Here is a 72,089-nt window from a genome sequence, read left to right on the forward strand (position 1 = left end):
CTTGGGTGGTACCGGACAGTGAAAATGGCTGTGAACTGTGCAAAATTACCTTAATGGAACAATTAAGAGTTCCATGACCTTTAAAATTTTTGTCAAAACGTGCAAAACTCACTTAACTGATGGTTACAAAAATATTGTATAGGGAAATGAAAAAATAGAAAAGCTAATAATTTAATGCATTGCAATTTAAAGCCTTACGGACATTGAAAATGAAAGTGCTTTCTTTGTAAAAAAAGCGCCTGTGGCTCAGTGAGTAGGGCGCCAGCCCCATATGCCGAGGGTGGCGGGTTCAAACCCAGCCCCGGCCAAACTGCAACAACAACAAAAAAAAAATAGCCGGGCGTTGTGGCGGGCGCCTGTAGTCCCAGCTGCTCGGGAGGCTGAGGCAAGAGAATCGCGTAAACCCGAGAGTTAGAGGTTGCTGTGAGCTGTGTGACGCCACGGCACTCTACCCGTGGGCGGTACAGTGAGACTCCGTCTCTACAAAAAAAAAAAAAAAGTTATCAAGAGTAATTTGAACAGCGTTTGTTTTCTTCTAGTGTAACTGTTACTATGTACTGAGAGAGCATCTTTCCTGTACCCTTGGGAAAGCATCACGTTTGGATCGCACTCAACATTTAATCCAGCGTGCTTCTAGTGTCGTGCCATGAGCTCAGACAGTTCCTTAAATGTAAAATTTTTGTGTGAACATCTCACTTCCTTTGGGACATCTCATCCTTGTCACAACCACTTTCCTCATCTCAGTGTGCGTTCAGTGAATTCCACCCGCTTCGTAGCTAGAGTCTCTGGACGTCCACCTTCCCACAGTTGTCTATTCTGTGGGACTTCATTTATGTTCTATTCAAATGCCACTTCAATTCCATCTTTACTATTTTTTGTTTCTTTGTTACACATTCATCTTTGTTAACCAATTCCCTTACAGTGATCCATTTTTATACAGTGCTGTGTGGATTTATCACTTAGAGAAATGGAAGCAACACAATCTCACCCTTTGCTGTCAGTGTCTAAATGAAATAACAGATGTGCAATGTCAGATCACTAACAGACTTTGAAAGAGCTGCTGTGGTTGGTCACTAATCCTGATAGGTACCTGTTATTTACATAGGGATTTGTGGACTGAAGAGCTAGCCACAAAGTTTGTACTGTATGCATTTGCTCACAGTTAATATGCCACAATAACTGAAACATGAACCATTTTATTGAAGGGCTGGTATTTTTTTTTTTAAACCTAAATGGCTGACATCAGGCATAGCTAAAATGGAAAAGCCTGGACAGCCCATAGTATTAGTGTGTGTGTGGGAAGAGTACCACCTATGCGTTCACCTCCAAATGATAGCAGCTTTGAAAACCAACAGACTAAACGTACTAAACATTCCAATTAAAAGGCAGAGATTGGCAGAATGAATACAAAACTATGATCTTACCATCCCTTATAGTGTGTGAAAGAGACACACTTTAAAGACACAAGTGGGTTGAATGATGAAAAGATAGGTTCCATGCAAAAAAGTAATTAAAAAGACCTGGAGTGGATATGCCAATGTCAGACAAAATAGACTTTTAGGGAAAAAATTGTTCCTAAACAGAAAGAAGGACATTTTATAATGGCAAAGGGTCAATCCATCAGGAAAATGTAAGTTAGAAACACGCATATACATGAGTCCAAAAATACATGAAGAAAAAGCTGACAGAATTAAAGGGTGAAGTAGACAACTCAACAGTAATAGTTGGAGATTTCAACATCTTGCCTTTCACAATAGATAGGATGAGGCAGAAGACCAATAAGGAAATAGAAGACTTGAACGACACTACAAACCAACTGCAACCAATACATCTCTAGAACATTCCACCTCAAAACAGCAGAATACACTATTCTTCTCAAGTGCACGTGAAACATTCTTCAGGATAGATCATGTTAGGCCACGAAACAAGTCCTCAATATAATTAAAAGTACTGAGATCATACAGATTATTTTCTCCAATCACAATGGAATTAAATTAGAAATCAGTAACAGAAGGAAATTTGGGAAATTCACAGATACATGGAAATTAAACAAAACACTCCTAAATAATTATGAAACAAAAAAGAAATCACTAGAAACATTAGGAAAAAACTTGATGAATGAATGAAAACAAAAGCATGACATAAAAACTTTGACATAGCTAAGACAGCCAAGAAATATTTGTTAAATTTACATACTTAAAGGAAAATTGAAAGTTATATTGAAAAAGATGAAAGTTCTCAAATTTATCACCTAAGTTTCCACCTTAAGCCATTAGAAAGAGGAGCAGAGTAAACTCAAAAGCAAGGAAAAATTAAAGATTAGAGTGTAAATATATGAAATACAGAATAGAAAAAATAGAGAAAATTAACATAAACAAAAGTTGGTTCTTAGAAGATATCAATAAAAATGGCATACCTTTGGCTATACTAACCAAGTAAGAGAGAGACAGAGAGAAAGAGAGAACTCAAATCACTGATTATGGAATGATAGAAAAGACATCACTACCAACCTTGCAGAAATAAAAAAGATTATAAGAGAATATTATGAGTAATCACATTCTAACAAATTAAATAATCTACATGAATTGAAAAAATTCCCAGAAAGATCAAGCTACTGAAATTGACTCAAGAAGAAACAGAAAGTCCAAACAGAACTATAACAACCAAACAGAGTGAATTGATAACAAGAGAAACTTCCCTCTAAAAAAGGTTTTGTCAGTTATGAAAACTGCTGTGTCTCCAGTATACAGAACAGTACCTGGTATACAGTAGGCATAAAAATATTTGCTTAGCTTGACTGAGGGCATGGATTCTAAGTGAAAGACTTCATGTCTTTTCATAAAACATATTTTTCTAAAGAACATGACAAGCTACCTATATAGTTTCACATGTAATGTAGATAGATATTACAGGTGGAACGGCAACATCACTTTATGAAGAACAAAAAATTTATGTTAGTTCTCAGAGGATAGCCAGTGCTTAGACAGAAAATAAGGGAGCTGCTTCAATGGCATTATGCAAGGCCTGAGGAAGACTCTTCCAACCTGCCTCCCAATAAGCAAAACATTCAAACCCAGTTGTCCGCCTTTTTCCAAGAGAGGGTCTTCCAACTTTTTGACATCTACCCCCAGTAAGAAGCATATTGTATACAGTGGCCCAGTAAACACAGACACACATAGATTATGCTCCCTCGCCCTTCCCCCACAACTGAAGCAAATGTTTCTGGAAACAAAGATTTTACCTTATTACTTGAATTGAACTTTTCTGTTTTCTTCTATAAATGTTAATCACAACCCACCAAGTTTATTTTTCGTCTCTTAATAGATTACTGTGGTTTGTAAAGCACAGGTCTAAGAGATGCCTGTGACCAACACCACTACACTTCATATCCTCTGTTACCTCGGTGGCTACCAGTAGTCCAAGGCCCTCCAGTCAGCTGCTAAGATCTGGACTTAATACTGTGTTCATCTCCAATTTCCATCCCTCCTAAGCTATCTCTGTACCCCCCTGAATGCCATTTCTGTAAACTTTAAGCCACCCTGCATCCTCAGCATTTTGTTTGAACATTTTTCACCTCCTATTTTGGCTTGAAGCTGGACTGTCCTTGGATTCATTGTTACCTGCTGCAGCCCCCATTGGGAGAAGGTATTTATTTCACACACTCCACATACCTCAAGGAAGTCCAGAATTTGGGATAAGTTTCTTCCTTGTTAGTACTGGCTCTTTTAAACCCTTCCTTCCTTTTTCTCCTGGCAAAAACTAAACAAAAATCAACAAGAAAAACCTAAAGCTGGATGCTTTGAAGTTTATTCCCTTAGACTACACCATCTTCTTCCCCTCTTCTTCCCCGTCATTCACTGGCTTCCTCTCCACTTCTATTTCTGGGATAATTTTTAATGACTTCATCCATGTGGGTGGACCATCCAATGTTCTTGCCTCTCAGTTCCTTGGCCTTGGCTCTTCCAGTGAGCTTTTCCCTGTCCTACGTCAGTCACTCACTCCTGTGCCCGTGCTGTAGACCTGGGCTCATGAGCTCAAATGGTTGTAGGTAAGGCACTCGCCACCGATGAGCAAAGAGGCCAGGTGTTAGTTTCCAGAGAGTGGTAGAAGCTGTCGCCTCCCTACCTGGTGCTGCAAGTCTCTTTCACCCCCATAGAAATGGAGGTGTATTCTCAGGAGAAAGACTGGAGCAGCATCAGGTATGATGGGCTGTGCTACCAGAGTGAAGACGACAGAGCCACGGGACAGTTGTGTACTGCATGACAAGATGTTAAGATTCTTTCTGCCTCCCAGCTCCAGAATGCTGGCAACCTCAGACAAGAGATTTACGGGAGATAACGTTTTTTTTGGTTAAATCCATAGGTTTTATTATTATGATTATTTAAGCCATGTTTATACTGAACCTGCAATTGTACCATGATTGCCTCATCTTCTCCTTATACCTTTATTTTACTTGAAATTAATAGTTGCCTTGTTTTCAACTTGTTCTTTTCCTAGAACCCGTGGGTGAGGGTTCACATATCTGCAACAATAACGTCAAATGCCTTGTAATACAGCTTCCCATGCCCTCAAACCAGCCAGACAGTCTATCAATTTCATTTTTCCCTGGACTCAGGCCTCTGCCCATCTCTGAATCCACATTAATAGTTTGATAAGCTTTTGACTATAAAGGAAATTTAGTTTTTAAAACAAAGAGAAAATGACAACTTAAAGGTTTAAATGGGCATATGCAAACAAATGGAATCCTTCCATTTTTTTAATATCACAAATGTGTTCTTCTGAGACTTTCAAGCGTATCTTAAGCACACACTATTTTTGTTTGTTTTTATATTCATTTTAAGATCAATTTCTCCATAGACATTGTAATTATGCAGCATATAATTGCTAATCCATCAACTTTTTAAAGACAGATTTCAAATTTTAAATTATTTCTAATTTGCACTTCTTTGATTTTTCTTGAACCAAAAATCTCAATAGTCATTTGCTATCTGTAATCTATAATTCATAGACTGAGATTGAACACCAAGCCTAATTCAAACTTGGAATTCTAAAGCTATTTCTGATATAGTACATCAGCTGAAGCTATGATGGTCTTTTTCAGTCAGAAAGGAACACTTCATTATTCTGTAGGTAATGAAACTCCTGCTCACACACACTCAAACACCCAACAATGCCTTAATACCATGTTTTTGAGACATAATTATGTTTATCCTGATCATTTGAGAGTTAGAGCAGCTAATGTATCTAATCAAATATTGATGCAGTCATCTAGATTTAGCTCTCCGGCAAATCCTTCCCAATGCATTTTTGTTAACAGAACTATAAAAGCTATTTATACTATTCTTCTCAAAAGGCTTACTCGCGTAGTCTGGATCTATGGATACATATTAGTAAATTTCACCACAGCTCATGTGTTCAGGTGATGAGAAGAGCTCAGCATGCAAATAATGAAGTGGTTCACCCCCTGCCCCAAAAAATATGAAGCAGAAAATTAAACTTGAATGTCTTTAGCTTTGTTATTCACAATATTCTTAAAATCACCTCTGATTCTTCAAACTACAGGGTACAATATAAAAAATAAAGCAGATAAACTGATGTAAGAACACCATGGCCCTATGGTCACTCAGTTACATTACAAACAAAACTAGCTGGCAAGATTTTCACCTCCTAAAGCTAAAAAGTGAGAATGCTTTTTAATATCTTTGGAAGTACCTATATTTAAAAATACAAACATCAAGTAGAAAATTGCAACAGGAGGTGGTTAGTCATGTTCAGAAAAGATTAGGATGATACTATCAATATAGATGATTGAAATGCATCTCTCTCTAGGCATGTAAAATTATACATAAACATTTTTAAAGTTTTTCTTCAATATTTACAGCCTTGTATGCATCATACATAGTTGACTGTTATCCATATTTTTGGTCTAATTTAACTTCATAAGGTTAACAGAAGGAACTGAACAAGCCTGGCTTAGCCACTCTCTAAGAGTTTCTATTGTCCAAGAATTATGTCTATGTCAAATTTCAATGTCTTTCTTTTACAACTTTGGGGACTATGTTGCTAAATCCTTAATACATAATAAGGCTCCACCACTGAGCTCACCTGATCTAGACCAGAGCTTTCATTTTGGTTGTCTAGGTTATTATAAAAGCTAGGATTATAATCTTTAAATTTTGTTATTTATGGCAGAATAATAAAAAAAAAATAAGAAATTGAGAAAACAGGGTATATCACTTTAAAGCAAAATTTGTTTCTCTGATTCTGTACGGCCACATTTTAATAATTTCTGGCTTTAGAGCGTTGTGTCCAAACAAGTTGTATTTGATTTTCTTTTCTTTTTTTTCCTTTTTTTTTTTTTAACACATGTTCTCCCCTTTCTCCTTTCCTCCCTCCTTTCTTCCCTTCCTTCCTCCTTTCTTTCTTTTTAAAGTTTACCATAAATTGACCCATCATAATTGTATATATTCTTTCACTTTCTTTTCTGATAAAAATAATTTCTATACCTAAATAGATTAAACTAGAACCAGAAAAACAATTTACTCCAGAATACATTAAAAATGTTTTTTGTTTTCTTTTGTTTTTGCAATGTGAATAGACCCAAATCATTTGGATTTAACTGAATTATCATGTGGAAAATATAGATCAGACTGGAAGCCAACTTTTCTCCCTCCTGTGAAAATATAGATAGGAAATGTCAGCTACCTAAGCTTCTATAAGACCTAACATATTAATTATCTTCAGCACAGTATTTAAGAACAGAAGAATTGGCTTCCCTTCAAAGGCCAAATGCCCTTAAAAGATATTTAATTTAAAAAAATGTAATAATCTGGATTCCTGGCTACTAAATAATATAAATTCTAAAATATACCTATAAAACTTACTGGTTACTTTGAAATTTCATATAAAAATAAAAAATATCAAGCTCCATGGTCTAAAATCATTAATTGCCACAGAAATCACCCTAAATTATATGATTTTGGTTAACATTATGTAGTTTTTAATTTCTCTTAAAGATTTCATATGGTTCTTTCTATTTAAAGGTATATTATTATAATTATTAATCATAGCCATAAATGTTTTCTGAAAATTAAAGTATGCAATATGGAAAGATTCATTTTATCCATTCAGCCCTTTCCATCCTTTAAGTTACACTGGTGATATAATTAATGACTAAAAGGCAGGAGTGTCTATGAACAACAGTAGCTTATCATTAGTGACTCTTAGTTTCTGTGTATCTGAAAATTCTATATTAAAAGTATTTGTTAAGCATTTTCAAACTCCAACACAATTAAACCCCAAACCATAAAAGATAGCACAAAATTCAATGATCTGTGTGTAAAACTAATTCATGCACGACAGATATTTTGTGTTCAGATAGCAACTAATCATCAGGGGAAAACAACAAACCAAACACAAGATTCAACAAGTCAATTTTTCGTAATAACCTTCAGAAAACTAGTTCTTGCACATGAACACATCACAAGAAGGTAATCTTACTTTGATTACTCAAGAAAGCTCTGATTTAGAGGAAATAGGAATAAACTGAATATATGTAGCATTCTTACCTGAAAGACATTCTTTCTGCTTGATTTTTCCTTGGCCCATTCTATATGTGCCCCATACAAATCCACACTTTCTGCTTTGTGCCCAGTTTTCTGTAAACCAAAATGAAATAAGATTAAAAAGCATATAACATTGTAGATACATTTCAAAGAAAATAGGTTTTATTGAGTTAGTAGCTATACATAGTTATAATATAAAGCCTTGCTCCAATCTCCTGGAAACCTAATTTGAAGGAATTTTTCATTTGAGACTTTATAATTTTTTTTTTTTTTTTTTTTTTTTTTTTTTTTGCCGTTTTTGTGGCCAGGGCTGGGTTTGAACCCACCACCTCTGGTATATGGGGCCGGCGCCCTACTCCTTTGAGCCACAGGCGCTGCCTGAGACTTTATAATTTTTACCATATAAAATTAGAAGTCTATTTTTTAAATTATATCACTCATTATAGATAATAGAAAAAATTAATATTTAAAATGTTGACATTTTGAAATAGTGTTTTTAGTAATTATTAAAAAAAAGTTTAAAATCTGCTACTCAATAATGTGGAATATTGCTATTCAATTGATAACATAAAACCATTCTAAGTCACAAATTATTAGACTTTAAAGGAAAAGAAAAATTAATAAATCATACTATAATGCGAAAAATTGTTAATTTTTAGTTTTGTGACTTTAGAAACGTTATTTAGAGCCTTGTTACATACATCATCTGAGAAGTGAGCAGGCAGATTAATTAATCTCAAAGACTCCTTTTAGGTTTGTGTTTCCTACATTAACAAACTCAGTAAATACTGTATTTATTGTACCAACTATGCCTTCTGGAAATTCACAATTTAGATATTAAGATTATACATGTAAGTATATGTATAATTTTATTTAATAAATGTAATATATACTAAATAGATTATAATGTATAGTTTCTTTATCATTACTCAATTACAGTGTAGATGTTAGTTAAAATTTGTTTTTATTTTGATAATTCATAATAATAAATTTATAGGAATATCATTTATATTTGCTGCTTCTTATTTTCATTTGATACAAGTGAGTCACACATATAATTTTAAATTTTCATAACTCCAATTATTAAACATTTTTAGTAACTAAAATTTATTAAAGAAAAACCATTACTTTATCAGTTTTAATATACATAGCCTATAATAGTTTTTTGGGCAATGTTTTCAACATGAACGTGAGCATAATACATAAAATAATAATATAATGGTAAAAATATTGAAAGATATTATCTGTCACATATGTTGCCTCATAACTATTTTGTCTCATTCTATGAGCTTAATAGAAATACTATTTGTCAGAAGCCATATCTCTGGAATTTTAAAAAATAAGTTGTGAGGGCTTTTGGGGGGGGACAACTGTATAATTTTTGTTCAAAACATTGTACAAGCCAAGCATAAGTTTCCTGCAGGATAAATTCAGTTGACAGGATAAAAGTTATAATATACCTGCCTTTCCCTTTTTTATTTAATAGTGACTTCATAAGAAATTCCTCAAGATTTGCCATCACCTTTAAATACCTCATATTTTGATCCATGAAAGTGTTTAATGATTTACCCACACTTTGCCAGCCAGGCGATTACTATTGTGGAAAATCTCAAAGTATGATTATGGTGTTCATTGTTAGGTGATTTGTGATGCAGGAAAATTAAAAACGACATCCTTCCTATAGAGTTAATTAAATTAGATGATACTCAGAACCAACAAAAATAATCACTAATAATAACAAAGGGATTATCTTTTCTATATAATACAGTCTTATATGTAGTATTATATATATAATATATTTTATATAACAAGCACTTTTTATGTGTCAAACCCTTCCTTAAGTTCTTTACAACTATTATTAATAATTCATTTAAATCTTACAGCAGCTTTATGAAGTAGGTATTCTTATTATTACCATATTTCAGGTAAGAAAGTGTGTCAAATGATTCGTTAAATTTCCTCAAGATAACAGAGCTAGAAATTGAGGGGCCAGGATTTAGATGCCGGCAGTGTCGCTCAGAGCCTATTCTTCACCACTACGCAGGGCTTGAAATTTGCCTATATGCTGTGCTCAGACTCATGCTTAAACATGTATGAATTTGGGGAAAGTTATGGCTTGCACACTAGACTCTAGGACAGGCATAGTGATCTTGCTTTTGTCCTTTTCTGTTAAACTTGATCTCGCAGTAGGTCCTTTGCCCTACCTTTTTGCCTAGAATATTTCCTGATCTTCACATGGCCAGTTCCCTCTTATCCATTAGGTCCCAGTTAAATGTCACCTTGTTAGAGGTGTTTTCTGATTGTCTTGTATAAAAGAGTTGTGCTTCAGTGCTCCTGGTTACTCTCTGGCTCACTACTTATTTTAATTTCGCTGCAGCCCTCCTCCCGACAGAAATTAACATATATATTTTTATATGCTGACCGCCTGTGTCCTACCCCCCCTCCATTTGAATTAAGCTCCCTGAGCTTGGGCCTTGTTTGCCTTTCCCTCCACTGTTTTTCCCAATGTGTGGAAGATTGCCTGGCCCATAGTTGTTGTTCAATGAGTATTTGCTGAATTAATGAATGAAGGAAAAATACCAAAATACAACTATCATTTGTGATTTGGAAGGGAGACTTGGGTATCTTAAAATTCCAATTTTACAAAAATTAAGATTTGTATTTTTTTCCCAATGGGTATGAAGTCTTTGGTTTGTGATTTAGAAGTAACAAACGGTTTAATGGACTCATATTTAGATAGAATGTGGGATGTCACGGATCATTCGCTGAGCAATTATTGTACACCTGCTGTGTATCAATGTGGGAGTCACTTTGCTGGGCACTGGGCCTCCAGGTTAAAGGAAAATATTGGCTCTTCTTTATGGATCCCATATTAGCCTCAGTATCTGTAATATTACCTATAGACTCCATAGGATACAGAGGAAACCTGTGGGTAAAAAGCATTCTAAGCTTTCCACAGTCTTATCATACTCTAGTGATGTCAATCTCGAAAATGTTCTTGTCAGCATCATGGACTAAATCACATGGCAGCTGGCTCAGGTTTCTTGCCCTCGGAACTCTCTCAATAATCTCATGGCATCATCCACCTGAGCACCTTCTCCACATCGCCCTGTCTCTTCCATTCCTCCTGATCTCATCCCTTCACTTCCTCTCCACTTCAGAAGTCTTCGTGCTGCTTCTCACTCCAAAATCCCACTTCCAGAGCTTTCCTCACTGCCACTCTGTTGTCATGTGTGATTCTGAAGTTATTGAAATCGTCCACTTTTGTGCAGTCTCCCAGCCTCTCAAGCCCCTCTTGAGTTCACTTCTTTTGTGACCAGCAGTGGTCCCTGATTCAACAGTCAGCAACTCCCTCCACTGATACCCTTCTCATCTGCTTGTCCCTCTGTGATCTTTCTCATACCACTGAATACTGGACTAACAAGACCTCCTTCGGCTGGGTCTTCGACTTTGCTGGGTAAACTTTTGATGTGTTTCTGGTCCCTTTCTCTTCTTCCTCATGACACCTCTTTTCCAAAGCTTTGGGCCTCATTAGTCTGCCCCATCCAGTGATTTACTCCTACTTCACAGACATCATGGAGTTTTTGTGCTGGAAAATTCGCAAATTTTTACACTTTTCATATTTAGTTTGTATAATTAAAATAAAAAAAATATATAAACTTTAATGACAGCTTCCTATCTTGCTCTATGAACACTTTATATTGATATCTCATTTATCCCTTAAAACAATCTGATAAAAATATTACTATTGCCTTCAACTTACACATGAACAATCTCAAACAGGTAGTGACCAGGTGCCTTATGTAAGATCACACACTCAGGATGTGCCCCACCTGAGATATGAACTCACTTTTATCTGACTCCAAGTTCCAAGTCCTTGATCACAACAGAATACATGGCCTCCCCACCATACCTCTATCTTCCTCCTACTAGTTTATTTACCTAAAAATCAATGCCTTTTTTAGGTCCAAGAACAAGTATTCACATATTTTACTTTTTCTCTATAAGTGTCAACATTTCTCACTTTCCCTCTGGCTTCCAAATTCCAGGCCTGGATCTGTGACTCTTACCTAATGAACTTGCTTGCCTGGATATGACAAGTTGCTGCTACCAGTATCAACATTACCTGGCCCATCAGTGCCACATGGTCCATAAATGACCCACAAGGCATGCCCTGTCTTGCCCCAAAGGGAGCTCAAAGCTTATACCTCTCTAGTTCCTAATTTTATCCAATCTTGTGTCTTATTTTCTGAGCTGTCCCTTTCTCCTACTCTCAAATGGATTATATCATTTAGCTTGTAACTATGCTCAATTCAATTCTTTGTACCAAAAAAAAAAAAAAAAAGGAAAAGCAAGCATCAGCTCCACAACCTGACTTTTTCTTGATCTTACCTATTTCCCTTTCATTATTGCCAGATTCTTCCTTGTTTTGCATTCACATTCTGTCTGATCATGTTCCATTGTCTCCTAATCACTGACATCTGACTTTTCTAAAAGGTCTTGACCATTCAGATCAACACAATCTGGTGCCGCTCTCATTTCCTCACACTCTCTCAGGCAACATGGCGGGTGTGGAGGAGGCAGCGGCCTCGGGAGCCACCTGAATGGTGACTTGGATGCAGATGACAGGGAGGAGGAAGCTGCCTCTATGGCTGAAGAAGCAGCCAAGAAAAAAAGATGGAAGAAGAAGAAGAGTAAAGGGGCTGCTGCAGTAGGGCAACAAGAACCTGATAAAGAATCAGGAGCCTCAGTGGATGAGGTAGCAAGAAATTGGAAAAACAAGCATTGGAAGAAAAAAAGAAAGAGATGATGATGATGAAGATGGAGATGGTGATGGGGATGGAGCAACTGGAAAGAAGAAGAAGAAAGAAGAAGAAGAAGAAGGAGGAGGAGGAGGAGGAGGAGGAAGAAGGAGAAGGAGAAGGAGGAGAAGAAGAAGAAGAAGAAGAAGAAGAAGAAGAAGAAGAAGAAGAAGAAGAAGAAGAAGAAGAAGAAGAAGAAGAAGAAGAAGAGAAGGAAGGAAGGAAGGAAGGAAGGAAGGAAGGAAGGAAGGAAGGAAGGAAGGAAGGAAGGAAGGAAGGTAGGTAGGAAGGAAGGAGAGATCAAAAGTTCAAACAGACCCTTCCTCAGTTCCAATATGTGACCTGTATCCCAATGGTGTATTTCCCAAAGGACAAGAGTGAGAATATCCACCCACACAAGATGGGCAAACAGCTGCTTGGAGAACTACAAGTGAAGAAAAGAAAGCCTTAGATCAGGCCAGTGAAGAGATTTGGAATGATTTTCGAGAAGCTGCAGAAGCACATCGACAAGTTAGAAAATATGTTATAAGTTGGATCCAGCCTGGGATGACAATGATAGAAATCTGTGAAAAGTTAGAAGACTGTTTACGCAAATTGATAAAAGAGAATGGATTAAATGCAGGCCTGGCATTTCCTACTGGGTGTTCTCTCAATAATTGTGCTGCCCATTATACTCCCAATGCTGGTGACACAACAGTATTACAGTATAATGACATCTGTAAGATAGATTTTGGAACATGCATAAGTGGTAGGATTATTGACTGTGCTTTTACTGTCACTTTTAATCCCAAATATGATACATTATTAAAAACTGTAAAGGATGCTAGTAATACTGGAATAAAGTGTGCTGGAATTGATGTTCGTCTATGTGAACATCATAGACGTTGGGGAGGCCATCTAAGAAGTTATGGAATCCTATGAAGTTGAAATAGATGGGAAGACATAACAAGTGAAACCAATCCGTAATCTGAATGGACATTCAATTGGGCAGTATAGAATACATGCTGGGAAAACAGTGCCCATGGTGAAAGGAGAGGCAACAAGAATGGAAGAAGGAAAAGTGTATGCAATTGAACCTTTTGGTAGTACAGGAAAAGGTGTTGTTCATGATGACATGGAATGTTCACATTACGTGAAAAATTTTGATGTTGGACATGTGCCGATAAGGCTTCGGCACCCTTGCCTTCTGCCGCAGATGGCTTGATCGCTTAGGAGAAAGTAAATATTTAATGGCTCTGAAGAATCTGTGTGACTCGGGCATTGTAGATCCATATCCACCATTATGTGACATTAAAGGATCATGTACAGCACAGTTTGAACATACCATACTGTTGCGTCCAACATGCAAAGAAGTTGTCAGCAGAGGAGATGACTATTAAACTTAGTCCAAAGCCACCTCAACATCTTTATTTTCTAAGCTTTGTTGGAATACATTATACTAGAATTAATTTGCAACATGTTGTCTGTTTTAACCGTGGACCTTTGTAATACTTTTTATTCATGTTAAAAAAGAAGGAATTTGATCAAAGGCAAACGGTCTAATTAACCAAGGAAAAAGCTTTCAGGACTTTTCAAATGTTAACTGTTTTACTTTCTCCTGTCTAGGAAATGCTATAAAGCTTAAATTAGTTAGGAATGACTTAAACATTTTGTTTTGAACATCTAAGGGATGCTTTTTGGATGTTTATATTGCCATATTCTTACTTGAATGCTTTGAATGACTACATCCAATTCTGCATCTATACTCTCTGGTATTGCTTTTTAACCTTCCTGGAATCCATTTTCTAAAAAAAATAAAGACATTTTCAGATCTGACAAAACAAACAAACAAACAAACAAAAAAACAATCTGGTGCCCTTCTTTCCCATCAGCATCTTACCTGAACTCTGTATTCTGAACTCTGTATCGTTAGCTTCTGTTGACCTTTTTCCTTAAAACCCTCTTCTTCCTGAGCTGTAAAAATACCATATTTTCTTTCCAAATTCTTTCACTTTTTATGTCTCTTTGGGCAGGGCATGGTGGCTCATGCCTGTAATCCTAGCACTCAGGGAGGCTGAGGCGGGTGAATCACCTGAGCTGATGAGTTTGAGACCAAATTCTTTCTCCTTTTATACTCTTCCTTCTCTTTTCTTTCACTGACTTCTCTTCCTTTCCCCACTTCCTAATTGTTGGTAAGCCCTGGCATATTCTTCTAGGCCCTTGTTATCTCTCCCAGCTCACTGCTTCCAGGGGGTGTCAGTCATGTTCCCAGTCCTGTACCATCACCTGTCATTTGCTGACTCCTCGGGGGGTTACTCTGGCCCACAGCTTATTCCACATGCCAGAACTGTTTTTTCTTTCTTTTTTATTGTTGGGGATTCATTGAGGATACAATAAGCCAGATTACACTGATTGATTTTGTTAGGTAAAGTCCCTCTTGCAATCATGTCTTGCCCCCAGAAAGTGTGGCACACACCAAGGCCCCACCCCCCTCCCTCCGTCCCTCTCTCAGGCCTTTTCTACGCCGTCACTAGAGGATAGCACAGACTCTTCAATGGAATCATTGTGTTCACAGACTTGGCCCCTTTTCTTTATGGCTTGTCTTCAAAAATAATCACTAATAATTTCACCTGAAAATTTTTTAACCCTTCCCCCTTTCTCTTGCCATCCAAAATCAAAAGGCACAGCAGCCCCAATTCCAGAATTAGCTTCATCTTCTCTATCTCATGATCATAACCTCAATTGAGTTTTTATTTTCTCCCACCTAAATTATTCTAGCTCTTGCCTTTGTGACCAATAAAAATCTTTTCAGTTCATTCTTCACTTTTTTGACTTTTTTTTCCCCCCTAAATTACAAACCTCACATTATTTTCCTGGAAAGCATATTATTGACAGGATAATGTTCAAATCTATCAGTGAGGTACATACAGGCTGCTTTGTATCCTCTCCTCCCCATCCTTCTTGTTTTCATTCCTTTTCCAATTATTCTCCTCATTAGTCCACATTAGCTATAGCCATGGCAGCAACCAAATACAACACGTTTCCACAATTATATACTTTTGGGATGTGAACATGCATTCATTCTTTTCACCCAGAATACATTTATCTCCCTCTTCAACCCAGCCTGCTTGCCTGCTCATTTTCACAATGCAACTCCAAGAAGGTCTCCACAGGTTCTCCTTATTGTTGGGCAAGTCACTCCTTTCCCTTTCTCCTACTTCAAAACATAGTCGTTTGCAACACTCTGTGTTATTCACACATTGTAACCATTTGGGGGGGCTGACTCTTCCCTCCAGCTATGCAGTCAGATAACTGGGTTTGTCTTACATTTATTTTTTCAAAATCTAGCCAAGTGGCCCACAATAAGTGTTCAACAGATACTATTGAAACAATTGATGAACTGCATGGAGAATTATAATGAAAAATATCTGGGTTAGTCCAATATGTTAACAAAAACAAATAATACATCTCAGAATGAGATTTACAAAGTGGGAAATGCATAGGAAGTTAAAGCACAATGTTTCCATTTATACTGATTGTAAGCAAGAACTGAAGCAAATAAAGATTTGGTGTGGATTCATAAGTATCAAAGATAAATGTAAATTTATTTGAGTAAGATTAAAACCAACAAATACATTTAACCTCAGAGGAGAAAATTGAGACAATTAGAGAGAGGACTGTGTAAAAATTGTACTGATCAGTAGTTCATATTCACAAAGCTACAGCAGAAAGGCCTAGGAATTATTAGAAGGGAAAATTTTCAGCATTTCAGTGTTAAGCACTGGAATAAGTAGTTCAGAAAAGTTGTAGAATTTATTTGGAAGATGATCAAGATTTTATTCAAGAAGCCTGAAATTAAAGACTCCTTTAATAGAAAACGTATTTCTGATTCTACAGCTATAAAACATAAGAAAAAAGTCTGTTAATAAACTGCATGATGCCAATGGATCATATTGTACATCATTATAAAAATAAACTTTTAAAAAACTGACTAAATATGAATTTAAAAATTGAAGAATGCACATATATTTCTTCTGGGGGTAAACTTAAAATAGAAATGACTGATTTTTAAAATATTGAAATAGAATTATGTAAGAGTGACTGCTTTTTGGACAATATAAAAGCCTCTTTGTTGGAGTGATATGAAGTTATTAAAAATTGATGCTAGGTCTTATCCACTTCTGATGTTTATTATTCTCTTAGTCCATCTTCATCATTTCCCAATAATAACTGATTGAGTATTTTCTCTCTAATATTTTTTGTCTCTGATTCAGATTAAGTTTTCCATTTTTCATGGGATATTTGGGGTCCATTGTCTTTTAATGTGTACTAATAAAATATCAAAGGTCAGATTTTGCTTGGTGGTAGTTTCCACGATGAAGACTGGGCATGTATGTAGGCAACAATCCTCTGGTCATTCATCCTCCACCCTTATTACTAGATGTGGCTTAAAATAATGGACAAAGCTCAGAGTTTATGCAACAGGTTATTAGCTGCCATCTTTTTATTTTGGATTAATTGCTATTCCAGAATATAGACTCAAATGGTCCTTATCATTCTTACATGTGAAATATAAAATCTGATTAGAGGGATTAAGTTTTATCACATAACTGGTTTTGATTCTGGAAAATTGTTCATGGAGGAGGATAAAACTCACTTATAAATTCTCATTTGGGCCAAATGATTTAGTAAAGAGTGCTGAATGGATACCTGATTTTATTAATGTCTAAAGTATGGCCCCTGTCACCATAGAAGATGATACTTTGATTATAAGATGTGAGTTTTATGTATATGAATATAAATGATGTCAATAATAACTGGAACTGCTTCTTCAATGAAATTTCTCAGTATATTACATGCCCAAATCAAACCAGATTTTCAGAAAAATAAAACTTTGCTAGTGATTTGGGGTACTAGAATGTTGGGTGTTTTTGTTTATTTTTGAAGAGAAAGTATTCTCTCTTTTTCAAGAAATGAGCATTTATTTCTGAATTAAAATCTTGTTATAATAAATATAATAGCTTCTACTCAGTCTATTTTTGTTATAAGCCGATACAGTTTTACATTTACATTACACAAAAAGGCTAATTTATTTCCTCAAGGTGACTATCTTGGGTATATTTCTGATGTCTCAGGTGCCTCCTCAGAGTCTCTCCTGTTGTTCACTGAACCCACCTCAGATGCCTCTCATTGGGTGAGGGTGAGGCCAGGGCCCTTAAGAAGCAGGCAAGTGAAGACTCTGGTTGGTGAAGAAATCGGAAGAAATGTGGAAGATAAATTCTGTCACTCCTTCTGCTCCCTCCCTCCTACAAATTGTTTTTTTTTTTTTGTAGAGACAGAGTCTCACTGTACCGCCCTCGGGTAGAGTGCCGTGGCATCTCACGGCTCACAGCAACCTCTAACTCTTGGGCTTACGCGATTCTCTTGCCTCAGCCTCCCGAGTAGCTGGGACTACAGGCACCCGCCACAACGCCCGGCTATTTTTTCTTTTTGTTGCAGTTTGGCCGGGGCCGGGTTTGAACCCGCCACCCTTGGCATATGGGGCTGGCGCTCTACTCACTGAGCCACAGGCGCCGCCCAGCCTACAAATTGTTTTAAGCTTTTCCTACACAGTCCCTTTGCAGCTCCCTTTCCAGCTGAGCAGCGCACCTGTCTGCTGAGGCTCCCTGCACAGTAGCAGCCAGAGTGGACACCGTCCTGGAAACACATCCCAGGAACTGTTTCCTGTCATTTCCAGCCTCATTTCTTTCTGAGTTCATTCTCTGTGTCCTTGATTTGTACAAGTACCTCTCCCATAAAGCTTTGTTTATGTGATTGTTTTAAAAAAAAAAAATATATATATATATATATATAGGGTTGAGACAGCTAGTTTTGCTCTTGTTGCAGAGACGGATAGTTCTCCACCAAAATGTGTGCTGTGCTCTCTCTTCAGGGGTCTAGAGCTGTCACTGCAAGCAGCAAACCAGCTGGAGATTCCATTTCTTCACTATCTCCTTTTGCATCAAAATGTGACCAATTACTTAGTCCCACCACTGGCATCTGAGCAGAAACAATAGGACACCTCTTAGCTTAAGCCTTTTAAAGGTCATTAGGCTTTTTCCCAGGTTCTCTTTCCCCTTCTCTCATCTGCCTCTGCTCTTACCCACCACACTCCATTGCTTCATGTAGTAATAACTGCAATAATAAATATAATTACGATTTATTGTGTTTTCTAGGTGCTAGGCACATTACTCCAATTTTCTCACAAGTAGCTTGAGGAGATAGGTACTCTTTTAACCCTCATATTGCAAATGAGACAACCAAGATTACAGCTGCAAATATATGTGAACCTGGGATTCCTAGCCTAGGTGGTCTGACTTGAAAGCCTCTGTTCCTACCTAATATGATATGCTGCTTCCCAGAGCAGTTCAATTTAGTAGGGAATTTTTAAGGAAGACTAAGTACATATAGTCCATAAATTAAGAAATACACTCTGGGATTAAAGTTTATTTTATCTTAGAAAAATGTAAGCTCCAAAACAGATGCATTACACTGACCAAAATGATAAACCACAGAGAGGCAAGCTTTATAATTAAAATAGTTTTCTGAGAGAGCCTAAGGTGAGGTTTATTGAGGGACAGTAAACTATTATCCATTTATAAAGCATTCTATCAATTTCATGGATTTTTGTGGTTATTAAAAATTATATAAGATATAGAATTTATTATGGTTAATGGCCAAATCTTGAGAAAATTATAACTAGAGAACCTGGCTTCATTTATAGTAATATTGATCACTTGATCTCCTTTTTTTTCTTTCCAAAGCTTACATTAATAAAACACTAGAATTTAATTTCTTTTGTTTCTTTCTTTATTTCCATCTCTATCCACTACTCTCTAGATTTTGGACTGTAACCTGTTTTCCTAATTATTAAATGTTTGATGAGGCCATATGATGATGCAATACATATGGCTATACTAATAAGCTGCACCAATGATAACCATGCTCACTTTGCAAGAGGACTACCATTATAAAAATTAAAATATAAACAGAGATTTTAAATGCCTTCATTAGGCTAAACTTGGTAGCTCTCTTGTTTGCCTCTCCACTTTTCATGAGATTCTTGAGCGGGGGTCTGAATAAGGCTCAGTACTCACTCTACAAAGATAAAATCATTCTATATTCATTTTGCACGGAAGAATACTCAATAATTCATGAATAGTTTTCTGATTGAAACTATTTTCATCTTTTTGCTAAATCACATCATTTTACTTCCATATATAAGTTTGTTTTGTTGTTAAAGTTATACTACAGTGGATGAGTATTGTATGCATTGCATTACTTAATTAATGCTTATGTTCATTATTCACACGGGAAGTAAACAATATTAAAAAAGCAAACAGATTATTTTAATGAGGCTTTTTATACTACACCTTTTTTGCTTTTGAGGTTATGGCTGAATGAGTGGTTTGAACAAGTTAACCGTTTATTCACAGCCTTCGTAAAGTTTTCTGTCATTAGAAATAAAATTTTAAAAAAGTGAAATTCTTTTCTTTCTTTATTTTTCTTTTTATTAAGACATATACACATACATCATGAAAACATTTATGCATTTCTGGGGTACAATGTGTTCATTTTTTTATATAATTTGGAATGCTTACATCAAACTAATTAATATAGCTTTCACCTCATTTACTTAATTATTGTGTTAAGACATTTGTGTTCTATACTTGATAGATTTGACTTGTTCCCTTGCGATACACTTCATAGGTGTGTTCCCCCCATTTACCCACCCTCTATCAAACCTCTCCCATCTCCTCCCATCTTTTTCCTCTTCCCTCTTTCATCCAGGGCTATAGTTGTGATTTATCTTTCATAAGGAAGTGTGACTAATTATAAATTGGTTTAATAAAGGTACTGAGTACATTGGATACCTTTTCTTCTATTCTTGAGATACTTTACTAAGAAAGATATGTTCCAGCTCCATACATGTAAACGTAAAAGAGGTAAAGTCTCCATCCTTTTTTAAGGCTGCATAGTATTCCATGGTATACATATACCACAATTTATTAATCCATTCATGGGTTAATGGGTACTTGGGCCTCTTCCATGACTTGGCAATTATGAATTGAGCTGTAATGAATAATTTGGTGCAAATATCTTTGTTGCAAAGTGATTTTTGGTCTTTTGGATATATAGAGGAATATATCCTAATAGAGGAATTGCGGGATCAAATGGCAGGTCTACTTTTAGATCCTTGAGTGTTCTCCAAACTTCTTCTGAAAGGAACGTATTAGGTTTCATTCCACCAGCAGTGAAGAAGTATTCCCTTTTCTCCAAATCCACACCAATATCTGTAATTTTGGGATTTTGTTATGTGGGCTACTCTTACTGGACTTAGATGATGTCTCAAAGTTGTTTTGATTTGCTTTTCTCTGATGATTAAAGATGAGTAGCATTTTTTCATGTGTCTGTAGACCATGTGCCTGTCTTCTTCAGAGAAGCTTCTATTTAAGTCTCTTGTCCACAGTGAAATGGGATCATTTGTTCTTTTCTTATTAATAAGTTTGAATTCTCTGGGGATTCTGGTTATTAAATCTTTGTCAGAAACGTAACCTGAAAATATCTTTTCCCATTCTGAGGGCTGTCTGTTTGCTTTAGTTACCATGTTCTTGGCAGTACAGAAGCTTTTTTAGTTTGATCAGATCCCAGTGGTGTATTTTTTGGTGTTGCTTCAGTTGCCCCAGGGGTTTTCTTCATAAAGTATTCTCCCAGGCCAATTTCTTGAAGTGTTTCCCCTGCACTCACTCCGAGAATCTTTATAGTTTCATGTCCTAAGTTTAAGTCTTTTATCCAGTGAGAGTCAGTTTTTGTTAGAGGTGAAAGGTGTGGGTCCAGTTTCAGTGTTCTACAAGTCGCCATCCAATTTACCCAGCACCATTTGTTAAATAGGAAATCTTTCCCCCAAATTATATTTTTGATAGGCTTATCAAAGATCAAATGACAATAAGTGTCTGGGTTCATCTTTTGGTTCTCAATTCTTTTCCATACATCTACCTCTCTATTTTTTGTGCCAGTACCATGCTGTTTTGATCACTATAGATTTATAGTATAGTCTGAAGCATAAAAAGTCAAATTCATAGAAGGAGTAGAGAGTGAAATTGTGGTTTCTAGCATCTGGGGATGGAAGGGTGTGAGAAAATTTTGATCAAAGTGTACAAAATTTCAATTAAATAAGAGGAATTAAGTTCTGGAGATCTATCACACAGTGTGCTAACTATACTTAAAAATAGTATATCATATACTTGAAACTTGCTAAGAGAATAGATTTTTAAATGTTCTCATCACAAAAAAATGGTAAGTTAATGGTGGCTATGTTAATTACTTTGATTTAATTATTCCTCAATATATACATTTATCAAAGCATCCCATTATACTCCATACATATGCAATTTAAAAAGAAGAAACTTTGCCAGCTGTTTCCTTTGGTAAAAAGTACATATTAATGCAATGTAAAATGAAAAACAATTTTTTAATATACTGACTTTATAACCACATAATTTTAGAGAAAACATGTTTAATGCTTTTGAGTGTATGTCAAAAGTGATACTAAGTTTTCTGAGCAATATTGAACATAGTGGAAACAGTGGATCTCATCCACCTAACAATGAGACTGAGTTCGTCCCATGGATGGTGGCAGTGGATACAAGAAAAAATTCTCAAACTGCAAAGACTTTACAAGATGGATTTATTCTGTAATAGTGGGGTGTAACCCTGAAAAAATATTCTGGAGTCACAGAAAACTGCTTCCAGGTTTGCTTTACAGGTGACATACCTGTGTTCTTGGGACCGGATATTTTCAATTCTCCTTGCATGAATTGCCCTGCTTATTCTCTATGGCCTAGAACTTTTTTAGAAATGACCATGAAGGTCAAAGACATATAAGACAATAAAAATATTTTGTCAGTGAAAAGATACTTTGTGATTTACTAAATGCATTAAACCAAAATTATGATAAACTTAGCCATTTTGCCCTTTTCTTTATCAATAAGAGCTCAGGCCTTATTGCTTTTGTCAATCTGCATAAAATTTTAGAACATGCCTCTCAGATAATGTAACAAGTTCTATATGTGTTTCTTATTAAAAATAGAAAAAAATACACCTTAATTTCCCAAACATGTCCCTGAAAACTGAGTCACTCCTAACATGAGATTTCATATTAGCTACAACAAGCTCTATATTTCTTAGAGAATTCAATCATCTCTTCTCTCAATCAAGGTTCTTCATAAACCAGTCCCACACAAACTTTCTAGCAAAATTAGACTACTTACTGTTCTACAGTGCTGTTGCTCAACTTTGTTTTGAAGCTATCGCTCACTGACACTGTTCCCAGGCATCTAGCAAAAGATAAACAAAGTAGTCTATACTGGGGAATATTCACTCCAGACATCAGAGAAGCTCTACTAAAATGTTTTCAAGAGCAGTAACTAGCACACAGTGCAATGAGGGGAAGGCGAGAGATTGGTACATATCTGTAAAGTAAACATAAATTAAGGACATAATTTTCCCTGTTTACTAATACTTATTTTTACATAAAGCTTTTTTCTCCTATCACTGCATCAAAATCCTAGTCATCCTAAAATGTCATTCTCTCTATGAATATAATTAAAAACCTTTCCAGATGGAAGCAATCACTCCCATCTCAGTTACCATAAAACTAACGCATGCCTCTGTTCATGCCATTTTACAACAACTACAATGTTCATTTTTTCACTAGAATTATTCAGTTTATGAGCATACTTTCTATTTGTTTCTAGACTGTCAAGGATAGGGCTTCATTCTGATTCATTTTTGTATCTTTCAGAACATCTGGCATAGTAACTTAAACATAGAAGATGTCAGTAATATTTGATATAATATTTGAACAAATGGAAAGATACATAGACTAACCATTATTAGGACTACCTATAGCTAAATCTATGGTTTTATGAAATATTGTCTGAAATTTTGTATCACTTTTGTCATGGCTTATTATAAAAAAATACCTACATATATATACACATATACATATACATAGGTATATAACATATACATACATATGTATATAACATATAGACACACACATATACATACATATATAATTATACACATATATATAAAATTCTGTCTCCTTTACCATATTATAAGCATTTTGAGAACAGGAATCCTTTGTCATTCATCTGGAATCTTTATTGCCTCTAGGGGGAAAAAGCATTATATCACACCTGGTAGGAGTTAATTGTTGTTAGAATAAATAAATGAATGGATGCTATAAATTACAGAGCTTCTTCTCCATGAGGCATTTCATCAATAGATTTTGTTAAACCAGGAACACAACTTTTCCATATACCATGCACATTACAGTTGCCTCCCTTGCGTATCAAGCAGAAGTTCTAAAATCATGAAGTATATAAAATACTGAGAAGGTAAGTTGAATCAGAAGTGTTGGGGCCAATTGAAATGCTTCACTGATACTAAAATAGGTAAGTGTATCTGAAAGATACAAGATGTATTATACAAGGACTGAGAAGATAAATTAAACTGACAACTCCTGTTCCTCTAGTGTTTCTCTACTACCAGATGAAACAAATAATAATCTAGGTGTTTTTCAGGCAAAAGTTTTTGCTCCTTAGCCGGGCGTTGTGGCGGGCGCCTGTAATCCCAGCTACTCGGGAGGCTGAGGCAGGAGAATTGCTTAAGCCCAGGAGTTGGAGGTTGCTGTGAGCTGTGTGACGCCACAGCACTCTACCAAGGGTGATAAAGTAAGACTCTGTCTCTACAAAAAAAAAAAAAGTTTTTGCTCCTATACTAAATGAGATGAAGCTTTTATGATCTGAAATTAACCAGTTTCCTCTCTTGCTTTGATCCATCTCTTTTAAGACTCATAACACTGGCTTGTACAGCTGTTCAATACATGTTTATTAAAAGAATAGTCATGATAGATTATTCTAAGAAGAAGTTATCTGGAGAATACTGACATACCTTATCACAGAATTGTCCCAGGTAGCAAATCACAATCTACAGCACTCTTCTCAATCCTTTTCACTTATCCTGTCTTCCAATGACACAAAATAAGTGGAAACTCCATAGTTGACCAAGTCCCTACACTGACCACCTCAAGTTGACCTAATTTTCATAGACTAGGCATGCAACATATATACGTATCAGTTCGGTAGGTCTAGTCCCTTATATTGACCACCTTAATATGTTGACCAGCTTGTTATAGTCCCTTGGTGGTCATCTTACAGAGTTTCTACTGGATTCTTTTCTCTTTTTTAGTGGACAGACTCTGCTGGTTCTTCATCTTATGCCATTGTTCATGTTTTTAATTTGCCCTGTATTCCTTGCCCACAAATGTTTATGTATTGAAATTATAACCATCCTCTAAGTCCCAGTTCAAATCTTTCACATGTGAGCACTCACTAAAAAAAAAAAAAAAAAGAAAGAAAGAAAAACTCTACTATGTTTCTTATTTCATCTCACCCTATTTTTTGGCAGAGATTTTATAAGGCAAAGACTATATCTTGACTATATCTCTATGCCTTATATGTAGCCCTAACGAGCAAGCTGTTCATTGTAGGATTTCAATACATATTCTTATGAAGTCTTTTCCCACCAAGGCTTATATAAATAGCACAAACTTGATTAACCAAATGTATACTTACATTAAAGTGAGGTACATTGTAATGAGAAGCTATGTTTCTGGATCAACTCTCCCACTGGAAACAATAAAAAAAAATGCTGGATAAAATATTTCTTTTTAAAATTGTCTTAAAAGAATTGAAAGTATATAAAGATAGTTGGAACTGCTAGGGGAAATATTTGTGGGGGATGGGAATCTGAATGCAATGAGAGAAACCAAACATCAAAGCAACGTAAGTGCATTTTCCTATAGTCATTTGTTTATATTACACATTTTATCTTTCATCAATCAACCTAACAGAATAAGGGAACAAGGTTCTGCCTGAGATTTCATTAAAAAAAAATGGACACCAAACATTAAGCTTTTCTCTTTCTCCAATCCCAAGTGAATACAAAGAATATAAAGAAGACTTTCTTGGTAGAAGTACAGTGTTTAGGAAGAAAGAAAAAAAAAAAAAGAAGGATAGAAGTGAAAAACAACATGGTCCCTGAGAAGTTGTAGCACAGCTCTAGCCTTCTTATTATGTAGGTATAACCTGCAAATTTTATTCTATTAACTTAGATTGAAGTAATCAGTTACTGGTAATGTCCTAGGCTTCTTAAGAAAAAATGCAAAATACTCTGTAGAAGGATACTTTCTCAGGGAAATTCCTATGAAAATAGTTGAATAAAAATGATCAGCACACAGTCAAAGATAACCAGACATACAAGAAACAAAGCCTCATTAGTAAGAACCAGCAAAAATCAACTGAAACAGACTTCAGATGTTAGTATCACAAGACATCAATTATAAAACAACTATGTCTCCAAGTTTTAACAAAATAAAGTCTTCAAAATGCTTGCAGGAAACAATTAACAATCACATACTAAGTTCAAACAAAGAAACAAATGTCTAAAAGTAAACATTGCAAGAATTAAAATCAAATCCATATTGCATATCACAAAAAGAGACTGATATAAAGACCTGGAAGATAAATAAAGATAAATTACTTGCAATGCAGCTCAAAAAGACAAAAATTTCCCAGAAGAGGACTATGGATTGGATTGATGTGACACCCAAGCAATCCATTTGTTCCAGCTCCCCACTCTGCCATTTATCACCCCTCTTTGTGTGTCTCCATGGCCATCCTCCCCGACCTCACTATAATTTTATTTACCCTTCCCCTGCCTTTGATTTTTTTTGACATATGTATTAAATTCACCAGAAACCTGAAAAAAAAAAAAAAAGAAAAAAGAAAAAAGATATGACAAGGAAGGGTATAAAAAATTTGAAGAAACATTTAATGTAGGTTTAATTTGAAGCTTAGAAGGAAATAAGAGAATGTAAAAGGGGATACATTTGAAAAAACAATGCTTGAAAATTTTCTAAAATATATTAATGACATCAATAAACAATTTCAGAAAGCATAACAATCTAGGCAGAAAAAAGTAAAAAGATATTGATGTCTCTAGGCATCATCCTAAAACTGTGGAAAAATAAAGATAATGAGAAAAATATTATGAGCAATGAGAGAATAGCAGTTATGTTAACAGATGACTTCTTGATTGCAATAATGGATGACAGATAACAGTAGAATGATATTTTTTGATGAGCTGAAAGAAGTGACTGCCAACTCAAAATTCTATACACAGAGAAAATATATATTTCCCAAATGAGGGAAAAATAGAGATTTTTTTCAAATAAGCAGACACTAAGATACATTTCTAACATAAGACTCTAAATATAAGAATTTCTTAGAATACACTTCAAGCAGAAGGAAAAATAATTCTAAAATGCAAGATGAAGATTCAGGAAGAAATAAATAACAAAGAATGCTGTAAACATTGAGCAAATATAAACCTACCTTTACTGTATAAAAGAGAATAATGTCTAGTGGTGTTAAATTAAAATGCTAGGCAGCAATACATTAGGAATGAGATAAATGAATTAAAAATATTCTGAAGTAATATCTTGGAAGAAAGTAAAGGATTTGACTCACTTTAGTCTTTGATATGAACCAGTGTTGTAATCCTAGGCTAACTACTAACAGAAGAGAAAAAAGTATGTCCCTCCCAAACTAGCAGAGAAAAACATGGAATGATGGAGTATTAAAGGGCAGAAAAAGCAAGACATACATGGCAAAAGAAGAAATAAATACTATAATTATATCTATATAAATTAAAAAACAGACTATATTAATATTTTAAGGGATATAGATATAGGTGGAGAAATATTAAAAAAAACAATAAAATAAGGAATAAAATGCAAATAATCTTCCTAACTCCAGAGAAAAAGAAGAGGTGGTGACGATGGCAAAGGGACAATGACAGAAATGGGGCTTCTAGAAGGTTGAGAGGGTTTATATCTTGTTGTGGGTGGTGCTGATGTAGGTAACTGAGTATTAACTGTTTATATTTACATAGGAATTTTATACATTTTACTAAAAATTATTTCTACATCATTTTATAATATTTGTTTAAAAAATTTAGTAAGTTATGGATCAGAATATGTATATGTGTATATGTACAAAAGAAAATCTATGAGAATGTGAAAACTATCCTTTCCTTCATAATCCAGGAAAACTATATCTAGGGACACTGGCAGTCCTCCTCACTGGAGGGCTAGTCAAACTCTGAATAAAGTTTGTCCTAATTTGAGATAAAGTGGACAAAATAAAACTATGTATATAGATGTATAATTTCATGTCTTGAAAGAGATGTGTTTATTCTGAGATTTTTATCCTTCCTAGATTTTGGATTGAGTATTTTATAATGTCCTTTCTGTTATAAAATGGTGATGATAGCAGGTGGCAGGTTACTATGTAGTGTCCTTACTAAAAAAACAAAACCAGAAGAGGTCGGTCTGCTAGCTCTTTTAATAGACCACTGAGGAATAAGAGCCTATAATTCTCTAATCTACACATACCAGTGAAGTGATTCTGTGGTTATTTCAGGGGAAAGCTGCTTTGGATAAAAATGTGACTTGGGTATTGTAGAGTGAATGTTTGTGTTCCCCTAAAATTCATATGTTGAAATTCTAAACCCCAATTTGATAACATTGAAAAGTAAGCCCATTAGGAGATACTTAGGTCATAAAAATAAAGACCTCAAGAATCAAACTAGTGACCTAATATTAACAGATGTAAAAGTTTTCTCTCTCACTTTCTACTGTAGAGTGAGGATACAGTGAGAAGATGGCTAAATGGAAACCAGGAAGCAGTCCCTCATCAGACACCTGATTTGCTAGGTGCCTGTACTATGAGAAATAAATGTCTGCTATTTAAAACAACCAGTTGGTTGCTGGTATTCTGTTGTAGAAGCTCTAAGAGAATAAGACAGATATGAACTAAAAGAACTTCATTCAGAAAGAAGGGAGCCAAACATGGAATGTGGGATCATTTTGTAATATGCTATATTAAATGTGAAAACAGTAAGGGTAAGAGTCAAGGGAAGAAAATAAGGGCTCTGGGAAACTTCATATAGACATGCAGGAAGTTATATCTAGGGCCCCAGATGGATAGATGGCTTCATTTTCCGTATTAGTGCTCGCATATGACATTTTATGCTGCTTACGTATATACATTTTCATTTCTGGAGGCTGTGTGTTATGTAGTCTCCATAATTAAATATGTCTCTTGTATAAATATCTGAATCAGTTCAAATGCAAAATTAATATAGGGTAATAATATGTTCTAATTATACTATATCATGTACCATAGAATATATTTACTTACGTATTTTTTTTTTGAGACAGAGTTTCACTTTGTCACCCTCAGTAGAGTGCTGTGGCGTCATAGCTCAAAGCAACCTCAAACTCTTGGGCTCAAGAGATTCTCTTGCCTCAGCCTCTCAAGTAGCTAAGACTACAGATGCCTGCCACAACACCTAGCTATTTTTAAAGATTAGCTCTCTCTGGTTCAGGCTGGTTTGGAACTCCTGAGCTCAGGCTTCCAGAGTGCTGGGATTACAGGTGTGAGCCACCAGCCCAGCCAACATATTTATTTATTTATTCATTTATTATTATTATTATTATTTTATTATTGGGGATTCATTGAGGGTATAAGAAACCAGGTTACACTGATTGCATTTGTTAGGCAAAGTCCCTCTTACAATCCTGTCTTGCCCCTAAAAGGTGTGGAATGCACCAAGGCCCCACCCCCTCCCTTCTTCCCTCTCTCTCCTCTTCCTTTCCCCACCCCTACCTCCTTCTTTCTCACTCTGCTCTCCCCTTCCCCCACCCCTACCGTGTCCTTAATTGTCATTAATTGTCCTCATATCAAAATTGAGTACATAGAATTCATGCTTCTCCATTCTGTGATGCTTTACTAAGAATAATGTGTTCCACTTCCATCCAGGTTAATACAAAGACTATAAAGTCTCCATTTTATTTTAAATGGCTGAATAGTATTCCTTGGTATACATATACCACAGCTTGTTAATCCATTCCTGGGTTGGTGGGCATTTAGGCTGTTTCCACATTATGATTAATAGAGCATAATTATTTTATAGTCATTATGTATTTTTATTTTTATTAATTAATTTCATCTCTTATTTTTTCTGTTGTCAAATGTCACCATTCTCATCTTACAGGTGAGGAGTCTTAAGTTCAAAGAAGTGAGCAACTTTGTCAGCTACTAGAATTACATCCCTGAGGTCCAACTTCAAAACTCTGCTCTAGCTACTTTGCTGCTTTGTTTCACCACAGCATTAACATTCAAAGATCATTTGTATAAAGATTAAAATGCCATTTACTCTTTTAAATCACCTTCCTAACTCACTCAGGCAACTTCTATCAATCCCTTGGAGGAAAGGACAGACTTTCCCAGAAGCACAATTAACAACACCAGGACATGCATAAAGGGTTGCAAGAGAAATTCAGAAACTTGGGCATAAATCCCATCCAAAATAAAACCACAGCATCTTTAATCAAGGCCTGGCAGTCATCATTATCATTTCTCTGAGACTAGAACTGGTAATGTGGGCTATCCCACTAGGCCTTTAATACTTGGTTAGAAACGAATCCAAGAAGTTGACTAGCAAGACAATTCCAGCAGTACAAACATGAATCGAATCTGTAATTCTCTTCCTCGTTACCACAAAACAGTTAGTTCCTGCCCTGAATTCACTTTGAAGACAATGAATGCTTTGGAGAAACTGTACAAAGCATTGAAAACAGGGCCAAAAGTAATAAATACGGACTGCCAAAAAAACGTTAACCAATTTCCTCTATAAGTCAAGTCTATTGTCAATTTACAATAATTCTGAAGGTTGAACTAGAGGGATGCAATTAGTAAGCTAACTTGCAGGGTTTGCCTCCAATCTAAAAGGGAGTTTTCTTTCACCTGTATAAAATTAAACAGCTGGTAATTATATCTCCTGTTAGGAAGAGATTAAAATAATAAAATAAAAATAAACCAATGCTTTACTATGGAATCTAATCTCTCCCATTATCCCACACATTCACATAAACTCTCCTCCCAGTGGAATTCTTTTCACTCAGCAGGATGAAGATCATCTTCTCAGCAGCCTAACTCAGCAAGGCCAGCCACTTTCCTTCCTTCCTGACTTCCCCTTTAGAACTTATTCAAAGGGAAGACAAAGGACCTGCAAGTGGATGGGAGTTGTTTTGTGCCTGGCCCTTAGGGGTACTTTATTTTTCTTAAAAAGATTATGTCAACCTTCCTGTAGCCAAAAATAAAAACAAAACAAAATACTAAAACAATTTTCTCAGGCAGTTTGAATTAAAAATACAAAGAACCGAGATATATTTTTAATTTATTCATAATTAGTTTACAGATTGGCCCACACTGAGACTCCAAAATCAGCACACCACCTGGGGATAAGGGCTATTGCAATTATCAGAAGCAAGCCAAAAGCTACCTTTTGTTCTTGCTAAAATCTTCTTAAAAAAAAAAATCTTCTAGCAAATGATTTTCTATTTCCTATTTAAAGAGGATTACATAGCAAACACAACAGTGGCTGGAGAGCAAAGAATTTACCATCGTTTTATTACCTGCCAAATATAAATTAGTTTATTGTGGTTTACTCCTGCCAGGCGACCCCTCTCCTTGTCCATCAGGCCAGTGGGCTATGAAGTCCTTCCTAAACAGGAGGCTGTCAGTTATGTTCCCTGTCCACTGTCTTCTACATCTTACAGTGTCTCTTGGCTCGGGTAGCAAGGTTGTGAGCTTGAATTGGCCCCAACAAATTGCCTCCACTTGCTAGCTATCACTGTGAAATCTCTGCAGGCATGTATGAGGCCATCCTCCAGGTATAATGAAGAAACCCTACTAATTTCACTTTGTAATAACTACAGGATACAGAAATTATATTTGCTCCATTAGATGGAATCACAGAAATGTGGAGAAAGGTTAGCTTTATATAGTGAATGTCACAGTTAGACTAAGGAAAAAAATCACTTTGTTAACGTAGAGTGTTTCCTCATTGGTAACACCCTACATTAAGGTGCCATTTATGAATAATTTATTATTATTTATTAATGTCTGAAGTACTTTATAGCATGCTAGATAACAACTTAAATTCATGTGTTAAAGATGCACATACATGGTTTAATACAATTTATGTCTTATTCTTTAAAACAGCTTCCCTTGGTATCATCCGTTAAGCATTTATTACTAATGCATTTTATAACATTCTTTATAATACATTATTTGAGCAAGTAGCTACATTTAGTGATCATTTCATAAATAAGAATAACATATTTATAAATGGCACCTTAATTTGAAGTGTTACCTTCACATTACTATATAGCTGCTCACCATTCATCTCATTTTGTGATTATTCTCCAAATGCACCACTTAATAAAATAGACACTAAGTTCTATTTCCCTTCATCTGATTAAAAGTTTATTGAGTCATTTTCTCCATCTGATTTCAGATGTTGGTAGCTTGGAAGTTTTAGTGTGATTTCTGACAAAACCAAACTTTTAGTACAACGATATTTCTGAAAAGATGATTAACAGTAGAAATAGAGAATTATTTACCGTATTGGACAGAGCCTGTTGTTTGGGTTCTCTGTAAAATTCAATTTTTCTACTAGAAAGAACAATCCAGGAAGTAGACCAGTTTTTCCTTAGGAAAAAACAAAGAGGAAAAAAGCATTATCAGTTGAAGAAATCATTTATAGATACAGTATGAGCAACATTTGGAATGAGTAAATACCATCTTTATTTTTAGCTAGTCTTCCTGGAAGTATTCTCTTTATTAAAATCTATAGGTGCCATGAAATTTAGGTGACAATCAAGACATTCTGTAATTACTGAAAAGCATGGTCTTTATAGTAAAAGTTTTTCAATTTATAAATCTTCCTGAAATCTTTTCCAACTACTAAAATTCCCATTTTTATGTAACCATGTGCCTTGCTCTCATAAAAAGTCTATATTTCTACATCAAGCCAAAAATAGCAAAGTAAAAATAGAAATCAGAATCCCTTCCTTCATTTTGTCTTCTCTTCATTGGTTTAGTATATTTCAGAGGATGAAAAACTAACCAGCTCATATGTCATTGCTTAATTAAAAATATTTTCATAATGTTGAATCTCGCTGGAAATCAAAGAAATGCAAACAAACACAGAGGCATACTTTTTCCCTCTTTGCCCATCAATTTGTCCAGGATTAAAAGGAATAACATCTAGGTTAATGAGAGTATAGGAAATGGGTTCTCTCATACCCGATAGGTGGGAGTATAAACTGGTATGTCCTTTCTGGAGTGCCATTGACAATATATTTTTAAAACAATCTTTAAAAATATGCATATCTTTTGCCTTCACGTGTTCATTACTATTAATTTAAATTTATTCTAAAGAAAAATATCTCACTCATTGTTAAGGCTGTATGTTTAGAAACAAATGTACATCATTATTTGTTAATTCTGTACCAAAAATATCAAAAAATAAGAGATTAGTTAAGTAAATTGCATATGGTAGATTCATATAATGAAATAATGAACCCTACACTTCAGAAGAATACTGACATGGGAAGATTTTAATGCAAACCATAATGCAATCTATAGTCCAAAACTCCATGCTGTGCTGTCTTCGTCACCCATCTGAAACCTTTCTGATTATTATTATCATTTTTAAGGAAGCAGGAAACAGTTTTTTGAGGATGAGAAAGGTAGGCTTACAGAGTAAGAAAGTTTATAAAGTGGGATACATTCACCATGGACATGAACAGGCCTCCATTACTAGGGAAAGTAGGCAAAGAGGCCCCTTCTGATTATTAATTCCATTCATTAAAAGACAAGATATTGCTTTTTCAAATGTGCCTCCATGACTTCCTTGTATATTACTTATAATAAATTTTAAAATTTTTTAAAATTTCATTCTCTCTTATCCCATTAAAAAAATAAGTTCCCAAATGGTAAAAACAATTTCATCTTTATAGAGGTATCCGCAGTTCCTAGCATACTGCCTTGGACAGAACAGAAACACAATATATATTTATTGAATTGGTGAGTGCACTTTGGCATGGAAAAAAGTCTGACTATGATAATACTTAAATCAGGTAGTAAAATCATGGCTTTTTCTTTTCCTTTATATTTTTTGGTGTTTACCAACTTTTCTACATTAAGCATACATTATTTCTACAGTTAGACTATGTGTGTGTTTGTGTTGTGAAAAGTATTCTTTTTAGATGACAAAGCATTAAGGAGATTAATATACATAAGTTTCTATCCATTATATCATATTGCTGCAGCTTGCTTTGGCTTAATATTAACTTTAAAATAGTTGAATTCAACTTTTAAAATATTTACAGAAAGATTTCATTCAGGTCAATAGAAAACCCCACAAACATATTTTTTAAATGACCATTCAACAACTTTGTGTCATTTATTTCCATTTGTCTCTTAGAATCTAGGATCTTGATGAAAAGACAGCTTTGATTCAGCACGGTTAGTGTTTGCAAGAATTAGGTTGCTCTTACATGTCTGACGCTTTTTTAACGACGCGTCATTGTGTTATTATAAAAAAGAACAGGATAAACAGACACACAAGAAACACAATGTGTATTTTCCAACATAGAAATACAAACATCACGTTCTTGGATCCTTTTGTCTTTAAATGAAGAGTCAATTTTTCAATTAAATAATGAAAAGATGGGCGGCGCCTGTGGCTCAGTGAGCAGGGCGCCGGCCCCATATACTGAGGGTGGCGGGTTCAAACCCGGCCCCGGCCAAACTGCAACAAAAAAATAGCCGGGCATTGTGGCAGGTGCCTGTAGTCCCAGCTACTCGGGAGGCTGAGGCAGGAGAATCGCCTAGGCCCAGGAGGTGGAGGTTGCTGTGAGCTGTGTGACGCCACGGCACTCTACGGAGGGCGATAAAGTGAAACTCTGTCTCTACAAAAAAAAAAAAAAAAAAAAAAGAAGTAACGCAGGAAGAAAATCATATAGGTGTTTTCTTCTGCCCTACTGCTCATTTCTCCTTTTAGGTACCGGTAGCTGCAAGGTGAACTGAAGGAGCCATAGCTTTCATATGCTACAGGTTGTAATATTACATGGCCCCAAATAGCAGAAAGAGAAACGTTAGAAAGACTGCTGGTCTAGTCTGGGCATCTTCTGTGAGCATCCTTATTTTATTATTTTAACCATATGTGATGAGAGAGTATGGAACACCCTCACACATGACGAATCCATATTTAACCTGCCTGTTACATTTCCCACTATATTTTTTATCTTTTGGCAAGGAGATACTATACCTTATTTGCGTCCTATCTATAGTAAGTCCTGGTTAAACAGTTTTGATTTGAATCTGTTTCAGATGTTGATCGTTTATAAACTTTCTGGCAAAACTTCTCCTTCCTTAAAGTTGGAACTGGAACTGGTTAGAACTAACGTTGCATGAAATTCAATTATCTCATTGTTCTTGATTAGGACTTTGAACTGCTGTGAACTGTGTTCTTATTACATGAACATAAGAATGAGCTGGAGAGGGTAGGAACCACAGGTCTTGGAACTTTAGTAATATAAATTGCTTTGACACCTTAAATACAGTGCTATTTCTTTTTGTATTCGTAAACTGTAAACATTATCTTTATCATATTAGAATAAAAGTGAAAGCATTTAAATCTATTGCTTGGAAAGAATGTCATTTCAAAACGAAGAATAAAATGCTGCTGACAACCTTTTAGATGTCCTTCTTTCATTTCATTTCCCCCCATGATTTCTTTTAAAATAATAACTAGCATAAGTTATTTTGAGTTCCTACTGTAAATTTGATCATTTAGCATAGGTTTAACTTCGCAATCAAAAAATGATAAGGTACGAATAATGTCCTTATTTACTAATGGACGAAAATGAGGATCAGAGAGTTTAGGTGATGTACTTAAGGTCATACCTTTATATTTATAGTTAAACCCAGTCTTTCTGACTCCAAAACTTATAATCTGTTCATTACTTTTTTAAAGGGTGAAGCAGTACTACCTTAGTTAAGGATATTGTCAATGTCAAATTTCAACATAGTTTGGGTTGAAATCATTAAATCATAAAAGTTAGTGTGCACGGCCTGTGACAAAATATCAGCCATCTGAATTCTGTCATTAGCTAATTTACCTTATTCTTATTAGAAAATTAGGGGAAAGACTAACCACTCCCAAGCTCTCTTCCCTTAGAATTTGCACTGTTTCAAGGAGTAGGATCACGTACCATTTTATTCCTCATAAGAAATCAGAAGTAGGTGTATGTTCCTAACTGGGTGGAACCTGTCTCCTTCCTACAAGGGATTATTCTGGTCTCAGTAAGGAACAAATCATCTGTATTCGGTAAGGATCATAAAACCAGAAAGGGAGTTAAGAGCCTGTAGTCTAGGAGTAGCTGAGACTTCATCTAATGGGAACAACTTTTAACCTATGACTCAAGTCTGACCCTTCCTCTCTGAACAAAATACTCTAGCAGCTTGATCATTGTCCGTACAATATCTGTTCAGTCCATTCCTCATTCTGATATGTTTGACTAATTGTGATGGAATAGTTCTTAGGATCTCAGCGGAATGGCCTTTTCACTCAGTTACTTAACACAGTGAGACATTGTCATCCCTGGAGAGAACATGGGAAGAATCAGTTGGCAAGATTTTGCTCCAAGTGAAACCTTTAATATTTTCCATATGCAACCAAGTAACTATAGGTGACTGCTATTCAGTGTATTGGGTGACACCTCAGAAAGTGAGTAACTTCTGTAAGCTTAAAGGACTTAGCCAGGACAGGTGAGTCTAGCAGTTTTGGATAAAATTTTTCAAATAAACCTTTCTAAAATGAAGTTGTTTTTAGAATAATAAAAGTTCGTCTAATCCCCCAGTCTCCCTGCACCCACAAAGAGAGACACCATCTCTGGTCTTTTAGTTCCTTTCCAGGATGGGGCACAGTATCTGACCTTCAGTAGTTGATCATTAAAGGTTTTTTGAGTAAAAGTACAGGTATATATGGATTTTCAAATTTCAAAGGGTCATGCATCAAGATTTTTCCTGCTCTGTGTTGACTATTGTTTACCAACAAAGACAAAGAAAAAAAGAGAAGAAAAGTCAAATTTCCCTTCTTCGTTCTTTACTATTTTAATACAGCACTGCTAGCATTCCTTTTTTCCCTAAATTATTTAACCCTGAACATTTAGGCTATTTTTCCAATATATAATTCTAGTGGCTGATCCCTGAGCTTCTTCCAAGGGTCTTCCTATGTCTCATACCTACACAAATATTATGAGCTTGCTTTGGGCCCCATGGTGTGCCACACATGGCGCCTGGTATTCTATATGAATCATGTAATTTAATCACTAAACCAGTCATAAGTACCTGTTAAACATTTACAACATGCTAAACACAATTCTCAGGGCTTAAAATATTAAGGAAAATAAGATATACATAAAAAACTTTACCTCTAACTATAGAAAGATGGGAAATAATCATGGAAAGAAATAATCCTCCAAATAATTTCAGTAGGTGGGCTTAACCTCATATTATGGATGAGAAAACTGAAGCATAGGGATGTTGCATTCTCACCAAGGGCAAATAAGACATAAAGATGGGGTTCAACCACCAAGCCTCCTAGACCCTGAGGCCCCTGCTCATTCCAGCCTCCCCAGAGAAGGTGGCATGCAGCCCACCCTTCAGTTGTGCTCAGCTTGCCTGTGTGGGGCCTCAATGTAGGAGCTAAGAGAGGGAGTCACAGAACTGTTTCCAAAGAATTGCCAGACCTTCTTTCTCCCTTGGAGCAAAGTCACTCTTAGCTTGACCTGGATCGTCCCCTGGTGTTGCCCTGCAAACCCTTTATCCCCGCCTGCCATCCATTCCATACCCAGTCAGGTCCGCACATTTCATCACAACTTGGAGAGCATTCTTTTCTATTTTTTCACAGGAAGAGATAAAAATCAAGCTGTGAGATAGATGTAAGGGGTAAATAAGACACATGGTTCAAAAAATATCTAATTTTAGTAAATCCAAAGTCCCATGAATAAGCGAGGCAGTCCCCGGTCTCCAGACAGATTTATAGGAAATCAGGTAAAGGATTAATCCTAGTGACTCAGGGCAGGAAACAGATACCAGGACAAGAAATTCAGGTGTTTATTTTATTAATATTTTGACACACAGAAAAAAATCGCATCTCAGAGGGGAGAAAGGTACTGACTACAATTAGGAAGGGGGGAGAACTAAATTTGTATTAGGGCAATTATATATAATTTATGCAATCAGTGGGGCATTTATCCAAGTGAAACCCTTCACAAAACTTTCCTAAAAACAGATCTTGAGTTGTGAAGTTGCAAAATGCCAAAAAGAAAACCAAACTAAACTGAAAACAAACACAAAAAGCACCTATAAAACAATAACGAAAAACTCAGTGTGGACATCAGCTTGACATTCTACACAATGAACACCGGATGGCAGCACATAATAACAGCAACTTTGTCACTGCTCGTCTGGAAGAAAGCTTGATGGAAAACCGCCCTTAAATTTTTCATTGCCATTCTAAGAATCCGTTAGCTTCAGCTCTAGGTTTAACACATTTGCTTGCTCTAAACACCAAAGCTTTATATTCTACACTCACTTCTCTTATGCCTTCTTGAGGTAACAACACATTGACAAACCAAAAAAGCCAGAGGAAAACACACATGTGATTACTTTGCAAATTTTAGCCTCCCCTATTTGGGCCATCTGCCTTTTTTACCTGACTTGGTCATGCTGGATTTGATTTGATTCTGCACCAGTGATGGAAGTGAAAGTGATTTACTCTAGTGTCTCTGACTGATTTACTGCAAAATCACTCTGACACTGTTAAATGTTCAGACTTGTTCTCAAACTGGTAGGTCTAGGAATGTATTTTCTCTCTCACATTCTAAGCTTCTTATGATTTATGACTGCTAAAAGGTGTGTTAAAGAGACAGTGAAGTATAAAGGACACATATTTCTGTCAGTGTTGCAAGAAATTGAGAAAGACAGATATAGCCATGAAGCATTTATTATGATCCTGAGCAGAAAATACTAAAGAAAAGATATGTTTGCATTAGGCAGGCACCTTAGTATCACAGGAAGTCCATTCTAAATAACAATTGTTCAAGCAAACAAAGTTTAGGATGAAAGCAGGCACTAGCAGACATAACCACTGCACTGCCCTGTTCTGCGTTTTTTTTAATACCCATATTTATGTCCATGTCTTCACTCCCAAGTATTTCTTTCTGAGCAAGAGAACAGAGGAAGAATCTACATGTAATAAGAAGTATGACATACAAAGGAGCCGGCTAAGGAGAAGGACTGACTGGGTGCATAGGGAGAGGCTAGCAGAGCATGTTGAAATAGTGCATTGAAATTAACTTTACTAGGGGCTTGTAGAATTTTAGAGAGGACAGGGTTACTCACAGTTTGGGGGATGGACATCTTTAAATAAATTCCTAAACTTAATCAGAAAAACTGACGTAGATTTTTGATGTTCAAAATTAAAATTGAAGTTGAATGCTGAATATATTCCTTTTTTTTTTTTTGAGATAGAGTCTCACTATGTCATCCTTGGTAGAGTGCTGTGGCATCACAGCTCACAGCGACCTCACACTCTTGGGCTTAAGTGATTCTCTTACCTCAGACTCCCAAGTAACTGGGACTACAGGTGCCCACCACAGCACCTGGCTATTTTTTGTTGCAGTTGTCAAGGTTGTTTAGCTGGCCTGGGCTGGGTTCGAACCTGCCAGCCTTGGTGTATGTGACTGGCATTGTAACCACTGTGCTATGGGTGCAGAGCCGAATCTTGAATATATCCTGCTTTTAAATCTACCAGTGTGTCACCAAGGAAATGTGTACAACCTCATTCCAAAATAAGCCTAAATGTATGATCTTTTTTGAATGTAAGATATAGCCAAGGAATTCATCTTCCTTGTAGCCTCTCCTGTTCATACTTAGGGATCAGTCAAAATTTCCTTAGATAGAAATAGAAATAATTAAATACGAATAAAAGAGAAAACAAGAAGGAGGAAAATGGAAGATAAGAAAACAGCACAAAGTACAGATAATCTAGAATGGATTTATGAGCAGAAAACGTTGTAGAAATTAATAAAATGATATTTATTAAGTGAAAATTGAAGTCTTTAGTACAGTTGATGTCCTGAGATAAAAAGATAATTTTTAGTCCTTGACTTCAAACAGATGAAAGCAAAAGATAAAAAACAAACATATTTCAATCAGAAGGCAGGACTAAATTCTGTCATACTAAGTCTGCATAAAATAGGAGAAAGGAGAGGTTAATACAGGTGACCAAGACTCTCCATTTGTACAATACTAAGTAATAATAGAGTTTACATTGTATTAATAATTATTACTTAAAACTTGTAAAACATTTAGCCAAGTTCTTGACAGAGTAAGCATCTATTAATATTGCCTATTAACTCATTAAAATTTATAAAAAGATATAAAGATTGTTGAGAAATGTTACAAAGCCTATCAAAGGAAATTTTACATAAAAATACAAATTATACCAAGTATGGTATATTATTAGTTGCTAAATTATAAATGTGATTAAAACAAGATTAAATCATGTGATCAAAACATGATTTTTAAAGTTATAAGTAAACAACATTTTTGGTGTTAGTGATGAAAGTGTAAAGCAGTATGGGAATACAAAATACGAGTCATAAAAAAAAGGGTCATGTAATTTGATCAAGTAGTCCAAGTTTAGCATTGATCTCTAGAAAATATAAAATAATAATTGATAAGCAGTAGGAGGGTTCACTGTAATTATAAGTATTAGCATAAAACTGAACTCAACTTAAAAATCAAATTTTAAAGGACAGTAGAAATGATTCGGTATATTATAGACCATCAACACGGTAGGATAGCATATGTTATTATCTTGTTGATTATACATACAATATTCAATATGTGAAGTATTTACAATAAAAACAAACAAACAAAAACCACCATAAACTTGTAGGAGATATTTCCAATATCAAAATTTGTCAAAATGTTATCAGAAATATATTAAGAGTTTCCTCAATTTATAAAAAAAAGGAAAAACCTCAATAGAAAATAATCAAAGTTTATAAATAGGCAATTCTTAGAATGCAGAATCTGAATGACTCTAAACAGACAAAGTTGTTCAACTGCAATACCAGTCAGCAGAATACAAATAAAAGTGACATTGAGGTAACATTCTATGGCCACCAATTTAGTGAAGTAAGAGAGTAAGATAATGCCGTATGCTGATGAGATTATGGGAAATGAGATCCCTTCTGCACTGCAGAGCAGTTATGTGAACAGGGGCACTCATTCAGGAGAAAGTCTGGCAGTGGTATTCAGTGGATTTACAAATGTACATAACTTAACACCAAGTGATCTGTGCTCCTGGCTATATTACCCTGAGAGTTCCTAACAGGTTAAAAGGACACATATGTGTGATTCATTGAAATGTTGTCTTGGATGGAATGAGTTAGAGGAAGTTTAGGGTTTGTACCTGAGGGACTGGGTAAGTAAAATTTAGTATATAGTCATGTGTCACTTAATGACATTTGGAGAAATGTGTCTAAGCTTAGGTACTTTTATCATTGTATGAAAACCATTGACTGTCCTTATACAAACCTAGATGGTATAGCCCACTACACACCTAGGCTGTGCTATAGCCTATGGCTTCTGGGTTACAAACCTGTACAGTCTGAATATTGTAGACAACTGTAAGACAATGGTAAGTGTGTTTAGATCTGTACCCAAACATAGACAAGGAACAGTAAAAATCAATATTATAATCTTATGAGATCACCGTCATATATGCAGGTCATCATTAACCACAGTGTCTTTGCACAGGGTGCAAAGGGCAGTAATTGGGAAAAATGACCTAGCTTTGAATACATTCATATACTGTATGACAATGCCTCAGTCAAACACAGACCATATATAGATGTTGGTCCTATACGATCACAATGGAGCTGAAAAATCCCCGTCATCTAGTGACATCCTGTTCATTGTAACATCATTGTACAATGTTTTACCTTTTCCATGTTTAGATACACACACACACAAATTATGTTAAGATTGTCTACAGTGCTCAGTGTAGTAACATGGTAAATGTGTAGCCTGGGAGTGAGCGACAGCCTAGGTGTGTAATAGGCCATACCATGTATGTTTGTGTAAATACACTCTATGAAGTTTGCACAATGACAAAATCACCTAATGACTTATTTTCCCCATGGTTAAGAAACACAGGTCTGTCTAGCACCATAGAAAGATGTCCAAACACTAACGTTGAATGAAAGTAGTAAGAACCATAATGTAATTTACTACACAAAAATGCTTATGCAATACAACACATTCACATACACACAACTACACACTACTTTTAAGGTGACACAGATATTCTGATACATACATATATATATGAAAGTGGATTTGATGAACACACATTAAATGCATTAAATTGGAGGTCTAAAGGGGATGGAAGTGAGGATTAGAAACAAAAAATAAAATAAAACCAGTTAGACATCATTCCCAGAGTAATGATAACACAAGGCCACAAACTCAATTCTGTATATCTATGGTGAAAATAAAAAAAGGAAAAAAAAAAAAAGGAAAAACTAAAATTTGTATAACTTTAAGTGAGAAAAGCTGAAAGAATGCATAATAGTTTACAAATAGATTGAAATAATGAAACTGCCTGCAAATGTTTATATGAAATTAAACTGCAGCATGCAAATTGTACAACAACATATTAAAGTAAAAGCAAATAAAGCAAGTACACAATAGTATACAATGATCACAACTACCAAAAATCATATTCATGTGAGTGGGTTAGGGGAAGGGCCCTATTCTGGTCCTTTGCTTCCTCCTGGCCCTGCCTTCTCAGAGATGTTACAAAGTTTGCTATGGATCGGCAAGGATACTTTACATAACCCCCATGGTAGGGCATCATCTTGGTTTCTTGTAATATCCCTCCCCCCCACCCCCCCACCCCCCATCTTCTTTGCATGAGGCTGGAGAGTAGGATTGACCAATGATGTTACCTCCTTTCTCCCATCAAGCCCCAGTGAAGGGTTGACGTGGGAAATGAGATTAAACCATGAGGATTTTTTTATCCATGCTGTTGGTGAGGTAAGAAAGGGTCCTGATTTACTTATCTAAAAATATAGTTCAACTACTTCATCCTTTAAACAATTGCTCCCCTAATTTACTGTAGGGATTTTTTTTTTTCGTTTTTTTCTTTTTTAGACAGAGTCTTGCTCTGCTGCCCAGTCTGAAGCTGAAGTCTAGTGGCCCAATTATAGTTCACTATAGACTTAAACTCCTGGGCTCAAGAGACTGTCCTGATTTAGCCTCCAGAGTAGTTTGCACTACAGGCATATACCACCACTACTAGCTAATTTTTCGTTTTTTGTAGATACAGGGTCTCACTCTTGTTCAGGCTGCTCTCAAACTCCTGAGCTCAAGGAATCCTTCTGCCTTGAATCCTTAAGTGCTAGAATTACAGGCATGAGACACTCACTGCACCCTCCAGGAAATTTTTATGTAATGCAAATAAGTCCTTTTATTCCAAAATCTGTTAATCCCAGAAATCAAGATCCATTGCCTTACTTCCTTTAATTTTTTTTAAAGAACTTATACTTTAAAAGGACAAGAAGCATTTCATATCTGTATGCTCTGTGTAATAATATGTACTGTTGTGCCTTTCTTCAAAAACTACAATTATATTAAAAATAATGTTGATCATAGTGGTAGCAAAAGGGACCAGTCTGTTACCATAGGGCCTTGCTTCCCAAACAATAGCAGTGATATAAGTTAAGGATACAGGAACTAGCATAGTTATATAAAAGTGGGTCAAAGAACTTTTTATTACCTTAGTTTCTTTCCTCCATCTGCAATTTTAGCTTTTTGAAGATAACCTTCTTTTTCAACCATCTGCAAGAAGAATGCATATGTTTTAGTAAAACTGTGACAAACTCGGGCGGCGCCTGAGGCTCAGTGAGTGGGGCGCCAGCCCCATATGCCGAGGGTGGTGGGTTCAAACCCAGCCCCGGCCAAACTGCAACCAAAAAATAGCCGGGCGTTGTGGCGGGCGCCTGTGGTCCCAGCTGCTCGGGAGGCTGAGGCAAGAGAATCGCGTAAGCCCAAGAGTTAAGAGGTTGCTGTGAGCTGTGTGACACCACGGCACTCTACCTGAGGGCAGTACAGTGAGACTCGGTCTCTACAAAAAAAAAAAAAAAAAAATTAAAAAAAAATAAAAATAAAAATAAAAAAAAAACTGTGACAAACTCATATGCATTGTTAGTTTGAATGAATCTATGCTTTTCAAGAATCATTGCAGTGATGGACGTTTCCTGTCATAGAACTTCATTAATAATGCACAGATAGCTTATGGGAAGTGCCTGCAAGATCATAATCATTACAAGCCATTGAAGAGACAAAGACATATTGTGAAGAAGAACGTGAAGGATTTGTTGGACAGCAATACACCTTTACTCACTTTTCTTTCTGGGCATCGAAGGCTGTAGGTTAAAAAATAGACTGAAAATGGTAACACGAAGACAAATGTAATGCCTTCTTAATTTTACTTATTGTTCTTGGAAAAGTTCTTCCTTTTTTAACATCCCCATATACCTGCTGAGGCTGAGTGTACGGGTGTGGGTCAAATTCAATGGGACCATATAACTTGGCCAGTTGAGTCATGGAAGGGCATTTAAAACACAACAATTCACGTGTCACAAGCAGTTTTCAAGACACTGTTGCAGCACTGCCTCACTGCCTTCTTCCATGATGTGGGATTACTTCTTTTTCCTATTTGTATGTAATATACTGGCTTTCAATGCTAATACAATTGCAACTTTCTTTCTTTCTTTTTTTTGAGACAGAGTCTCACTGTGTCGCCCTCAGTACAGTGCTGTGGTGTCACAGCTCATAGCAACCTCTAACTCTTGGACTTAAGCGATTCTCTTGCCTCGACCTTCCGAGTAGGGCCTACAGGTGCCTGCCACCACACCTGGCTATTTTTTGGTTGCAGTTGTCATTGTTGTTTAGCAGGTTGGAGCCTGGCTTGAACCCGCCAGCCTTGGTGTATGTGAGCTATGGGTGCTGAGCCACAAGTGCGACTTTCTTAGCGGAAATTCAATAATTCATTATAAATTCACAGAGGGGTTTGTGGCATTCTGGATAAAATAAATGCATGATGCAAATTGTAATGTGTTGATTCCCAGCAAAGTCTAAACTAGGTGTTCAATTACTTTCCCCCCTTTGGTAAACTCTTTATGCGCACACCAGCTCTCTCTCTATATATATATGTCTGTGTGTGTGTGTGTGCGCGCGCGCGTGCGCATGCACGCGCACACATATGTATATCTTCATGTTTCATTGAGATAAAAAGGATTATATTATGTACTACACCAAATGAAACTTTCTTTTTTTTTAATTATTATTATTTTTTTATTGTTGGGGATTCATTGAGGGTACAATAAGCCAGGGATCACTGGGAACCACAAAGGCTGTCCACTGCAGGGATCACTGGGAACCATAAAGGCTGTCTCCTGCAGGGATCACTGGGAACCATAAAGGCTGTCCACTGCAGGGATCACTGGGACCCACTAAAGCTGTCTCCTGCAGGGATCACTGGGAACTGTTAAAGGCTGTCGACTGCAGGGATCACTGAGAACCATAAAGGCTGTCCACTGCAGGGATCACTGGGAACTGTTAAAGGCTGTCTAATGCAGGGAAAAGTGAATTCTGGAGGATGAAGTCCCAGAGCATGAAGACTGGTTAAGGGGTCTGGGTGGAGAATTTAGGGAAATACTACAATCTAGGTACCAACATACTACAAACACATTCCCCTAAATAATTGTTTATATCTGCCCTTGGAAAATATTACTGTTATTATTTCTAATTCTGGAACAACCATCCAATGTTTCAGAGCCCCTAGGAGTAATGCTGGAATATGGATCAAAGCACTTTGATGTGAGGGCCAACATTTCACCATTGCACTGTACTAGAAGGAGGGAAGTAAGAAAAGTTGGAGAAAGCTGTACAAGTACCGGCAGTAAATCATTCTGTTTATTAGATGTTACTGTAAGTGTTATCGAACAGGAGAAATTTCTTATTTTTTACCTCCCTGTTCTTTAGCTTTCATGCTTCAGGGCAACTTGAATTGGCATTCTTCATACTGGAGATCAGATTCCTAATGTTTTTAATTGAAAATATTACTCAGATAATTATCCATTTACATGAAACTGTAAGGACTAATATAGGGAGATGCCACAGGTTATTTTAGTCTCCTGTTGCTGCTGATATACACGACCACGTACTTGGTGGCTTAAATCATCAGAAATTTATTATCTGAAATTTCCAGAGAACATTGATCTAAGGTGGGTTTTGCTAGACTAAAATTAAAGGGATGGTGTGATTGCCTTCTTTCTGTGGACTTTAGGGGAAAATCCGTGTCCTTACTCTTTCTGGCTTTGAAGGCCACCCGCATTCCTGGGATTGTGGTCTCTGCCAGTCACTGGATCACTCCAGCCTCTACTTCATCCTCACATCCATTTCTCTTACTTTTCTACCTCCTTTCTTTCCCTTATAAAAACCTTGTGCTTACACTGGACCCACCTGAATGATGCAGGATAATCTCCCCATTGAAAGATCCTTAACTTAATCACATCTGCCAAGTCCCTTTTGCCATCCCAGGGAACATATTCACAGGTTCCAGGGATTAGAACATGGCACTTGGGGGGACCATTTTTCGGCTTGTCACACCTGGTCCCCCTCAATGATGATAACTTTGCACGATTATAGTGCAACGTCTCAGCCTATTGAATTTGATGCAGTGCACCAATCTTTGATTTCTCCTATCAGGTGTACAGATGTGTCCTATCCACTCCCAAAGTCAGTACATTAAACACGATGCTACCTCATGTTGCTCATTTATAACCAAACACACCACCCTCCTTCCTGATCTTTCCCTCATTTCTAACCCCTGAATCACTCACTTGTTATTTATTCTAAACTTTTTTTCCATTCCAAAAATATTATATAGATAAAATCACATATGGTATAACCTTGCAACCTTTGGGTTTAACCTTTTTCATTAAGCATAATTCCTGAGAGAAGCATCCAAATAGTTATTTGTGTCAACACTTCTTCTCTTCTCACTGCTAAGCTTTGGTAACTAGCACATACCGCACACTTTTTAACCAGTCACACAGAGAAGGATATCTGAAGCTTTTACTCTGGGGTTATTATAAAGGAAACTGCTATGAATATCCAGGTTTCCTTGTAAATATACGTTTTCATTTTTCTAAGATAAATGCCAAGAGGAGAATTGTTACATTCTGTGGCTACATGTTTGGTGTACAAGAAACTGACAAACTGTCTTCTGTTACAGAATGGCTATACCATTCTGCATTCTTACCAACAATATGGGAGTGGCCCTGCTTCTCTGCATTCTTGGCAACATTTTGTGTTGTCACTTTTTTTTTATTTTAGGCATTCTGATAGGTGGGATGGGTATGTAGTGATATCTCATTTGGTTTTAATTTGGATTTTTCTAAAGGCTAATAGCGTGGGCTGTATTTTTACATTCTTATTTGCTATCTGTATATCCTCTTCAGGGAAAACTCTTTTGATGTTTTCATTTTTAACTGGATTGTTTATGGCTTTTGTCCTTGTGTTTTAATGTTGAGGCTTAGGGATTCTTTACCTGTTTTGGATACTAGTCTTTTAGGTATGTGTTTGCAAATATTTTCTCCCTATATCGGTAGTTTGTTTCTTCCTATATCCACATCTATATCAGGACTTTTATAGAGCAAAAGGTTTCAATTTTAATGAGGTCTGATTTATAAAAAGTTTCTTTTGATTCATTGTGCTTTTGTTGTCCAGACTAAAAACTCTTTGATTGGACCTAGATCCTAAAGATTTTCTCTTAGTGTTTCTTTTATAAACCTCTTAAAGGGTTTATATTTTGTGTTTTAAATGGAAGTGTCAATATATGACCCCTTCCATAGCATTTTATCATTTAACTCTTGCATAGAGTGTGATACTTGGGTGGGGCTTTATTATGCTGCCTATGGATGTCTAATTACTTTGACTGCATTTGTATTAAAGTTTCTCTATCCTTCACTGATTTGCTTTGTACTGATGTCAAAAATCTGTTGGCCATATGGTTTGGGGCTATTTCTAAGTTCTCTCTTCTATTCCTTTGATCTATGCCTCAATCCCCCTCTCATACAGCACTAACTGTAATACTGTAAGCCTAAATATCGAGTAAAATAATCCCTCCCACTTTCGTCAGAATGATTTTACTTATTCTAGGACCTATACTTTTTCATACACATTTTAGAAAAAGCCTATCCATGCTTACATTATAATAAAACTTGGGATTCAGATAGTTATTGCAACTAAATCTGTTTCCAAATTTGGGGAGAACTGACATCTTCTCCATGTTGAGTCTTCCCAAGCATGAACACAATATGTCTCTCCGTTTGGATAAACACATTCCTTGAGCCTTTTTAATCAACATTTTGTAATAGTCAGCACACACACCCTGCACATTTTGTTTAATAGTGTACCTAAGAATTTTCTTATCTTTAGAGAGGTTGTAAATAGTACTATGTTTTTAATTTCAGTTTCCAATGTTTATTGCTAGTATATGGAAATGTGATGAATTTTTATGAGTTGACCATGTATCTTGAAATCTAGCTGAATTCATTTTTTAATTATAGAAGTTTTTCTATATTATTTTGATTTTTTTATTTCTCCCTTTCTCACCTGTGTGCATTACTACAGTAGCTAACACCTCCATACAACATGGAATAAAAGCGGTAAAAGTGAGTATCCTTGTCTACTCTTCAATCTCAAGGGAAAAGTGTTCAGTTTTCCCCAAACAAGAATGATGGTAGCTGTAGGTGTTTTATTGTTTCTCATTATTAAATTGAAATGTTCCCCCATTTCCTGGGTATCTTTAATGTGAAAGAGTGTTTAATTTTCTTTATGCTTTTTTTCTGCATCAACCAATAGGATTATATAACTGTTCATTAACTTGTTATGTGATGGACTTTTATTAACTTATCTCTTTCTTTTTTTGAAGAAGTATAATAAAATTTGTATCGTGATGAGAAGCTGTCAACTTAAACAGCAGCAAATGGAGAGAATAAGGACATTTCCTGTTATAATAAGTCTACATAACCTTCATAATATACTATGTAGTAGGCATTTTCAATATGTGACTGTCAGTCTAGAACTGCCAAATACTTTTTCATTTAACCTAATACAACTGCATACCTACTAAAAAGAAATGCATTAAGAAAGCATGAAAACTTTGTTTGTTGAAAAAACAAAACCTGAAGGGAAGGAATATAGAAATTATGAAGTTATGCAGAACACTTAATGTAATTAAGTATATGTTCATATCTTTATAGGAATATAAAACCCAATCATTTGCAGAATGGACTCAGATTGCTGAAATACTATATATACTTTAGACCTCTACATAAGCATTTTAGACCTACTTTTTGATCCACTATTCCCACTTCTAGGTATGTACTCAAAGGAAACGACTTCTATTTATACAAAATAAGGTATGAATACTTTTCTGCAGTGGTAACTGCATACCAGTAAGACCAAAACAAACATAAATCAAGCAATGGAGTGTTCTCAAAGCTGTGATGTTTGAAAACTACAAACTGCTAATTCTATACAGAATGGGTTTTGTTGTTACATGAAATTCAAGTTGACGCATAAATTGAGATATATAGAGATCAAATTAAATGATTGCTCCACAGCCAAGGAATAAATAGACAACCTACCAAAAGAGGAAAAATATGCACATGCTGTTCATCCGATACAGAGCAGATGACCAGAATCTACAAAGAACTCAAGCAAATAAGCAAGGGAGAAATCAAACAACTCCATCAAAAAAAAGGGCAAAAGACTTGAGCAGAAAGATTTCAATTGAAGATAGGTTAATGGTCAAGAAACACATGAAAAAAGGCTCATTGTCTCTAATCATCAGGTAGTTGCAAATAAAAACCACAGGGAGATTATTACCTAATTCTAGGGAGAATGGTTTATAATAAGATGAATCAGAAATGAAAAGGGTAACATTGCAGAAATACATACTGCAAAAATAAACACCATCCATGAATACTAGATAAATCACTATGCACATAATGTAGAAAACAGACATTTTCAGACATACAGTTGGATGATGGTTTGCCTTGCTAACATATTCATGTTGATATGTTGAATTTCTTTTCAAACATATTATTTTAAAAATTATAAGCATTTGCTTTTAAGTTCACAGAAACGAAATTATGTTCAAATTCTCAGGAATTTTGGACTAACCATAACATTGTCAGTTATATTTAAATTTTGATGGCAAGTTTGTTACCTCACTTGAGTGGGGCCTTCCCCTTCCCCTCAGTTCTGAGAGAATACAATATGTATAGTAAAACATTAATAATTTCAAAATTTTCATTAAAAATATCATCCATGAATACTAGATAAATCGCTATGCACATAATCTAGAGAACAGAGAGAAAATAGAAAAGTTCCTAGGAACACACAACCTCCAACACTGAACCAGAAAGAAAGAAAACTGAGTAGACCAAAAAAAAGAAAGAAAAGTGAGATTAAACCAGTAAGGAAAAATCTAGTCAAAAAAGAGAAGCCCTGCACAAGATATGTTCATAACTGAATTCTGTCAAACCTACAATGAATACCGGGCACATATAACGTAGAAATTACTCCATAATATTGAGAAAAAGGGAAACCTCCCCAACTCATTCTATGAAGCTAATGTTATAGTCATACAAAAGCCAGGGAAAGACACAATGATAACAAAAGAAAAGTAGAAACCAATATCCCTTATGAATACAGGTGCAAAAACCCTCAAAAAAAAAAAAAACTAGCAGTCTGAATAAAACAGCATACTAAAAAAAAAAAAAAAAAAAAATGAAGCGCCAAGATGACTTCATTCCATATGCAAGGATAGCAAACAAGGCATGATAAAAACCCCGAACAAACTAGGCATAGAAAGAAAATATCTCAGAATTATAAAAGTCATATTTGGAAAACATACAACTAACATATTCAACGGAGAAAAGTTGAAAGCATTGCCCATAAGAACTGGAGTAAGACAAGGATTCCCACTATCACCACTCTTTTTTGACATAGTGCTAGAAGTCCTAGGCAAGATAAAAAAGAGGAGAATATTAAGGGTATCCAAACTGGTTAAGTGGACATCACTTTTTCCCAATGATATAATCTTGTACCTAGAAACCCCAAAGGTTCTGCCAAGAGTCTTCTGGAATTAATAAATAAATTAAGCAAAGTCTTAGGATAAGAAGCCAATATACATAAATTAATACCATTTCTATATAACAATGACAGTTAAGCCAGGAGTCAAATCAAAGACTAAGTAACATTCATAAAAACAAAATAAAATAACTAGGGATATACTTACACACAAGAGAGTTAAATTTCTCTAACATGGAAAACAATAAAACTCTAAACAAAAAAGTTGCAGAGGATATAAACAAATATCCTGACTTAGTAGAAACAATAATGTTAAAATATCAATACTACCTAAAGTGATTAATAAATGCAATTCAATCTCCATCAATTTGCCAAAGTCATAATTCACAGATAAAGAAAAAAAATATTTTATACTTTGTTTGGAGCCATAAAAGAGCCTGAATCTTAAGCAAAAGAACAAATCTGTAGGACTCCCAGTGCCACACTTGCAGCCATACTATGAAACTATAGCCTTGTAGTTTAACAAAAACAGCATGGTATTTCTACAAAAATATGGAAATACACCAATGGAACAGAGGACCCAGATATAAAACCACCTACCTTCAACAAAGTTATCTTTGACAAAGCAGGCAATAACATACACTGGGGAAAAGAAGCCTTATTTAATAAATGGCTCTAGGAAAATTGGATTGTTACATGCACCAGAATGAAGTAGGACCACTAGTCCTCACCACTCAAACTCAGGATATACAAAAGATTTATGGCACAAAATCATAAGTATTCTGGAGGAAAATGTAGAAAAAGCTCTTCTAAATATGATTCTAGGCAAAGAATTTAAGAAAAAGACCCCAAAGGCAATCATGACAAAACCAAAACTGGGATTTGTTTCAGCTAAAAAGCGTCTGCACTGCTACAGACACAATTAACAGATCAAAATAGACAACCAACAGAATGGAAGAAATAGTCACAAATGACACTTCCAATAAAGGACTGGTAACTAGAATTTACAAATAACTCAAGCAACCAACAGGAAAAGACAAACCATCTTATAAACAAGTGGGCAAAAAACGTGAAAAGACAATTCTCAAAATAAGAAAAAATGGTCAATTTCATGACCTATTAGGGTAATGCAAATTAAATTCACAATGACATTATCACCTTACTCCAGTTACAATGGAATTTATTAAAATTCCCAAATCAATAGGTGCTGACATGGACACAAAGAGAAAGGCATTTTTGTATGCTGTTGGTTAGAGCACAAATTTGTAAAACTTCTATGAAAATGAGAATGACGTTTTCTCAAAGAACTAAAAGTAGACCTACAATTTGACCCAGCAGTCCCACTACTAGTTATTTTCCCCAAAAGAAGAGAAATTATTTTACCAAAAAGATACCTGCATTTGAACGATTATTGCAGCACAATTCATTATTGCCAATATGTGGAAACAAACCAAGTGCTGACAAATTCATGAGTGGACTAATTAAATGTTGTATATGTATTCCATGGAGTACTACTCAACCACAAAAAATGATAAATTAATACCTTTTACAACAATCTGTATGGCACCAGAGACCATCCTTCTAAGTAAAATACCTCAAGAATGAAAAACAAACACCACATACAGTCACTATTAAATTGGAGCTAACTGATGAGCTCACATGTGCATAGAAGGAAGTAAAAGTATGTGGAAATGAACCAAGGGAAAGGGGTAGAGGGAAGGAGGCAAATGGACTAAGCCAACCTAGTGGGTACTATGAATACCATATGAGTGATAGGCATACCTATAGTCAGGACTGTAGCATCACAAAAATGATCCATGTAACATGAAATATTTTTACACCAGTAATACGTTGAAACAAAATAATCCATTCATTTTTGTGAAAATATAAAAAAATCTTCTAATCTATTTTCAGTCCATAAATACCCAGATGGGTTTTAAAAAGAATGAAGAAAGGGAGGCTCCATGATGATAGACTAGAGACATTTCTTCATCAGCTGATCTCAGTCAAATTGATGAGCGGAGTCTCTAGGTGCCTCCATCTGGATTGTCCTGTCCAGAAACAACATTGCAAAGGCACAGTGAGACAGAATGGAGCACCAGGAGCAAAACGTTAAGAAGGGTGAGAGGCACGCATGAAAAGCAGATGCAAAGGACTGCAGCAACCCAGGGAGAGAGAGAGCCTGCATGTGGAATCCCTGGGGGATCAATTTTGCAGGTGATTTCCCCACACCGCACCATGGCATTCTGTAGGAGTGGACTGGGAGTTGAACTGAACTCTGGGAGGGCCTGTCCATCCATGCCTGAAGACTGATACGAAACAAGCAGGAATATAGGTCCCACAGGACGTTCAGGTGCACAGAAGCTGGCCTTTTGTTCAAGGGTTGGAGAGAGTATATTCTGCCTCTTAGGGACAAAGCCAGAGGCCTGAACCCAGGCTATCATTTTACTGCCACTGGCTGGGCAGATCTGGTCCTGGAGCCTGTTCAGTGGGAGGCCTGGCAGCCTGGTCCCCATTGCCTAGGGAGACTGACAGGGCAGGTGTGGATAATGCTAAAACCTTGAGCTGGCTGACACCCAAGGGAGCCAAGCTTGGAGAAGCCTCACAGTATCCCATTATGTTAATGCTTCTGACTCCAGCAGTTGGAGCTACCCCAGGGCTGACTTCCTTGAACACATGGGCAGAGGTGAGCAGATTATGCCTACGACACCGCTCCATCTGTGGCTGCAGGGAACTGTTTGGATGGCAGAGTCTTCCCTGCCTCCCCACCTCATAGTCTGGCATAAGCTTCAAGAATTTGCCTCTACCACCCCCATGGGGATTCATCTCTCATACAGTTAGCTACCAAGCCCAGAATAACATCAATGAATCAGGAAAACAAGACTGGATCTCTTTGGCAACTAGCTGATAACATCCTACCTCTACCACATGCAGAATACAGAGTACTGGGTTCCCCCCCCCTTAACCAAGATGTGCCACGTATTGTCATTAGGAAGAAAAGGTTTTTTCTTTTTCTTTTGCTTTTCCTAATCCTGGAGCATTACTTACGGACCATGCAATACATGTATTTTTGATTTTTTTCCTTTTTTTTTTTAACTTTTTTGTTTTTTTCTTTTTTTTAACTTTATACTATTTCTATTCTCTTCTCCATTTCTTTTTCTTTTTGTTTATTTTTCTACTTTTCTAATCTTTCTCTCATAAATCCCTTAAGTAACAATCAAGATAATCTCTCTCTTTTGAGTGTGTTTTGTGTTTGGTTTTTTGGAAGACCATTTCTAAGGCCTCCATGGCAGTGTTGCAGCAATGGTCTGGCTCATGGTGGCCTTCAACACCTGGATTTGGAAATCCCTGCTTTGACCTCCTGAGGAGTTGCAACAGCTGTTCCTCACTAAAGTTCATGTTTTTGTTTGTTTGTTTGTTTTTTCCATATTTGATGGAAGTAGGGTCTCACTCTGGATAAGGCTGGTCAGAATCATCTAACTTTGGGTAATACACCTGCCCTAGAGCCGCCAGATCACTGATAATTGCTGGTATGCTTCACTATGCATGGCCTGTTACAATTATCATCATTAGCTTTCTTCTTTTTATCTCTCATTTTCTCATTCTTTTACTCTCCTTCCTTTTCATTTTTTAATCCTTGTACCAAAAGACAACTTTTTTTTTTTTTTTTTAGAGACAGAGTCTCACTGTACCGCCCTTGGTAGAGTGCCATGGCGTCACACGGCTCACAGCAACCTCTAACTCTTGGGCTTATGCGATTCTCTTGCCTCAGCCTCCCGAGTAGCTGGGACTACAGGCGCCCGCCACAACGCCCGGCTATTTTTTTTTGTTGTTGTTGTTGCAGTTTGGCCGGGGCCGGGTTTGAACCCGCCACCCTCGGCATATGGGGCCGGCGCCCTACTCACTGAGCCACAGGCGCCGCCCAAAAGACAACTTTAATCTCAAAGCACAGAAACAAAGAGGCTTCAGGACAACTAGGAAGTGCGAAAAGTTAAGTAGGGGAAGGAAATAACAAGAAGTAACAACACATGCAGAGGATCCAACAAATAAAAATTATATCAACTTGAAAAACTAGAATAGACCAATCCTGCAAGGGATTACCAAGCTGCTGTCAAAGATGAAAAGACAAAAAGAATTTAGATTATAGATGTCCAAAGTGATGAAGAGAATTAAAGGGCAAGTGGAAAGTCACCAAACAGAAATAAAAAAAACTGACCCAAGAAACAATCAAAAGACATGATGAAATTAGAAAAGAGTTCAAAGTATTGAAGGAGTCATTCAAGGAGTTTAAAATGCAACAGAAAATTTCAATAACAGCATAAACCTTGAAGAAGAAAGAATCTTAGAACTTGAAGACAAGGCTCTTGAGCTAACTCACTTACTTAATGAGGCAGAAAAGAGGAGAGTAAAGGTCAGGTGTGATGGCACACACCTGTAATCCTAGCACTCTGTGAGGCCAAGGAGGGTGGATTGCTTGAGCTCACAGGTTTGAGACCAGCCTGAGCCAGAGTGAGACCTCATCTCTAAAAATAGGCATTGTGGCGGGCGCCTGTAGTCCCAGCTACTTGGGAGGCTGAGGCAAGAGGACTGCATGAGCCCGAGAGTTTGAGGTTCCTATTAGCTATGACACCACGGCACTCTACCTCAGGTGACAAAGTGACAGTCTATCTCAAAAAACAAAACAAACAAATCCAAGAGAGTAAAAGAATAGCAATCTTAGAGAATTATGGGATTTTATAAAGTTTATAAACATACAAATTATAGGCACAGAAGACCTATTGGAGGATATCATAAATGAAAAATGTTTAAGTATTACCAAAGATTCAGAGAAAGTCCGTTGAGAAATATCAAAGCCCAGTTTATCTCAATTCAAACAGAGCATCTTCTAGACACATTGTAAAAAACTTGGCCAAAATGAAATAGAAAATTTTGAAGGCCACCAGGAATAAGCACCAGTTGACCTACAAGGACAATTCCATCAGAGTGACAGCAGATTTCTCAGCTGAAGAACAACAAGCTAGAATAGATAGGACTCTCATTTTCAATATACTCAAACACAACAACTCCCTGCCTAGGATTCTGTATTCTATGAAACTAAGTTCCATATTCAATGGATACATCGAATGTTTTCCTTGCAAGTAAACGTTGAAGAAATTTGCCACTATAAGACCACCTGTCCAGGAAGTATTCCAGAGTAATATTACACATTGAACATAACAATGTACCACAAGCAAAGACACACAGAAATTAAAGGTCATAGCCTAACTTCCTCAATGGTACAAGTGATAAATGTAGGTGGCAACCTTCACAAAAGACAAACACAAATCCATCATAGTCAAGCCATAGTGAATGGCTTGAATTACCCACTGATGAGACACAGACCAGATGACTGGATCAAAAGCACAAGCCAACTATATGCTGTCCTCAGGTAACATATTTAACAGCTAAGGACAAAACAAGACTCAGGTTGAGGGATTAGAAATCAATATTTCAGGCAGATGGAAATCAAAAGAAAGCAGGGGTCACAATTTCAAGATACACTGGGCTTCAAACCACAAAAGGTAAGGAATGATAAAAAGAAAGTACTCTATTTTCTTGTCAAGGGAACAATACCAGAAGACATCTCAATCCTAAGTCTTTATGCACCCAAATTAATTAAATGTTTCCAGATTTACAAAATGAACTCTAACAAGTCTGAACAATATAATATCCTATAACAGCATAATTTCTGGGGACTTTACACCCTATTGACAGAACTGGACAGACCCTCCAAACACAAACTGAGCAAAGAAACGATCGACTTTAACATGCCTCTACAAAACATACCACCCCGATATTACCAAATACACATTCTCCTCATTAGCTCATGAATAATTTTCCAAAACTGACCACATCCTAAGACACAAATCAAACCTCGCCTAATTTAAAAGAATAGAAATTATACCTTGTAGCTTACAGATTACTATGGAATCAAGGTCGAACTCATTTCCAACAAAACCTTTCATTCCCCAAATCATAAAAACTAAATGATCTTATGCGAAAGACAACTATTTCAAGGAGAAAAATCATTAGATTTGTCTAACACAATGATGATGAAAAACCTCTGGGATACTGAGAAAGCAGTCATAAGAGGGAAATTTATTGCATTACATGCCCACAGCCAATAATTTAAAAAGCACAAATCAACAATCTAATGCATCATTTCTAGGAACTGGAAAAGAAAGAGCTATCCAATCCCAAACCTAGCAGAAGGAAAGAACCAAAATCAGAGTAGAAGAAAATGAAATTGAGAACAAAAGAACCATTCAGGAGATTAAGAAAACAAAGAGTTGGTTCCTTAAAATAAATAAAATTGATAAAAATAAAAAAATTGATAAAACTTTGGCTAGTCTAGAAACAGAAAAGATCTCTAATAACCACACCAAGAAATGAAAGAGGGAAAATAACAATAGATGTCGCAGAAATACAAGAGATTATCTCTGATTGCTACAAAAATTGCTATGCCCAGAAATTTAACATTGTGGAGGAAATGGACTAATACCTGGAATCATACTACCTACCTAGACTTAACCAGGAAGAATTACAACTCTTGAACAGACCGATATCAAGCACAGTAATCGCAAAAATAAAATAGCTTCTAATAACGACAACAAAAAGTCCTGGACCAGATGATTTTACACCAGAATTTAAACAAACATTCAAAGAAGAGCTCATACCTATGCTGCAGAATCTATTCAAAAACATTGAGAAGGAAAGAACACTCCCAATTCATCCTCTGGAGCAAATATCTTCCTGATACCAAACCATAAAAAGGACCCATTAAGAAAAACACACGCACACCCCCCAATTTCACTAATGAATACAATCCAACAATACTCAAAATCCTAGCAAATAGAATACAGGTAAGGGACGGCGCCAGCGCCTGGCGCGCTGCGGCGGGTGTCAACGGTCCCCACATCAGTCTCACCTCACCGGCTGCCGTTGTGACAACCGCTGCGGCTCCCCGGTGCCTCGCCGCCTCGGCCTCCAGCAGCCCCGCGTCGCAGCCAAGTCTCCGCCTCCGTCATCCCCGGTGCCTCGCCGCCTCGGCCTCCAGCAGCCCCGCGTCGCAGCCAAGTCTCCGCCTCCGTCATCCCCGGTGCCTCGCCGCCTCGGCCTCCAGCAGCCCCGCGTCGCAGCCAAGTCTCCGCCTCCGTCAGCCGCGGCGCCAGCCCGACTGCGCGCCACGTGACCGCATCACGTGACCCAGCGCTGTGAGCTGTGCGTCTGGGACCCGTCCAGCCGGCCTGACCGCGCGCGACGACCGTTCCTGGCGCACCATCCATCCCCCGCGCCACGCGCTGCCGGGCCCGATAGTTTGGCCTCCTCCTCCCGGTGGACCTTCAGTTCCCGAGCCCTCCCGCGAAGCCTCAGCTGGCGGCGCCGGACCCTCCAGCCTCCGCCGCGCCTCGTCCAGATAGATAGGCGGCCTGGGTCAGCGGCTGCAGTCGCTTGGCCTGCTGTAGCCGTCCGCCTCGGCCTCCCGCAGGGCCTGGCTCAGGTCGCGCAGCCGCCACACCAGGCACAGTACCGCGCGCACCGGCGCGCGCACTTCGCCTAAGCTGGGCCTGGCGTGAGTGCGCTGCAGCACCCGGCAGGCTGGTCGCGGGGTCCCGAACACCGCCTCCAGCCACTGCCGGTCGCGCAGTCTCTGGAGGACCATGTTGGCGTCGGTCCCCGGGAAGGGCCGGCACTGGGGCTGCGGCGAGCACCGCCTCCTGGCCCAGGGCCACTGTGGAGCCCCTGCTGTCCTGAGGCGCCTCGGCCGTCCGACGTGCGCGGGGACGCCGTCTTCCAGCGCCGGGTCACGTGATGCGGTCACGTTGTGCGCAGTCGGGCAGGCAGCGGCTGACGGAGGCAGAGAGTTGGCCGGGACGCGGGGCTGCTAGAGGCAAAGGCGGCGAGGAACCGGGGAGCCGCAGCGGTTGTCACCACGGCAGCCGGTGAGGTGAGACTGACGAGGAGATCGTTGTCACCCGCCGCAGCGTGCTCGGGCGCTGGCGCCGTCCCACACCTGTATTCTATTTGCTAGGATTTTGAGTATTGTTGGATTGTATTCATTAGTGAAATTGGGGTGTGTGTGTGTGTGTGTTTGTGTGTGTGTTTTTCTTAATGGGTCCTTTTAACCAAATGGGTCCAAATAACCAAAGAAGTGGTTATTTGGGGTAAGTAAGTGTTACAGTCTTTCTTGATCAGAATCCATTTTATTGTTTTGTATATCACATGGGCTGTAATGTCCATTCCAACTCAAAAGTTCAAAGATTCCACGGCTAGAAAAGTCCCTGAAAAGAGAGGTCTAGAGAGACACAGTGATGTGGTGGAAGGAGTTCAGCTTCGGCAGCAGGAAGACTTGTGTGCTTATCTTGCTCTGCCATTTATCAGCTGTACGCCTTCAGCAAGTTATTGATGCTTTCCAAGCCTCTGTTTCCTCATTTCTAATGTAGAAGTAATACTATTCATATTCCGGAGTTGTAATTATTAAACAAGATAAGAATATAAAATAGCTGACACACAGTAGATGTTTACTTGAGAGTAGTTATTATCATCTGATACAATCGCCCAACTTGAGCTAGGATGACGTATTAGAGCTGTCCACCCCTGCCTGTTCATCCTATGTCTTGTCAATATGTGGCACACTTCAGGGGAAATTCCAGATTGTGTATGTTGACGAGGGTCACAGAAGTAGTGAAAACAATCAGTGCATCACCAAATAGCTATTATCAGAAAGTGCTTTGCAGCCAAAATAAAGATGTGACTTGCCTGCAGTTATAGTTAATTAGTATACCTCCAATCCAACCAAACCTTTTTTTTTCAATTTCAGATTAACATGAGGGTATAGGCGATTAGGTGACAAGGTTTGCATTTGTTAGGTAAGATCACTGTTATAATTGTGTCTCGCACCCGGGAGATGTGCTGTGTACCCTTACATTGTGCCCATTAGGTGGGAGCACACCAATCTCCCTCCCCCCACAACTTGATTACATTGAGTTTTTCTCATGTGGGCGTGTATTTGTTCATCTACTGGCTTCATATTAGTATTGAGTACATTGATTACTTGCTTTTCCATTTTCGTGATACTTTTTAAGAAGAATGTGTTCCAACTCTATCCAGGTTAGTACAAAGGATGTAAAGTCTCCATCTTTTTTTTTTTTATGGTTGAAAAGTATTCCATGGTATACATATACCACAGTTTGTTAATATATTCCTGGATTGATAGGCACTTGGATTGTTTCCACACCTTGGTGACTACAAATAAATTGAGCTGCAATAAACAATCTAGTGCAAATGTCCTTATGATAAAATGTTTTTTTTTTTTCTTCTGGGTAGATGCTTAGTAATGGGATTTCATGATCAAATAGAAAGTCTATTTTGAGTTCTTTGAGGATTCTCCATACTTCTTTCCAAAGAGGCTGTATTAGTTTGCAATCCCACCAGTAGTGTAAAAGTGTTCCCTTTTTTTCCACATTTGCACCAGCTTCTGCAGTTTTGGGATTCTATGATGTGGGCTATTCTCACTGGGGTTAGGTGATGTCTTAGGAGTCCAATCAAAACTCTTGTTGGTTTAGCCACTAAATCAAACTTTACTGTTCCTAAATTGAGTATTTTTCTTTGGTCATAACCAAGGAAATTCACCAAAGTTTTGTGAGTTTAGGTGGTTGTCTAGGAAAGATGCTAAGATAAGTCAAACAGACATCACTTTATTTTGTCAAATTCTATAACTTGTATGTCTACAACCCTATGTAAAATAATTTTTAAATACAAAACTCTTTCAGCTGAATTAGAACTGAGAGAGATTGATTCTGATGGTAAACCCAGTTTGCCAGGCCCTCAGGGACTGACTGGAGAGATGTGAGTTCACAAGTGTTAGGTGGTGAACTGAAGGTTAGTGTATTTACACTGAAAATGATACTTCTCAAGATAAGGCACTGGCTGGCCAGTGCGTTCTGTCTGTCCCTCTTAGCAAAGGTTATATGGGTAGTCAAGTGACTATTAGTAGATTGTTTGGAAACATGGAGTTAGATGATCTCAATGATAGATTCCAGAATTTGTGGAAGTTTCTCCATCCATCTCCTGTCAGCTGATTTGGTTGGCATCTTCTTACCCAGATAGTGTTGGTAAAAGATTGCCCTGTTTCCACACTCCCTGATGTCTTCTGTTGTGTCATGTATTGATTGTCATCACTGGGACTCCGGTTCTTACTGACTTCGTTCAGGTGGACTGTGTCCAAGCATGCACCTCCTGGCTCCCTTGCAGCTCTGTGAAATTCAGTGATACGAAGGGGAGGTCTGTTGGTTAAGGAAGGTTTTTGATAAATCTTGATAGCAGGGGCTTTCAAGCAAAGACTAGGCGGGCATTTGCTTTTTTCCCTATTCATTCCCATTTCTTTTAGCTAGGAGGTGATACAGCTGTCTTGTGACCTTGAAGGTAATGACCAAATGCTAAGTTTGGTGGATTAGAAGTTTAAAGGGAGCCTGGATCCTTATTTATTTTCTTAGGTAGCAATACTATCCCTTGAATAATGTGTAGACTTCTTGTATTGTAAGGAAAATTACTCCTGGTAAGTCATGTTTCTGCAGTCCTAATTGATACATGTTTAATTGAAACACACAGATGGCCCATTTAATGTTCACTTTGACATCTGTCCCAGTTCTTCTGTCTATCTTCTGTCTAGCTCTGAACTGTTCTGGTCCTTTCACTGAGTTGCTTTAGGTAACCTTGATGTTTCCTAAGACAGTATATTTTCAAAATACCCCTTACATGTGCTGCTTTTTCAGGTGGTGAAGATAGTGGACTTTATGTTAACTTCTCTCGTTGTGCTTTGAGCAGGCAAACTGTGCCTGACCGCCAGTTTTTGGAGTTTTTTATATGACAGTGATTTTCAACCTCTGCTCCATGGCACACTGTGAGAGGATCTTAGGTGTGCCATGAAACTTTCAAAGATCATCAATTACATTGTTTTTGAAAGAAGTTCAAGCACAGTAAATATATTCTTTTTTTTTTTTTTTACTCTTTTACTCTTTTTGATCAGCAATTTAAGTATTCTGCGGAAGTTTAAGTATAGGTTCAAGTGTGCTGTGAGATAAAAAAGGTTGAAAAACACTGTTATATATTCACAATTTATGCTTGTTAGTTTCCCTCACTGAACTTTATTTCCTGGCACTCCTATCTCTTAAAATGCAGAGTCACCATATGTAAATCCTGTTGACATTTAAAATACCTAGATGTGTGTTCTGATGGTGAATGTGAGTTCTGCTCCAACCATAACCTTGTTTGTTATGTCTGGCTCAGCATCCAGGACCAAATCCAAGCTTGTCGTTTCTTTTGCTTGTTACATGTTGACAGAGGAAACAGACTCCCCAGTCTTACCTTCAGGAACATGTAATCTTTTAGCTTAGGCCACATTTGTGATGAATGTTGAGATATCCCATGATCACTGCTCCAGTTTTTTTCCACACTTCCTTTTCTTGCATAAACACTTCCTGCATTCTCATCCTGCAAAAAAACATTACATGTTCAGTGTTTGTGATGGAAGACTACAAGGAAATTAACTGGTGCTAGGCTTTTAGGAAAAGTGGGTTCGCATTCCCATTCTGAACACGGGTACTACCTGAAAAAAGGCAACCTGAGGACTTGTGAGTAAATGAATTACAATTACAGCCACAGTAGCAAACCCTAAAGTAGCCCTTGATAGGTGCCGGGCACTGATGTAAATGTTTTACACGTACTCATGTAATTCCACAAAAACTCATGAGGAAGGTACTCTTGTCCCACATTTAGGGGTGCAGAAACCACGTCACAGGGAGGTTAAGAGTTTTGCTCAGGATGTTAAGGCTGCTGTGCGCTAGTTCTGTCTGTCTTGCTCCGGAATCCATACATTTAACCGTGCATTTATTTTTAGAAATGATGATTATTTCAGGAATGGAAAAATAATAACTAATAAAGGTCATTTTAAGAGAGAGAAATTAAGGATAAATACAAGCTAATTTTGTTATTTAGAATAAAGACTGCAAAATCACAACAGAAAGCTGATGTCAACAAGGCTAGAATTTCACAGGGCCGAGTCCATAATTCTTCATCTCGACCCTGTCTTCCACAAGAAGCCCAAAGATACCTGGCACACTACTGACCTGGAAAAGTTAATGTGCCTTCACAATATGATGACAATTAAAAATACAAAAAATGATAAATTTTATTCAGATGTATTTTTGACATATCAGTAATATAATTTTTATGAAGATTTCAAAGAAAATGGTAAATTTGTTTTTTTACTGATAGAACCAAGTAGGAGGAGGCGGAGAATTCAAAATTTAGGTGGAGAGGGACATTTTAAAAGATACATATAATTGTGGAAATTCATCTGTGTAATATATCCCTTTCATTGGGAAATTACTGTGTTACCAGCCTGCAGGTACAACCTGCGGAATTGAGTGATGTGGTTCACAATAAAAGTCCTTAGTGATAACCCAGAGCTTTCTGCAGTCTGACATCACTGCTCAAAGTCCTGATCTTAAGTGATCTTAAAACCAATGGGATAACTTGTGTACTTGCCTTTGTGGAGTTGTTTTTATTACATAGAACGTATCTGTATTACAAAAGTCACATCCTATGGAGAATGAGAGAAAAAGAGCAACCGGTAAGCATCCTCTCTCCTCTTACCTCCCAATAATTCCCCTCCTGCATGGAGGATGGGATTTAGGTCTGTATGTGATGGCAGGATTCAGGCAGCCAGGTGAGGAGTGAAGCAGTGGGTGGGGGGCTGTCAGCATCTGGTGGGGAGTGTGCCCTTGTCTCATGCTCTGTCAGGGTACAAATGTTTCCTGATTCGTCACTCTCATAGTTTATTCCAAAGTTCACCATCAATTCTAAGTGAAGATCCACTGACCTGTGATAGGAGTGAAATCAGGGAGCAGAGGACAGTCTGGCTGGGAGCTTCCTGTTGGGTTATCAGAGGGTCTGACAGTAAGCTCATGTTTTCTCTCACCAGGAGAGAAAAATTCGCCTTGTTGGACTTCAACAACTCAAATGACAGTAGCCTTTATAAACATGTAGCAAAAAAATGTAGGGAAGTTCCACATACAGATGTTTTCTTTTCTCAGGCCTAATAAACCTGATCCTTTCTCCCTTTAGCAGTCTCCGCTGGGCTGTGCGAGGCTGACGCTCAAATGAGTAAATCTGTGAGCCTGAAGGGTGGGTGAAGTAGGAAGTCATACGACTGCTTCCCTGGTGGTCTGCCCTGATGCAGGTATTAACATTTTTAGGATATTTCTCCCGAATATACATGGTTTATGCTTGACTGTCACCAGAAACTGAAGCAGATACTTCAACTCCAAACAAATTGTGAAATACTTTAGACATACAGAAAACTATGATAAGTGAAGATTCAACATTGGTATCACTGATGAGTACCAGAGAGATAGTCTTCTGTATTCATTGAAATAAAGTACAGATGCGGGGGAGATCAAGCTCTTCACAATTGTTGAAATAATGCTCATTGATTTGACTTGCATCGCTCAATGATTTTTGCTTATCTAAGCAGGTCTGCCGTGTTCTGGCTTACCAGTCATTCTCAAGTGTTTCTGCAGCATAGTGAGCAACACAGAAACCCCACAAGCATCTAGGAATAGGAAACCCTGAATGAAGTGCAGGCTTGGTTGTCATCCTGTGGAAACAGTTATTAATGGAATATTATTTGGCCTTTAAAAAGAAGGAAATCTTGTCATTTGTGACAACATGGATGATCCCGGAGGACACTAGACTACATGATTATGCTCACGTGTGGAATCAAAAAAATTTGAACTTGCATAAGTAGAGAGTAGAATTGTGGTTATCATTGGCTGGGGAAGTGTAGATCAAAAGATACAAAATCTCATTTAAATAGGAGGAATAAATTGAAGAGATCTGTTGTATAACATGGTGACTATAGTTAGTAACTGTATTTTATGCTTGGTATAAATTATTTTTTTAATTTTAAGAAGAGATGTTGGTTACTTTCATTAACTAAAGACAAATAATTTTTTTTTTATTTGAATGAATAGTCCTAGTGTTTCCCTTTGGAAATGTTTCTCAGTGAAAGAAATATTTGTAATCAGAATTTAAGGATTGTTATTGAGTATTAAGCTTTTATTTTGCCATGGTCTTAGCCTCTAAATTTTTAGTTTTACTGAACATGGAAAATTTACCTAACTTGGAAAATGATAACTTTTATTAGCTATCAGTTTGGAGAGTGGCAGGTATGCCAGGGTACTCTGGTTGCCGGCAACAGAAACCAGCTCTGGTTAACTTGTACTGATAGAATTTATTATACATTAGAAGGTGATGGGTTAGGGTTAATGTTTGGAAGGCAAGTCCAAACATTAGACTCAAAGAGGAGGTGTTTCAAAGAGGAGGGAGTGGACCACTGCTAAAGGAATCTTGGTGATAGAAACCAGTGTTCTCTTTTTTTTTTTTGTAGAGACAGAGTTTCACTTTATGGCCCTCGGTAGAGTGCCGTGGCCTCACACAGCTCACAGTAACCTCCAACTCATGGGCTTAAGCAATTCTCTTGCCTCAGCCTCCCAAGTAGCTGGGACTACAGGCGCCCGCCACAACGCCCGGCTATTTTCTGGTTGTTTTGCATTTTGGCCAGGGCCGGTTTGAACCCGCCACCCTTGGTATATGGGGCCGGCGCCTTACCGACTGAGCCACAGGCGCCGCCCCAGTGTTCTCTTTTTGATCCAAGTCCAGAGTTGGACATCCGTGACCCTCAGCAAGGCCTTCCCTGACCATGACCCCTGTTTTCCGAGGACCCAGTTCCCCTTTGAATACTTTATTTTTCCTCACTTCTGACATCATCATGTCTATATTTTGCTGTTTACCTTGTTCCCTTTCTGTTTTCACGAGCATTTCTGACAGTGGCTCAAAGCAGGTGATGGCAGAGGTTACTGTAAGAACACAGAGTGCAGCTCTGCACCCGTAGTTCAGTGGTTAGGGCGCCGAGATACTGCATGTAAGTACAATGCAAAGTATAAATGCCTTACAGCCGCCCAAGGCAGTGGTTTCTGTCTGTTTTGTTTGCTGCCAGTGCTGAGAATGGTGCCTGGCACTCAGAAGGAAGGTGCTTAAACATTTTTATTTAATGAATCAATGACCAAAAATAGCCATTGGGATTCCTGTCTGATATCAGTTATAGATGAAATTGTCTGAAAGTGGTAGTCCAAAATAGTTAAGGTAAACAAGAGGATAATTTATAAAGATAGATTTGCTAGTACAATTTCTGAATTTTTCTTGAAGGCATAATAGTGTTTTCTTAAAAAAATCTGAAAACTGTGTTTCTGCTTTCCCACCCTCCAACTTACAAAATTCTCATGTCTTCTGTGAGGCTATGCAAGACTATTTATAGTAGTTTGTTGGTTCAGCTTTACTTTAGCTATATGTCAGCATAGCCAAAAAAAGTTCTCATAGCAATTAGTGACTATAATTATTAATAGAAACTATAATAACTTTTAAGTTCTTTTCCCAGAAACGTCTCTGCACCATAAATAAATTTGAAGCAATCTCAATGAATGGGTAGCTAGTTTGTATTTAAATTTTCATCTGAATGGGAATAAGTAATGGGAAGGACAGAGACCAAAATAGCTTGGCTCTTTGCTCCACAGATAGGTGATAACCTTACCGAAAACACACAAAAATGGAATGACAGGGTTAGAGGTTCCAAACTGTGGATATCAGCATGAATGTTTCCAGGAGTTGTTAATGAGAAGTGCTCAAATTTTATAAAGAAGATAGAAAAAAACTCACTCTATTCACAACATATTTGGTTACTTGAATTTATGAGCCTTTGAATCAGAGGATTTGTGGTGATGGATAGTACACAAGCTCAGGAAACAGCCTGGCTGAGTTTATTTTCAGACTTCGCATTTTTAAGCTATGTGGCTTTGGATAAGTGACCTCACCTCTGTGTGGCTCAGCTGGCTTTTGTGAGAAATTGGAGTGATGATACATGAGGTTGTTTTGAGCGTTCAGTGAGATACTGCATGTAAAGTACAATGCAAAGCCTGGCACAGAACATACTGTCAAATATTGTCATTATTGTTACATACATTTTGATGTTTTTTCTGTAAGTAAACGATCTCTATAATGACAGGATTTATAATCTTTTTTCTCTGCATTTTACAGGCTTGTGATGTTGTCGTTTTTCAAAAATATATTTTTAGAGGCTGCATAATGTTCTTTTGTATGACTGTGGCATCATTTAAAAATTTTTAACTGTTTGACATTTTAGGTGTTTTCATTTACAAACAGTATGATGAGTATCTTTGAATGCGTTTCAAAGTCTGATAAAATTATAAGTTTTGTTGTTTTTTACCCTGAATTTTTATATGCATATCAAGTTAATTTATGAACACGTATATCTTTGCTTCTTTGTTCTATCAGACTGCTTTTCTGTTCAGAGTCTTAATCAGATACTAGGTAAATTTTCACATAAATATTTTCCCTATCTCATATTTTAAATTGTGGATTATAACTCATGAGCACTGTTGATCGGCTGATCTCGTTTGTTTATGTTTCTTTTCTCGTGCAGCAAGGGGTTCCCGTAGGACCACACTGGCTCTCTGTGTTCTTACAGTAAGCTCTGCTATTACCTGCTTTGTCTGAGCCGCTGTTGGAAATGCTGTTGAAACAACTGTTTGATGCACCATATGGACTGATTATTCCTACTGATTGCTGTGGTTGCCAGGCGCCTTTACTTAAGCCTTCAGGGGACCTTTGCCTCCTTCAACAGGTTTATACTCTTGCACAGAATTCTTTTTGGGATTCTAATATTCGCAAAATTGTAAAACCCAGCTGGATCAGAGTAACTGCTGACATCATGAATGTACTCTTTTGCCGAAGATACCTCTTTTGTGGTGTCAATCATAAAAGCATTTCTGTCTAATTTCGTGGCATACACACATCAGCTGTGTGTAAAGCATCTATGTTGTTATTAAAGAAAATAACAAGCAGAAAGGAAACACGTAGGAAATGCGAACCAGGCAGTTCTTCCTAATTGAGCTCTCAAGCTATGCTGGTCTGAGTTCTCATCTTATTTTTTCCTGAGAGCCTCTGTCTAAGAGTGATGCTGTATCTCATCCTGGTGTTCTCTTTTCCTAAGTCTAGTGATGTCGAACTTCAGGAATCCTCAACAGATGATGGCCCCTCTATTCCAGACAGAAACCAGGTGACCAATACCAGTGTGATCAGCTCATACCTGGGCTGCATTCCAGCCCTGTCTGTGCTGTGCAGAGGGTCGGTGCCATACCTCTTTGCTCTGTAATTCTAAGAAATACTGTAGATTTTGTTTGGAAGAGTCTAGAAGTTATGAGATCCAGTGAAATGTTCCGATACTGTCCTCAGGACTGAGCCCTTCCAATGCGAGGGAGGAAACCAATCTCTAAATCTAATCTCTTACTTGTGAGCAGTCTGTGTTTTTATGTGCACACGTACATGCTGACGTGAGTGTAATGAACTATTCAAACTGCCGCAGTTGGCTTTCCTCACTTCGCTATGTCTTCAGTGTCTTTCCTGGCCAATAAATGCAGAGCAACATCTTCACTTAGTGTTATTATACAGTGTATGGATGTACACAGATGGACTTAATCCCTCTAGTATTCAAGTTTTGGACAATATATTCAATATTGCAAGACATTTAAAAATTTATGTTCATTATTCATTTATCGATGCCCAAATACATTCATAGGATAAACTCCAAGAACTGAAATTCCCATTTCAAAATTTATTACTACATTAAGGCTATTGATAAGGCTATTGATTAAGGCCACATTGTCCTTGAAAAAGGTTACATTAGTTTACATTTTGTACAGCAGCATGTTTGCACGTACACAACGGAATTCTGGGCAATATTCTTTTTAGTTTTTGATATATCTGTAGTTTTTTATGAGGTATTTTATAACTTTTATTTTTACTGTATTGGTTACTGGAGAGGTTGACTACTTGTGTCTCATTACTGATTTTGTGTGTGTTTATAAATTTTCGGTTCAATCCTTTACTTACAGTTGTCATTGTTGTTTAGCTGGCCAGGGCTGGGTTCAAACCCACCAGTCTCAGTGTATGTGGCTGGCTCCCTACCCCCTGAGCTACGGGTGCCAGCTGGGAATGCTATTGATTTTTACATATTTTGTATGTAGACATCTTATTGAACTCTCTGGATGTTTTCAAAAATAATATTGGGGGTTAATTTTCTATATTTTTAATAAGTATTTTTAAGGCACAAAATGAATAGGGCAGGAGGGAGAAAAGGGCAGATTGTATACAAACCAGAAAGGGGCCACAACAACTTACTTTTACGTCTTTTTTTTTTTTTTAGAGACAGAGTCTCACTTTGTCACCTTTGGTAGAGTGCTGTGGCATCACAGCTCACAGCAACCTCTAGCTCTTGGGCTTAGGCAATTCTCTTGCCTCAGTCTCCCGAGTAGCTGGGACTACAGGCGCCCACCACAACGCCTGGCTATATCTTTTTGAATAAAATCTGTTTCTAGCAGGTCATAATGGCAAGAAATTTTAGAATAGCTTAACTGGTGGAGTTAAAACCCCCACTAAGGGCTGGGTGTGGTGGCTCGCTCCCATAATCCCAATACTTGGGGAGTTCTGAGTCAGGAGGATGACATGAGCCCAGGAGTTTGAGACCAGCTTGAACAACATAGACCCCATCTCTACAAAATAAGAATTTCAAAAAAACCCTCACCCCAGCTTATTTATCTTGAAAGCGTATCTTTTGTGAATGCAGAAATGCCCTCCATTTTATGGAGAGGAATGCAAAGATGGTAGGAATACTCATTACAGACGTGGTATAACAGCGGCTCAGTTTCTGGTGATTGAGCTTTCACCATGTGTTGGCCCTATCTTTTAACTTCTAAACCCTTTGTGGAATTAACTCATTTTGGGGAGAAACTTGTGAGGGAGGTGTTAGCATTATACTGTCTTTTTGACAGAGTGAGACCATGGCTCACTCTATCACTCAGGCTGGAGTGCAATGGTGCAATCATAGCTTACTGCAGCTTCGAACTCTTGGGCTCAAGGATCCTTCTGTTTCAGCCTCCTGAGTTGCTGGGAGCATTTACCACCACACTAGGATAATTGTTTTTCACTCTTTTAGAGATGAGAGTCTCATTACGTTGCCCAGGTTGATCTTGAATGCCTGGCCTCAAGTGATCCTCCCAGCTTGGCCTCCCAGAGTGCTAAGATTACAGGTGGGAGCTGCTGCTCAGCCCATATCAAATTCTTTTAAATGTTTTAAAGTTGTATTTATAATTTTTTTGGTGATTATTAGGCAGGGTTAAAAATTTAACATCCTTGAGTATTTTTGCATAATCATTAAAAAAGATACCATTTTTTGTGGGGTGGGGGGACGACAGAGCCATCTCTCACTTGAGCCCAAGAGTTTGATTTTGTGTGAGCTATGATGCCAGGGCACCTTTTGCCTCAGCCTCTCAGGTAGCTGGGACTGTAGGTTCCTTCCACAAAGCCCAGCTATTTTTAGAGACCAGGACTTGCTCTGGCTCAGGCTGATCTTGAACTTAAGAGTTCAGACAGTCCACCCACTTCTGCCTCCCAGAGTGCTAGAATTACCGGTGTGGGCAACTGCACTCGACCATAAAAAGACATCTTTTCATGGGTTCTGTTTCTATCTTTTCTAACTGGCTCCTAGTAGTCTAGTGCCTCTCATTTTTATTTGCAAATAGATTGTAGGAATAGCTTAGAGACAAGAATTGCGAGATGGTTAGATTAGATTTGAATAAGGAGGCAGTAATAGCCTTTGTCTTGTTGGATCTTAAAGAGATTTCTTTTTTGTTCGGGTCTAGGTTTGAACCTACCACCTCCAGCATATGGGGCTGGTGCCCTACTCCTTTGAGCCACAGGCGCTGCCCAAGAGATTTCAGTCTTCATTGAGAAGATTTCATTTCTTTTTCATACTTACCTTTTAAAATTTCTTTCATGCTTTTAGTTTCCCTTTTTTCCCTTCTCCTCTCTTCATTATATATTTATTTTAAAGGTGATTCTTCAACTTTTCCTTGTTTTCCATCTTAATAAAACATACAATTTTGGATTAACCGTATTAAGAAAGAAAACTCTATAGATGTAGAGACTTTGTCCAAGTCATCCTATGGCAGTGGTTCCATCTCATCTTGAAGAGCTTTGATTAGTTGTATGAGGAATGTGTTTTTGGTGGCTCTGCCTGCACTGGTTCTCTGCTTGAACTTCTGAGAGTGGGACCATTTGCTCATTGCTGTCACATAACGGGTTCCTCTGGTCCTCCTTAGTCCTGTCTCACAGGCCACCAACTAGTCTTCAGACTTGGACGTCAAACCAGTTGCTGCAAGGGCACTCAGATTTCCTGGTGTATCTCTGAGATAATCCAATATACTCTTCTTCCAGTTCTATTGTTTCTGAGTTCAAGTTAAATGGAATTTTCTTGTTAATTCATTGGCACAAAAATATAAACGATTTAAAGGAGAGGATAAATTCAACAGTTTGTTGGTTTTGAGCCTTGGTTAAGTTGTTCCACAAGTGAAACAAAAACAAATCAAAATTTGTGGGCGGCGCCTGTGGCTCAAAGGAGTAGGGCGCTGGCCCCATGTGCCAGAGGTGGCGGGTTCAAACCCGGCCCTGGCCAAAAACTGCATTAATAAATAAATAAATAACTTAGTATTAAAAAAAAAAAGTCAGTCTCAAAAAACAAAAAAATTGTCCTAGGATTCAGATTGAAAAGAAACACATACAAAAAAAAAAAAAATTTGTCCTAGGATTTAGATTGAAAAGAAACACATATCAAAATATTTCTCAGATGGTAATTGCCAACCATAACTTCAAGATTTAATTTAGAATTTTTTTAAAATTTAGAGTATGCAAAAAAGATAACAGCTTAGGAAAAAAATTGATTTTTCATATTGAAAATCCTAGAAGAATAGTTGTAGAGTATCTTTTAAAAATCTGTTTTCTCTCACAGTTGACATCATTTACCTTAGTTAGCCATGGACATGGGAGCCTATAACAGCATGTCTTCTGTTATATTTCTTGCACAAGCAACATTTTAAAGCCCCGAATTCATTAGCACTTTGCTGACCAAACATACTGTATGTAGTCCCACTTAAAGAAATTCATCTGTTCTAACAATTTACATTTCCCTCTTTGCCCACACTCCTCCAGGAAACGCTAACCATCCATTAGAGCTTGTCCGAGCTTGTTAGTGATTTCTGAAGACTAAAATTAGCTTATCTGTGAGCACCTTAACGCGGTGTTACATTGCAGTTACATTGACTTTGCCATTTCTGATCTTTGGAGAACAGTTTTGCGGTATCTTTTTCCATATACATGTATGAGGAAGG

At 37.2% G+C, this 72,089-nt stretch overlaps 1 protein-coding gene and 1 pseudogene across 2 annotated transcripts; one reads left to right on the forward strand and one right to left on the reverse strand.

Annotated features, from left to right (window-relative positions):
- Positions 1-4,477: 4,477 nt before the first annotated feature.
- Positions 4,478-52,500, reverse strand: LOC128584411 (rho GTPase-activating protein 15-like). Its single transcript, XM_053589383.1, has 5 exons — positions 52,471-52,500; positions 43,295-43,356; positions 31,989-32,076; positions 7,569-7,658; positions 4,478-4,663 (listed from the first exon to the last, which is right to left on the reverse strand). The coding sequence occupies exons 2-5, from the start codon at positions 43,354-43,356 to the stop codon at positions 4,478-4,480; spliced, it is 426 nt and encodes a 141-aa protein (XP_053445358.1). The 5' UTR covers positions 52,471-52,500.
- On the forward strand, positions 12,128-14,182 carry LOC128584746 (methionine aminopeptidase 2-like; annotated as a pseudogene). Its single transcript, XR_008379720.1, has 2 exons — positions 12,128-12,449; positions 12,666-14,182. The product of XR_008379720.1 is annotated as a methionine aminopeptidase 2-like (transcript).
- Positions 52,501-72,089: the final 19,589 nt, after the last annotated feature.

Source organism: Nycticebus coucang, chromosome 4 (assembly GCF_027406575.1).
Source record: "Nycticebus coucang isolate mNycCou1 chromosome 4, mNycCou1.pri, whole genome shotgun sequence".
NCBI classification, from domain to species: Eukaryota; Metazoa; Chordata; class Mammalia; order Primates; family Lorisidae; genus Nycticebus; species Nycticebus coucang.

What these genes read in the sequence shown, in the direction of transcription:
- LOC128584411 (XM_053589383.1), bottom strand. Translation starts at nt 43,356, where the DNA reads ATGGTTGAAAAAGAAGGTTATCTTCAAAAAGCTAAAATTGCAGATGGA. An exon ending in AACAGGCTCTGTCCAATACG is followed by an intron (nt 7,659 to 31,988) that starts GTAAATAATTCT and finishes TTTGGTTTACAG; the next exon opens with AAAACTGGGCACAAAGCAGA. An exon ending in GCAGAAAGAATGTCTTTCAG is followed by an intron (nt 4,664 to 7,568) that starts GTAAGAATGCTA and finishes TTTCCTTTATAG; the next exon opens with TCAAAAGCTTATCAAACTAT.